General features: G+C 43.4%; 4 protein-coding genes and 1 long non-coding RNA gene across 6 annotated transcripts in view; 3 read left to right on the top strand and 2 right to left on the bottom strand.

Moving 5' to 3' along the window:
- Positions 1-6,942, top strand: part of LOC131889577 (proto-oncogene tyrosine-protein kinase receptor Ret-like) — a 12,295-nt gene extending 5,353 nt beyond the window's left edge. The window contains exons 7-12 of the mRNA XM_059238717.1: positions 3,362-3,551; positions 3,614-3,797; positions 4,272-4,401; positions 4,627-4,828; positions 4,935-5,098; positions 5,315-6,942. Of these exons, the coding sequence (XP_059094700.1) occupies positions 3,362-3,551; positions 3,614-3,797; positions 4,272-4,401; positions 4,627-4,828; positions 4,935-5,098; positions 5,315-5,934 (1,490 nt within the window). The 3' untranslated portion in view covers positions 5,935-6,942. The remainder of the gene's footprint in view (positions 1-3,361; positions 3,552-3,613; positions 3,798-4,271; positions 4,402-4,626; positions 4,829-4,934; positions 5,099-5,314) is intronic.
- LOC131889588 (uncharacterized) lies at positions 477-3,256 on the top strand. The gene has a single exon (XM_059238729.1). It carries the CDS (start codon positions 688-690, stop codon positions 3,076-3,078), a length of 2,391 nt encoding a protein of 796 aa, XP_059094712.1. The 5' UTR covers positions 477-687; the 3' UTR covers positions 3,079-3,256.
- A 10,338-nt stretch (positions 6,943-17,280) lies between the features above and the next one.
- On the top strand, positions 17,281-41,015 carry LOC131879614 (probable WRKY transcription factor protein 1). Of its 2 annotated transcripts, XM_059225977.1 has the most exons (10): positions 17,281-18,490; positions 27,286-27,731; positions 36,951-37,294; positions 37,384-37,519; positions 37,607-37,842; positions 37,941-38,078; positions 38,160-38,174; positions 39,260-39,426; positions 39,503-39,805; positions 40,092-41,015. In XM_059225977.1, the coding sequence occupies exons 2-10, from the start codon at positions 27,296-27,298 to the stop codon at positions 40,804-40,806; spliced, it is 2,490 nt and encodes an 829-aa protein (XP_059081960.1). In that variant the 5' UTR covers positions 17,281-18,490; positions 27,286-27,295; the 3' UTR covers positions 40,807-41,015. The 2 variants fall into 2 exon arrangements, with proteins under 2 accessions (XP_059081960.1, XP_059081967.1); XM_059225984.1 differs by lacking the exon at positions 38,160-38,174 and having other exon boundaries at positions 17,530-18,490.
- Positions 41,016-46,501: 5,486 nt separating this feature from the next.
- On the bottom strand, positions 46,502-53,693 carry LOC131884597 (mucin-2-like). Its single transcript, XM_059232431.1, has 6 exons — positions 53,099-53,693; positions 52,929-53,031; positions 52,706-52,864; positions 52,516-52,638; positions 52,082-52,437; positions 46,502-52,013 (listed from the first exon to the last, which is right to left on the bottom strand). The coding sequence occupies exons 2-6, from the start codon at positions 52,953-52,955 to the stop codon at positions 47,111-47,113; spliced, it is 5,568 nt and encodes a 1,855-aa protein (XP_059088414.1). The 5' UTR covers positions 52,956-53,031; positions 53,099-53,693; the 3' UTR covers positions 46,502-47,110.
- Positions 53,694-65,871: 12,178 nt separating this feature from the next.
- The window catches only part of LOC131886525 (uncharacterized), an 11,609-nt gene continuing 6,010 nt past the window's right edge, over positions 65,872-71,470 (bottom strand). The window contains exons 2-3 of the long non-coding RNA XR_009373931.1: positions 70,821-70,954; positions 65,872-66,158 (exon numbers count right to left, since the gene is read on the bottom strand). This is a non-coding gene — a long non-coding RNA (uncharacterized LOC131886525). The remainder of the gene's footprint in view (positions 66,159-70,820; positions 70,955-71,470) is intronic.

Below are 71,470 nucleotides of genomic sequence, written 5' to 3'. Positions count from 1 at the left end.
TGTAATTGGCGTTATTTTCGTTTGTAATCTTTGCTGACGGTAATTGGATCATAGCGTTACATACTCTTGTTCACAAATGATCGTCAGTGTGTGATAAACGCTGAGCGGACTTGTTAACTTTTAGCAAAGCAAACTTCCGTTCCGTTATGATCCGTTAAATATACAATCATGGACAATCTTGGATAATGCGTTGACCCTGGGAAAAAAGGTTGTTTTTTCGCCTATTTTTAGTTTTCGAAAATGCGAAAAAAGGTTGCATATGTGTAAAAAAAGTTGTAGTAATGCAAATGAATGGCTACACTGGGGAAATGGTCAATTTTAGCCCCACTTAGTGTCTTTCCTGAATTTTTATCTGTTACAAAATTTAGGCACATCTTTGTTTTACTTACAAAAGATTGACGATTGACTTTTGGCGCAACTTAAAGGGCGACACTGTTTCAACTGGTTGGTCAGCTCATCGCTCTTGCGCGTGCCTCTCCATTTGACCACGTGTGTGGGTTTCCCTCTGACCCGTGACCCACCCCATTGACGCTCGACCGCCCAAGGCTGTCACATCCATATCCCGATTGTTAGATTGTTAGATTGCTAGATTGCTAGATTGCTACCAGTGCGCTTCATTTATCCACCCGGATAGTTTGGGTCCCGAGAGCCGCCGCCGCCTTCACCGATTCCGCGTTTCGGGCCCCCATGTCCGCCGCTTCTGCTTGGCCGTTGCGTTGTCAATACTGCCAGTCCACCTTTAAAGTGGACCTCTTGCCCGCTGGACCTTGTTGTCGAGGGTTCTGTCGCAAGGAGCACGAAGCGCAGGCTGTCCTCACTCCCGCCACCCCCATCGCGGCGCCCTGTACTTCGACTAGCCCTAAGGTCCAACCAGCCGTCCCACCTGCGGTCCCGTTATCGCCCACCATCGGTGCCCACACCCTGGTCTCGCCCCGCCCTCTCACCATGACCAGTCCCAGTTTCAAGAAGGGCGACTATTGCCGCGTCCGTCATCCTCAAACCGGGGTTATCGAAGAAGCCACGGTCACCGGACTGAGTAGTTCGGGTTCGACGGCGGCTGTGCGCTTTTTGGCCACCCAAAAACCGCTCAAATTGCCCGCCAAAGAACTGCTGCCTTCGCGGGGTCAGATCGCGCGTACCGAGGCCTTAGCCCAAGGTCAAACGCTGCCGGCGGAGGCCGCTCCGGAGTCGCACAGCCCCATTTACATTGTGGGATCGGCGTGTCGAGCCGTGTTCTCCCAAGACCAGGTGGAGTACGAGGGCGTCGTGGAGACGGTCCATGCGGACGATTCAGGCGACCCATACGCTACTATTCGTTATTGTGGTTACAACAATGCGGAAACGGTGTGGTTAAGTGACCTTTTACCCTCGCAAGGTCCGACCGCTGTCGCTGAACAATGTCGGGCTGCTCAAAAAGAAATGGATCCGGCCCCATCCTGGCAAGTGGGCGATAAATGCCGGGCCGTTTTCTCTGAAGATGATGTCGAGTACGAAGGCACCATCATGACGCTCCATGAAACGGATGCGGGCGAAGCTTATGGCTTGATCCGATTTGTGGGCTATGAAAATGAAGAGACCCAATGGTTGGTTGATCTACTGCCCAGCCAAGGCGCCGAAGCCATTCAAAAACAAATCCGCGATAGTCGTCCGGCCGAAGCTGTGACGGCCGCCCCGGTAGCTGGACCGGTGGTCGACCCCATTGAAAAATCCCATCCGCCGGAATCCACGCCGGAGCCCGAGCCTGAGACTCCCATTAAGCCGGATTCCGCGTTGAAATCGGGTGTGCCTCTGCGAAATCCCCCATGGCAAGTGGGTGACCGATGTCGCGCCATCTTTGCCCAAGATGGACGCGAATATGAAGGCGAGTTGATGTCGGTGGAGGCTGACCAACAAGGTGAACCCTATGGCATCGTTCAGTATGTAGGCTACAACAACGAAGAGACCCAATGGCTGTCCGAGTTGTTGGAAACCTTAGGCGAGGATGAGAGAAAGAAACAAATCGAGGCCAGTCGAGCCTCCACCGTCAAAGCCGAGCCTACTTTGTCTCCGCCCTTGCCCAATCAGGTAGAGCAAGCCGCTGAGGCGGCAGCACCGGTGGTTGTTGAAGTGGATACCGCACCAGCTTCTGCTGAAACCCGCCATTCGCTGGCTGACAAGCCTGTCCTGGACGAGCGACCACCCAATTTTCAATCGGGCTCGCCTTGTCGGGTCACTTCCAACGAAGATGGGAGAGACTACGAGGCCACCGTTCTTAATGTAGAGGAGAAGAAGACTCCTCCCGTGGCTACCGTCGAAATCATTGGATTTGATCGCGTTGAGCACAAGGACCTGTCTCAACTCTCGCCTTCAAAGGGTGAAGGGTTCCGAAGGGTCCAGATGGAAGACAGCCTTACGGCCAGGCCCAAACAGTTGCCGAAGGAGGCTCCTATCAAAATATCGCCAGCCAGTAATCCCGAAAAAGAAACACGATTCTTAGAGCTCGAAGCCAAGAACCTGGAACTTGAGTCTGTCGTTGCTAGGCTGGGGCGAGAAAACCGTCAATTGGAGGAATCAAACAAGAAGCTGGTTGTCTGCAACCAAGGATTGATTGATGGCAATAGGATGATACAAACGTCCTTGGAGGATACGCTCAAAAAGGCCAGGACGAAGCATTCTGAAGAGCTAGCTGTGGCCGTCGAAAGTATGAAATCTGCCGTGGCCGATAGCAAGACTCTCGTTCAAAAACTGGATGAGGTAAAGAATGAAAATGTCAAATTGAAAGCAAAGATCAAGGCTTTGGAGTTAGAGCTGGTCCAGGCCAATGACTCTTTTGAAGAAATCAATCGAAGCATGGATGCCAATGGAAACATCGGGGCAATGGCGGCCAATCGTCGGATGGCAGCCGGTGGAAATAATATGTTCCCCATTATGTATCCGATGATGTATATGCCGATGGCCAACGTCCCTGGTGGCCAATTCGGTCCCAACCAACCCATGTGTTTCATGCCTGTCCCAATGTCATCTGATGCTTTCGGAACACCATCAAAGTCTGGAGAAGAACCCAAAGAAGAAACACCGGAATCTAAGTCAAGGGAGTGAGCTATTACTTTTCTCTGCGATTGTTGGTCTTGACGAGTTGGCCGCCCAAGTCTTGAATATGTAAAATTATTCGTGTGATGTTATTGTTAGAGCTTGATGTTCAAGCTAAATGAAGCGTATTTTTATGGACCTGGGTTGTGCCTTTTTCTTAAGCCGTTAATAAAAAATCTCGAAATCACACAGATGTCACCTAATGGTTTTTGCGATGTTTGTTCCTTACATTGACATATATATATATATTCGAACTAGTCGACTATTTTGACGTCGCTTTATTCCATTCAAGAATCTCGTCTGGTGGCAGTGAAGATGCTGAAATCCAACTACAGTCAAGAGGAACTTCATGATCTGATCTCTGAATATGCTCTCTTGAAAGAAGTGAATCATCCCAACGTCATCCGGCTTCTTGGGGCGTGCACAACTCGCGGGGGCCCCCTTAGTATTATAATGGAATATGCCGAACACGGATCACTGAGGTAGCGACCACATTCGACGCCATTCAATGCTTCCCTCTCACGCATTTCTGATTTCCCTACAGAAATTTCTTGAGGGCCTCACGTGGCTTGCTTGAAGATGCAAACAAATCTCGACCTTCGGCATCGAATTCCTACTCGCCCTCGTCTTCATCCGGTTACATTGAAAGGCCTTCCCTGAGCTCCGGTGAAATTCTCTCATTCGCGTGGCAAATTGCCAAGGGCATGAACTATTTGACCCAAATGAAGGTGAGAACAGTCGAAAGCACAACATTGTTATATGTTACGTAGGATCTCTCCGGGCTATCTCCGTTGAGACGTAGACCATCCAATGCAACAAGACTTGACAGAAAAAGTTTTTTAGGATCGTGTTGTTTGTTAACGAGTCTGGGATTTGGTTCAATGAACATAACCCATGTTTTTTTGGATTCTGTAGGTATCAATTGCTGGAAAGAAATTTACCAATTTAGTTTTCAAGTTCACTGAGTCGAACATTCATCAAAGTGGCCTCAAATTTGCCAGGCCACCACTTGATACATCGTGTCACATAACCGACATAGATTCGTTTGAGTCCTCTCCTGGTCCCCTAATTTTGTTTAAAGTCTAACAGTATATATAGTTGTGATCAAAAACTGTACGTCCATTTATGGAGGCTGATTGTTCCGTTGCCTTGTTTAAGAGCACTATACTAAAGAGTTTTTATCCTTGTTCTTTTCGTTCTAGTTGGTCCACAGGGATTTAGCTGCGCGCAATGTCTTGGTGGGTGAAGGCCGTGTTTGCAAGGTTTCGGATTTCGGACTCACCAGGGATGTGTATGTTGACGAGACCTATTGGAAGAAAAGCAATGGACGAAGTGAGTAAAGTAGGAGAAGCTGGGACAATAGAGAAGGATTTGCTGCGTACCGTGACACTCATCCACCCACCCAATCACCCACACCCACACACACATACACACACACATACCTACCACCTAACTTAGATGGATCTCCTGGGGACCGCTGGGCTGACATGGGGCTGAAATGTGATAAATGAGGTGGGTGGCTTTCCAATGTGTAATCGAGTCCACACTCTTTTTCAGTCCCCGTGAAATGGTTGGCTCCCGAGAGCTTGAAGGATCATCTGTATACCACCAAGAGCGACGTGTGGAGCTTCGGGGTGTTGCTGTGGGAACTGGTCACTCTGGGTAGCTCACCCTATCCCGGAGTCCCGCCCGAACGGATTCTCATTCTTCTCAACGAAGGATTCCGCATGGAAAGACCTCAATCTTGTTCCATGGAATTGTATGTTACATTTACTACTATACATACATAAAGTTCCCTCCTAGTGGTTGTTACTTTTCTTTTCTTGAGCAAACAATACTCCTTTATTTGGATTGACCCGTTGTAGATATGATGTTATGACCCGGTGCTGGAATGATAACCCAGATGAGCGCCCTTCGTTTGAGGAATTGATCGATTGGCTCGAATCTCTGCTACAAACCAATACCAATTACTTGGATCTCAGTCCCATGCTTGTCAGCAATCCGGCTTACCTTGAACCCATTCGCAAAGGTACAAACTGTGAATTCTGTTTGATGACATCAAGACATTTTCAATCCAATTATCTTTGTTTACATTCTGTGAATGTTGCCGTGATAATAATGATTTTTCAAATTAGTCATTTAATTTCATAAAACGATAGCTTTACTAATGTCAAATTAAATTTTGTTTCTGTAACTCCAGTAGGAAATATGTGTTTCTCTCCAGTCAAGATCCTGTTCATTTCAGATTCGCTATCATCCCTCCCATCATTGCATTTTGAGAGCGATTCCCCCATTCAAGAGCAAGTACCGTTGTTGTCGCTCTCCGAGTTATTTGAAGGTGACCCCATTCCGTTTCAAGAGCCACCCGAGGTTCCCAAGCCACCCATGAGGGTGATCCCCAATCCCAAGCCATCCGTAACTTGGCTTGATTTCAAAACTTTGGATTCGTTAAATCAAGAACCGTTGTCGCCGTCAACTCCAGAAGATCCCGAGGCATCCCAGCCTCTCGATCAACATCAGCATTACTCACAGTTATTGGCAGGCGAAGGGGATCAGCAATCTTATTGTCAAAATGAAATGGATATTCCCTTCGTGGACTTTGAGGACAATACCCACGATATCATGAATCCTCAAACGGTGGTTGCGGGAATGCCTCAAAATATCATTACCACCCTGGATGCCTTGGATGAAGACTCTCCTAACGGATATCGAAGACTGAATCGTCAATTTTCCACCGAAGTCAGTCCACAAACGCAATCTAACCTTCCCTCGTCAGGTTATATGCGGTTTGATCCAACTGGGCTAAATGCCAAGAATCTAAACCCAGGCTCGTATTGTCGGCAGTCGGAAGTATCAGCTCTCTAATTTGAACAAGTTCACACACCAATACTATCCATCATTGTCATTGCCTTCATTGGTTTGGTTCTGGCTTCCGAGACCGAGAATTTGATGGAACGCTGTGTCCCCTCATTGTTAAGTTCGCTCCAATTGTGTTGTGCTTGTCCTCCTCCGATCCCCTTGTATGTAAAGCTTTAGAGGATTCTGAATTCAGGCGTAAACTAATGCTCACTCGTCCCCATTAGTATGACGAAAATATGTTCGGCAATAATGGATTGCTGAACAGATGAGCGACGCTTGATTCATTTTTTTAACAAAAGAAGACATCAGGGGTTCAGAGGCCTTCAAAGGCAAGACGTGATGATTTCAAGTACTGGCGGGTAGAGAGCTGAATTGGGAACCCAATGGCAGAGAAACGTGGATGATCTTGAAAACGTAAAATGCGAGTAAAAGGTGTTAAAAAGTAGAACTGAACCAGTTTGCTTCACGTTAAAAAATTTCCCTTGCGGTTTGTAAAAGTTCCAGTTATGACCTGTATCGGCTAAGGTGGCATTCAGTTGAAGCCGACAATGAGGATAGCATATCATAATATCGTTATTACCTATGTATTGAGACAATGACCAGTAATTGAAATACCCACAAATCTATTCACTTTGACCCAATTTTGTCTCTTTTCAATTGGATCATCAGGTTGTTGGAATGGAATCTAATCATGACAAACTTTGCGATATGACAAAGAGATGATCCATTCGATTCGATTTGATTGTTTCCGTTTTTAACAACTATTTCGTGTTGGATGTTGCCGTTGTTTTCATCGTGAGTCTTTCTAATGGTAAACTTTTGCCCTCTGTACACAAGATGCTGCTTGTATCTTAAGGCTGTGATCCAAGTTGTAACTTTGGTAAAGACAAGGCTAACCATTTATTCCGTCTGCACCTTCACCATAGAGTACCAGTCAAACGTCAAATACAGTCCCAGATTCTTGTTCATCCATATGCATAAATACGAGTACAATACATGTTTAATCGTTTCTTATTTATTTGTCTTCATTCGTTTTCCTAATCAAACGTAATGTAAGAACAAGCTTTCCCACGGGGAATTGAGATCTGCCAGGACGAGTTAACCCAGTAAAGGGTTATTTAGAAGACACTCTCCACTCTCTATACAAAACATTTCTAGTTAAGTGGCTTGGCGAGGCAAAATTGTTGGTAGCAATAAATGAGAAGGTCCATCCTCCATCTCTCTTGTAATCCAGTATGTGGATTTGAATCATCGAAATAAAGGAATCATACCACTCAAAAAACATTGTTAGGCACGTGACAAGAAAGATTCGAGAGGGGGGAGGAGGGGGCTTTCAATAAAAAAGTTTTTGGATCAAAAAGGCTCGTAAGACTTTGTTTGTGATACAACATAATACATTAATACAAAGAAATTTTCCTCATCAATCTGGCATAGTGTGGGCAACTAAAAATATCTAATTGATGTGTTGGAGAGGTAAACCGTGTCCTGCTACCAAAGCCAGCCATCGATCGCACCATTCAAAATGGTTCGGCAGTGCCATGTCTGATTTCAGGTTGGTCCTCAATCGGTGGATGTGAGGTAACATTTAGGTTTCCTAGAGTAAGGTGGGAAGGAGAATCGGATCAAGGACCTCTCTCTTTTGAGGAGATTTTTCTGACCACTACCTCATGTCTCTTTCCTTCATGATTGACTTTCAGCAAGATAAACGTTATTCTCCACCGATTAGTTGGCGGTGCTTATTGTTACATTTTTTGCAAAAGGTTTAGATAGAGACTATAAGGGTTACGAGTATCGTGTTAGGTTAGGCTGGGTTAGGTTAGGTAAGGTCAGATTAGGTTTGATTAGGTCAGGTTAAGATTTAATAAAGTAGCACCGCCAACTAATCGGTGGAGAATAACGTTTACCCTTTCAGCAATGGGATTTGAACCCCCAGCGCCTAAGAAGAGGAGTTTTCCCTTGTCTAGGCAGGGACTCTAAAGAGAGGAAACGACACGGATTTCCCCTCACCGCCAACTTAGGCCATTGCGTTGAATCAAGACATTAACTCCAGTATGAATAAAACAAGATTATCCGTACTGCATAGTACATTAAGGTGTTTTTAATTAAATAATGATCTCCTTGATATACAACTCAGTCCATATACTAAATATTTCTGAATTAATCTTGAAAGTCAGAACAATAATGAACAGTAAATTAATCAAAAACAATCAAATTGTTTTTCGATTGAAATTGGTGAAATATTGCGTAAAATTGGCTCAAAAACACACATAGATATAAAATCATCAAGAGTCATTTTTTAATTGATGGGTAATGTACACTGACAAAATATAAAAAAATGTATGGAATAAGCAATAAAGTGCATGTACATTAATGTTAACATATTAGAATATCTTGGATGGACAATTGTTAATTTTGTCTAAACCCACACATTTGACAAAAAACATCAGGCGGCATTGGTGAGAAATGAATGAGTTATCTTTTTGAAGAGTTTAAATTTCTACTTATTAGGAAGTTTGCATAAAAGGCAGGCATTATTCAAGGGGCACAGAGAAATATTAAAGTACACTTGACTAGATCTCAATTTGCACTTTGGCCTCCAATAAATTGTTTTTCTTGCAAAAGCATCCAAAATACCAAAATAGTCAAATAAAACAGGTGCCATATCTCTTAAAATTATTATTTCATGATTATGAAACATCCAAATGAGTTTAAAGAACAATATGTACGTAGCTCAGAGCTACAATATGTCTACTTTTGGATTGAGGGCCATTCCTAGAGTGAGAACCATAGATTCATAACAAATGCGTCAAATTACTTGAAATTTGGTCAAGATGTGTCTGAAAGAATTTTCTATAAATAATATTTTTGGCAAAAGAGAATTTATTGATTGTGTTTTGAGCAAATTCTTGTTTTATCAAGAAAACCTAATTAGCACTTTTCAGTTGTTGTACTTTAAGGCATGTTTAAAGTCAATTTAAATTTATCTGAATGCCTGGTTTTAAGCATATACCATCAATGGTTACGAAAATGATATTAGCCACATATTTTGTTCAATAATTATGCCAATAACTGACATTCAAACATTTCAGCGGCAAAAGTTTAGGCCTTACTTGGCGGGAAAGGTTTGGTGATCACAAAAAGGTGTCGTTTCCTTGCTTTAGAGTCCTTGGTCTAGGTTACGTCTTAGGCCGTTTGGGCTACACGAGCTTCTTTGAGTCTCGGATTCTGAGGAAAACGAGACCTTTTTAAAGATGCTACCACCCTTACTCCAGATTATTAGTCCATAATAATATGGGCGCTGAAATTGGATTCCTAGACATTTAGAGCCAAGATCAGATGTAGGTTGAACATAATTCGTTGATTAATGTTTTACCGCCACCTTTACGACAAGTTTCTTTGCAAATGGGATAGACTGATCGGACTTTTTCAAAAGGTCAGAGTGAAGGAAGCTGAAGTATTCTAACGTAACCAAAGTGATGTGGAGGTAATCCCTTTTGATATTCGACAATTTCTCCCAAAGCGGCAAACAAGTCCATAAAAAGCTATTTTTTGTGTCATATTCAAAGCAATTTTCGGGCAATTTCAATTCAATAAGGGATGATTTTGAAGTTTTAGTTTCAGGTTCAGTAGAGTCCATAATTTCCTTTTCCTTAGGTTTGGTCTGTTACTATGTTTTTGCTTTTTGAGCATTTTTGAGCCTGAATCATGAATGTTATAGTTTTGAATCAAAACATAGACTCTTAGGCACACAATTCATTAAAAGAATATCAATTAAAAGTTTCCATGTTTTGTTTCAAAACTTTAGCATTCATCATTCAGGCCATGGCTAAAAAGAAAACCAAGTAACGAACCAAACTAGTTCCAGACGCCTAAGGCTACTCATACAGCCCATGGCACGCTTTTTGCCGTTGGCGGTAAGAATATAATGGAATCACATAAACCTTCAAAATCATTCCTTATTGCTTAACATTCGTCTTTGTTTCTGGAATTGAGGCACTGAATCGAAGGAAATTGTTGAAACTTGATGAAAAAATACAAAGCCCTAATTTAGAAATTCGAAATACGATAATTTGTTTCCAAAATGAAGTATTTTTCAGCTCTCTACAAATTGGCATGGCTCAAGGCCTCCTGTTGACAATTCCAAACAAGCAAACATTCAGCTCCGTCATTTAAAACTTATCTACGAAATCATTTAAAATCTAGCTTTTATCCATGGACTCGAAATCAATCTGTTTTACAATCCATTTGATCTCAATCTGGCCGATCTTGGTCATAACATGTTGGCAGATTGTGGCATCAAATCATTGCAATTTAAAAAAAGGCTCGATCGGAAGGGCAATCGCAGAATCACCCGCTCTCCAATCTGCGTACATTAAATGGAGGTTTCGGGGCATCTTTAATCAAGTTATTGAATTACTAATATAACGGTTGGTTGTTAATACAAGATGGTGGCCAAACTAGAGCTTCATTTGGTCAGGCTATCAGCAACCGGCGTTGAAGAGCCAAAACCGCGAAGTTCCTAGCTTAGTAACTTTGAAATGTAAATATGTGACATTGGTTTGCATCCTTCGCAGAAAAACATGAATTGTAAAAGATTCTGATTATTTGCCAGCTAAGCTTTGGAAGAACCATCGGCTTTTGAAGATTTGGACCCTCTTTACATGTACAAGGTTAATTCTTCAATTGAACGCAAGTAAAAGTTAAGTCATTCCCAGAACCTCGAAATCGACCTCCTCTATCCTATTTTTTTTTGTTCTCGTATTTCATTGATCTTTATTCGGCCAGAGATGAATTGTGAGCTCTATTGGCATTAATTCGAATTTGACGCAAAATAAATCTTGCTCTAGGGCGGACACTTAGTACTATCTACGCTCATTCATTTGCAACCATGGAGCGATAACGGGGGTTGAGTAACAGTGAAACATATTTTTCGCATTTGGTGAGCTTGTGGGCGTTTCATCAAACAAAGGCGCATCATTATGCCAACCAAGCGATCGTAACTTGTATACTTTTAAGTTACACGCACAGTGGGGTGATTGAGACACCTCCACAATCATATATCATCCAATACAACGCTATGGATCAACTCTTTATATCAGATGAAACGAGCCCGACATGTGTACGAGTAGGTACGTATTTTATAAATCCTGCCATTCGAGAGGCTCAATATTACTTTTCTATTCCACGAATGATGACTGATCACAACTCGAGTACTTAAAGCCTAATTTACCTGATTGGCAAGTAAAACAGTCGACAAACGTAAGAGATTAGACGTCCTATTTCAACGTAATTCAATTCAATCCCTGAATACAATCTGATCTGATGTAACAAGGAATTATTCATGACGGACGTCAGCGAGTTCTTCTTAGGCGGAAACTATTTTCATGCATGGGATTTGGAGGGGCCGTTTGGCTTCTAGCATGAGGTCTCTGATCGGATCCATAAAACAGCAAACACGATCTTCCCCTGTATCTGTGCATGTGCACATTTTGTAGCCGAATCCTGCTTGGATCAGACTGACAAGAACAGTGGAGGTTGAACTCCAGGTCAAGGACTTATAGATGTATGGACCCGAAGAATAAAAAAGAAAGAATTGAGGACGAATGAGTCCAAAGGCTAAGTTTCTCCCACGAGGCTAAATAAATTGATCATATACGAAAATGCTACTTGAGTTTAGCATTGCGTATATTATACGTAAGTACCAGTTTACAAGTATTTTGTTAATGACATTATTTGTTGAATATTAAAGTCAACTATCCTATTAGAGAAATTTGAAAAAACTGGCGCAAACATTCTTATTCCAGCGTCCTCGCTTTCGAGTGCCAATACACCTCTCAGCATCAACCAAATGTGTCTGTTTCATGTCTGAAGCAGCCACTCGTCACGACAAGTTCAGCGGTCCCCATCTTTCGGTTCATATTTCGTAGAGCAGAGCAACACCTGCTGTTCTGGCAATTAAAAATTGATAGAGTACCCTCCAATTCTTTCTTCCCAAGATCTGGCTTTTGGCCTTGGCCTCATCGTCATGTTTGTATATACTCATACCAAAGGATGAGGAGTGGTGTGGGTGGGGGGAGCTGACGTCAGTCACAACAGTTGACGCTATTTCAGCATGGCTAAATGAGATGGGCGGTGCCAACAGTTTGCTCCATCCATGGAATGCGTCAAAAGGATTGTCTTTCGGCCATCATGGGGGAGTTCGATCGTGTTCATGAACTCGAGAACTCAATTTGGTAACTTCCGTTCCTAATTGAATCGTTCCAGTGCTCGAAATGGCTTCAGCCTCTCTGTGTTCCGGCTTGAAAATGATCTTATCAAGCCAAAGCCAAAGAACAAAGACCGGCATTTTTCTTACGTCTGAGAGAAGTGAACCGTTCCAAGCAAGTCAACGAGGTAACGTGGTGTACAACAGTAGATGCCCATTTAGTTGGTAGTAAGATGTCTTTGTGGCGTTTGCAGTAGAACTTTCGCACCAACCGTGCGGTAATACACAACAGCATCAAGTCCAAGAACTCTGTCTTAAGAGGATGCAACAACATTTCGCCCCACAATCATTGTTATCTTTCACCCCGATCCCCACGGCGTCGGGTTTTTTTCTGTTCTTTACGGTACATTTACACCAAGTGGAAGTGCTCGCCTTCAAAATATGTTCGTTTCCCTCCCCTTTCCTCGTAAAACATATACTGAACAGTGAACACGCGTCAGTTGTACGTATAACGTACAGTACTCGTACGAATACGTCGTAGAGTGGAGTACTGTAAAGAAGCTGACGATGCTGAGATTTTGTCGCCAAATTTCACCCTTCGAGTAGTCGAGAATCTGTCTGATTCCTTTGTCGTGTCTATCTCTCACAATCTCGAGCACTCACCAAGACAACACAACAAGTGCATATGCAAAGCCTCCAACTGTAGAGCATGTACCAGGACTGTACGTTCTGTACTTGTGTGTATGTATGTACCAACATAAATAGAGTGCAGAGTAAGAATGGCCAATTGTTCTGTCAAAGATCATACGGCTACGATGAGGTGTACTGGACGTATGTAGGATGGACTGTATGTGCTGGTGTGTGATGCCTTTCTTTTCTGTGAGGGTCGTGGGATATGGGATATTGCATTCCTGTTGTTACCGATCGTCAGTGGGTGGACGGACTGGCGAACAATATGAGCATGCTGCTGGTCTGGCTAAGCTCGAGTAAGCCTTTTATTCCCACTTTTCTATGCATGACTCCCTTTCAATCTGTGTGTTTCCACTTTCCACCCTCTCGTAGATCCGTTTTGCTTCAGCTCTGCTCCCCACCAACCGAAAGGTTCAGAGTTGAATTGTGAGCTTCAGAAGTCGGTCGGTATGATCCACCCTACACACTACTGCACTTTCGAGGTGAGATAATGTAAAGCGCTAACGGGACAATAGTATGATTAATGGATTGGACAGACTTAACACCAACGGGTTTAATTGACAGTTCTTGATGTCCTTGACCACTGGACGATACATCAAGACAAATTGAATGTCAGCTCGGCTCTCATCTTCAAAGATGCAATGGTTTCCATTCGAATGGATAAGCACAAACTGGATTTTATAGGATTTTTTGGTTCATAAGAGTTGGGAAAGTGCACTTTATTGTCGCTCATTGATTATTTATCTAACAACTGCAAAAAGTTCTTCATTTCAAGTTGTTAGGTATGTTCTCAGGAAGCATTGGCCATTTCTACAAGGCGTAGGTCAATGCATTATTCAAAAGATAATTAGATGGCACACAAAAATCATCAAGGTCAAAAATAGAGTCAAATGCTTCTTGGCGAATCTTTCATTGAATGGGTAAAAATCTTACTTATGTACGTGTACATTCAAGAAGGATAATGTATAAATAGAAAACTCGAATGAGACTACTTCTTCAATTTACATTGTGCTTCAGAAGCTTAAGTGTAAATTTTGAAGAGAATCAGAAATGAGAACGTGCTCTCTTTGCTCTCTTTGGCATCGCTCCTGGGTGATTCGGTCGTAACTCAAATTCCCTTCATATTTCAGGTTTACTCTCAAGCTATGGGGGAATATTAGGGAATAGGATTCCGTCCAAATCAACAACCATGTCATTGAGTTGGGACAACATTCTCTATTTCCTCCTTTTCTAAGATGCTTCAATAATGAGCCCTTGTCAAGGAAAAGCTATCATTTCAAACCAATGAACAACGTTTTGCTTGACTTACTCATGCTTTCACCACTGTCTGTTGGGAACCACTTGATCAATATTGGCATATACATATTCATATTAGATGCGATCACTTTGTTCATCCACCTCGATGACCATCTGTTTCTCTCGATCCCATTTGAACCTGTATTCTTGGGACAAGGAATTCGTTCTCTGGATTTCAACAGAGTCGTGACAGTAAAATAATTCCCTTTGTTTGCAATACGGTTTTAGTGTCACGTTTATTGCTGAAAGAAAGTCTATAAATTCTTGGAGAAATAGATACACACATATATCTGAGTTGCTTGGTTCGGGGTTGGTGTTGCACAATCGTGAAGGTGTATCACAGCATGCTAGCCATTTGTGCATACCGGTATATGTAGTGAGTTCCTAACATCGAACATCATCGGTAGTGGTGTGGCCATAAGAGGGCCTAGTCGTTGAAATACACATTTTCTTAGAACTCATCCATCGCTAAACCTGCTGATTGCACATCTTGCTTTATTTTATCACTTGTCACTAAAAAGTAGCTAAAACAGATGAATAGAAACGTGTCAGGGGTTTGCATAATTCATTACTGTTTCCAGGCCACATCATTTCTAACGTGATTCTTTATTCATAGCGGTCAATACTTGCTTGGCGTGTGGACCACTTTTCGTTGAATGTTTCGCAACAAAACAAACGGTTCTGATTTGTATTTCATTGAAGATCAAATTGATTGTGTACTTTCCTTATCCATCCATAATGTCCATAATTTTGAAATTCCTTTACCCATGAATGGTTTATGGATTAACAATATCCGCCCACCTCTGCTTTCTGTAGTGATTTAGTAATAGTGGAGCTGTTGTTGTTATTCACCATTTGGGCATTTGGGAACATCTTGCCATTTCCAAATGGACCGTATTTGTGCCAAGCTCACAAAAGGGAGGGGAACTTTTCCAATGGCTATATCCCGATTCGAGGTACGAACGTTCAACCGACTGAGAGACCGACCGACCGTACGGACGAGTATTTTATTAGGTTCTCAGCACTACTTTGGGGGAGATTTGAAGCCAAATTCTCGGTAAATGACTCGTTTGTAAACTTTGGCACTATTATTTATAACCGTAAACAAGTAATAAATGTGCAACAAACTTTCCTCAGGATTGAGTACAATGGGGTAAACGTTCACCTTTAAAAGCTTTCTCAATTAGAGATTCCTTTTCAGTTTATCATACGATAACTTTGCAAACTGACGATGAAGTCTGATGTATTTTCAACCCATTTTTAACAAGTCGATATGGCTGAAAAAGGGATAATCCGTCGATATGATATTTGCGGATAAAGGAACAATTGGCTTTGATTCTAGATTTATCTGAGGGATTAGCCAAGTCTTTTGATACCCTTGATATCTCCAGCAATCATATCTCCGTTGAAAATGGCCAGTCAAGCTTTGCTCTGATGACACTTGACGAATTGGTAAATGGAAATTTGGTAGTGGTCATTAACATCCCTAAATTATGGCTGGATTTCACTCTTATCAGCATATATGATAGTGCCCCTTTACCCACCATTGGCATCATCTGTTCTTCGCATACATAATCAGCTAACTTTTATCCACTTCGCTACAAACCATAACGAGGTGAATCCATCAAGTCTGCTAAATTTGCACCCCATTATGGCGCAGAACTTCTCACACCATGGATGCAATTGTACTGGAACGGGTACAATGTACAGACACCACTTAGTTGGGACATGATGTTTTAATGATGAGTAAATGGGAAATTTGGCCACGAAACTCTTTCGTCATCCCAATGGGCAATTTTGACTCGCGTGTGCTCCGCCCTTCCAGCCATCTTGCCTCCGACAACTTTGACTATAACAGCATAATAGCTTCTTGACAAAGATTTACTGGCCCTGAAGCGAACTGGCCATTGTTCACTCACCGATTTAAGCGTACGATCGAACATGAAATGACATCACAAAAGCTCGTTTCTTAATGAGTTGAGACACGTGGCCTAACAGTGTTGCATCTTCATTGACAAGATACCCACTTTTGAGGCCCCATACCAAAGAGGGTTCAAGTCAAGTAAGTGAGGCATTCTGTCAGTATCTCATTGCTCAAAAGAGACTCGTTTTAGCATCAATGCAATTCATTCCCAAGGGAAACCAAGCTTTCAAGGAAGGCATCGTCCACATTTGGACTGCCTTAAATTTATTTTCGTGTTGCCAAGGGTGATTTTGTTTTCATGACAGATACTTCAAAACTAAGAGACCACGTGACACACACACACATACACACCTGTAACAACGGATACGTGTGTACGTATTGTGGACTGTGCTCGAAATTCTGACCCGAACAGCAAATTGCCCTTTTTCCAAACGAAGGAAAGTCAATCTGCGATGAAAGTGCCAAATAAATCCGAGCCTCTATCCGTCTGAGAAGGGTGCGAGTTTGCAAACAAGGAAAGAGCCAGAGGAGAAAGAGAAAGATGAGAAAGAGGAGGAGAAGAAAGGATATCGTGACGAAGTGCGCAGAAGGTTTTGGATTGACAGGAGGGATAAAAAAGTAGTGTTGTCGGCTTGAAAGCCCTTTTAGCGTTGCATTGGGTCGAGCTACTTTGGAGGTGGAAATGGAAGAAGACGAGGAGTCTCCTCTTTCCTCTTTCTCTCTTTCTCTCTCAAGGACTTGTGCTAGTCTTGGGTTGGTTGAGGTGGTCTTTCTCCTCCTCTATGAGAAGTGTCAACCAATATGGTTCCCTACGAGTAGATATCGAACACAGGGATGCTCTCTTTATCAACATCCCGACGTTTAGACTTCCCTCGGCGGAAATCATTTCTCCGGCCTGAAAGAGAGAAGGCAAAGCTGCGGCGGATGGGATGTCCTTTGGTTCCGTGTTCCATTACCATGCAAGATAAATAGCAGGGAACCAGAAAGAGCCATTGACCACAGCCGCTCTTCCTTCCGCAACAAATGGAGCTTTTCATCAAGTGAATGATGGAAAAATGGAGAAACATGATTCCCTTCAGGTTGCAACGAAGAGGTCATCAAGATTCGCTTTGAAAGTCCATGAAATATGACCGGAGAGATTCTGAGTGCCATTCGATGTCAAGTGGACGAGGCAGACAAAATTAATGCGTTTCTACGTCTTGTTCGTTTCAGAGAAGTTTGAAGAGACCTAACTTGTCCAGAGGTGTGATTCCAGCTATACCACTGAATGGATCCGTCGGGAGAGGCAACCCTGTCGCGAATCAAATGCTTCTACTAACAAGTTGCATGCGTTTTGTGCCCACGGTGCCAACTCTAAAATTCTCTCTTTCTCCGAGTGCTTCTACCTCCCTCTCCTACTCGCCCCTCTCTCTCTCTCTCTCTCTTTTCCTCTTTCTCTCCCTATTCGTCTGCTTCTCGTTCTGGTCTGTCTTGCCCTTTCGGATCCTCTGTACTTACTACTTGCTCCTTGGCAATATATAGTAGTGCAATGAAGAACGTGCATGGATAGTGGACGCCTGGATTCGAACGAGCGAACGAACCCTCGAGATCCACATACACATCCGAAGAAGGAACAAACGAACGAACGACGAACGAGGGGAAGAACCGACTTAAGCCGCTTTCGGACGCCGCCAGGTCGGTCGGCTATGGCTTCGCCAAGGCTTGAAAGAGGTCTTGAACATGTTGATCGTCCTCATCCACTTGTCGTGCGTCCACTTTTCAGGCCTGATCCTTCAAGCCAGTGAGCAAGGGACGCACGGGGGGACGGAATGACTGAGTGACGGACCCAAGGACGACGGTCCAATGCACACCCATAGCTGGACGGTCCGACCCATCGAAAACCGCCGTCACCGTCAAAGTCCAAAAATCCGCTTCTTCGGGTGATGGTGGTGGCTGTGGCGAAGGAGACTGAGAAGAACTACTAGAGAACAAGAGATGTGCTCTTTTCGGCTTCTTCTTCTGTCGCTCTCTGAAGGTTCAGTTCTCAATCTTGGGTTGTGTGGTGAGTGTCGTGACTTGTACGTATGGTAGGGTGTTAAGGTGGTTCTTGAAGTTAGTAATATAACAACAACAACCCCGGAGGAAAACAGTTTGTACCGAAACAATGCATTTTTAAGTGGAATAACGACAGACATTCTAGTAATGATCATTGGAACAAAGTGGCACTTGAGCACCCTCCAGCATGAGTTGACATCGCATGTTCATCCCAGAGATTCTTATGCGCAACATTGTTGACGTCCTGCTTAGCCAACTCAGTACGAGCACTTGAAAAGTCATTACTACCACGGACCAGCTACCGAGCTTGAGGTGAAAACCCAAAAACCAAGATATCCAGGATGAGAAACGCCGACTGACCAGAAAGCGGCCCTAAGTTCGAAACCACTCGAGTCTAAAAGAAGAGGAACAAGGTAAGCCAACTAAAGCCAACCCGTTCATCCTGGTTGTCGATATTGATGGTGATCAAATCCATCCCAGCCATGTCGTCTTTGTGTCCATGTGTATTGTTCAATTCTACGCCGTGTGTGAGACGTTCAGCACTTTCAAGACAAACACCAATCCAAAGAGAGAAACAATTGATCATCGCATGAACGTACGAGTAGTACTGTCAACCACCGCCTTTCGGGTAGAGAAGAGAATTGATTCTCCAAGACATTGGCCACAGATTGAATTCATGCCCCGTCATCTTTGCCAACTCAAAATTCCAGGCCAAACTATCGACTCATCAAATTGGGCAACTAACCATGTTCAGATACCGAGTTGCGAGTATCATGCACCAGTGACTTGCCCATGATGGAGGAAAGCAGTTCTTCATCATTTCATCAACAACGAAGACGACTACGGCGACACCGTTGACGACGGAAACGTTGGTTGTTAAAAGCAATGACGACTCACGGAGCAATTACCGCCGAAAAGAGCATGTTCATTGAACACTGAAAGTTTGGGATTACTTAAGTGATTCAATTACCCTCATTAGAGGGATTTCTCATCACTTTCAAATCTACCAAAGTCGAGATGAGCTGATGGCACATGACAGAAATGGCAGGAAAATAGTTACAGAACAAGTGATGACGCCTGTCAAATACCGACACGATTTCTCAATGTGTGTACATGTATAATATTAGCAAGACAGTTGATGCGCTGTTTTTTCCTCCCTTGGCGGGTTTGCCTGATCTGACGCTTACCACAAATGACCGTTTTCATTTCGCAGGAAAAGAGTCTGTTGTTGGAAGTTGGTTGGTCGGTCGGTCGGTCGGTCGGATGGCCGGTCGGACGAACGGTTGCCAGGTGAAGATCACAAGAGTTCTGCAGAGGTCAGACAGCTCCCCTGTCTTTCTACACATTGGAAAGAATCAGAATGGGAGCGAAATGCCAAAATGTAGCCGCTAAATTCGGCAGCAATTCCATCCAATTGAACACCGCCAATGAGATGGCGTAACCAAAGGTGTCTGGGGATGTCTCGCGCCTGATTAGTTTGCATCGCATGTTTCTGCACTATCTCGGAGATTGGAAAAAACACTCTCAGCAGAGCAGATGGCAACGCTTTAGAAGGAGTCTGGATGCGGGAGATGCGTTGTTATTTCGTGAAGAGCATGGCCAGTTCTAATGCACACTCCTCTAGGTACGTTAGTCATCGTTGGATGGGAGCTCTCTTTTGATGGAAGTGGATGAAGCTCATTTCCTCGAGTTATCTTAGGGAGAATTGCACCAATCACTGAATCTCCGGTTGGACAGCCGTAACAATTATAGTGGCCACAAAAATCGATGCTCATCACTTGAATTATTTGGAGGGCTATCGACACGACCTCTATTCGATCATTGGCAGAAAAACCTGGTCCAAGTACTTTTGAGCCATCCAGTGGTTTGGTAATCCATAGGTGATCTGAAGCTAAAGCCGGTTTCTCGCCATCTCACCCTAAAGCGAGCCTGTAAAAGGAACTACTTCTATGTACAGTATATACATTACAGTTGTAGAGACTGTTCTGCTGGGTTTACTGTACACACAACAACCATGTGCCTTGCGGACTGTGATACTTCAGAAGCTGAAAGTAAATAAGATGAGACGTATATATACGATATATGTACAGTATTTATTGCCTCCCAGATATTTCTTCTTCTCACAGAGAAGTCATGCTTGGGTGAGGCATGGAGAAAAAGACCATGGGCGACTGAGCCATGAAAGAGGGGGCCTTTTATGGGAGTCCAAAGTATCGGCCTCGACGACGTTTGTAATGATAATGGTAATGATGCTTTTGGTTCGCAACCATAACCATAGCACCAAATGCGTCACAGCTGGATTGGGCTGGATTTCTTTGTGGTGCTGAACAGCAACAAATCCAATTTCATTGATCGATAATTTGCTCTACAGGATTGAGGTACCAATCAATGACTGCGGCTGACGTACAGTATGTGTTGGGTTGCATTCCCATCCTGAGGAGTCTCAAGTAATTGGTTTCCAATTCACTGCGTATTGATTGAAGACTAAGGATGCTTTCTAGCTTAAATCTAAGTCAACAGCACCCGTTAAAGATGGTTGGAAGAGTTCGGCTTTTTGAGCGTGCAACGGTTCATGCCCATTGTGTCATGCTGAGGATAAAAATGGCCTGATTGTGCCATAAATTCCATTCTTGGCAATCTAATTGCTATGGTTATCCGAGGATCGTCCAATTTTTTTCCGCCCATGTGTCATTGCCAAGCCATCTGACCTCTTGGTCTTTTCCTCTGACAACTTGGCGCCATTGTGCTCCCTGCCCAGCAATTTAAGGTTCCATGTCTGAAGCCCAATTCACTGATACTAGTAATTGGTGACCTTATCTGCCCGTCAGCAGAAACAGACGGAGAGACCTTGCCTTTCTCGTTCTATTTTCGTTTGATCTTGTGCGAGTATCTGGGCTTCAATTGCATGGACCCCCTGGACAAGATGGAGTTATGGACGCCCATAGAAGAAGTTCCATTGTTCCCTTGGACCTTAAGGGAATGAGCGATTACTATGTAGGTAGATGATGCATGGTCTTTAACCATGGGTAGGAACTGGGTTTGTGGACTCATTTGACTTTGCAAAATCATCGCCAACCAACTGCAATAGCTTTAGCCATCTATCACGGCCTCAAGGTCTTAATCCTGTCAATTATGTAGATGGAACAAGGTCATCAAGGAACTTGAGTAATAGGACGTTTCTGGGTGCTTCAACGCTCAAAGAAGAGGCCTATTAGCATAACATCATTTCGACAAGGTCCCACTTATTAGGCTTCTTTCCTTCCTTCCTTCCTTCCTTTCCTCCACTTCTTTCAGGGACTTGTATTACAAGTGGAGCTCTTTGATGGTTGTGCCTTTTCCCCCGCTCCTCGTTTCACCATGGCGGCCTTGATCTAACAGCCAATGCCCGTTGGATCTCGTGTTCCCTTGGAGGCAATTCTACAACGTGTTTTAGTTAGTGCTTTAGTATGATGATTGCTTTTTTGTCTCCAGGCAACGTTGTTCTCTTCGTTAAGTCGTTCCTAGTCTTCAAAAGTCCTCATCACCGAGAGCCCCTCTTCTCTCGCTAATAATATCATCATCGTGGATTTTCAACGAGCCAAATATTATTGGTCTTGCCACAGCGTGCAACAAATTTATGGAACCGAGCTAATTCGCCACATTAGGTGACCAATAAACTATAAAATGCTTCTTGGTGTCTCGATAATTTCGTGGGTTCCCGTGAGACAGTCACCGCAATGCCGTTGGCACACTAAGTTGAACCAAGTACCGGGTGATAAAGAAAGTTCATCCCGGACAATCATAAAAGATTTCCAAACAAAGTTATGCCTGTTGGGTAAATTGTGCCTTCAGAACATTGTTTTCTCGACCTCTCCGCTCTTTTTCTTCCTCCTCTCTGCCTCCCCTCTACAGTATTTCAATGTCTATATTTTCCCCCCATTTCCCGTTCTTTTCGTGTTTCTCTGTCGATCTAATTCCCCCACGGGGAGAACATGAAGACACCACAGGAATCGGATTTCTTTGGGACCCACAGTGTTGGATGGTCTTACCATTGGGGATGCTTGGCTCACCATTCACCAGCCTCCAATATAATTTGAAAACACGTAATAGTAGCAGGCCTCGCTCGAGAAGAGACAGGGCCTTATTATTGCTGTTTCGGTTCCATCTCTCGTTCCCGCGTCATGAATAATCAAGTACCATTACATTGAGGAACAATTATGGATTATTTGGTACGAAAGTAGGCAATCGGGAATCTGGATAACAGTTCAATCAAAAAATTGCATGTAGAACGCTTGTTTTTCTCGGTGTCATGCCGGGAAAAATGTCCATGTTGACCTTCTTCCAAAGGCCACTTGGATCGATGATCATCCAACAGATGAGACTAAGCAAACACTGTCAATGCAAAGAAGGGAATCCAAACGGAACTACCGTCGGAATGAGGTTTTAAACAATTATATTCACGCATTCTGACGAGATATTCTAACTCGGTCTCTAATGTGAGACATCGTGTCTTTGGTTGATGCTCATTAAACGTATCTGGGGCTAGGTTTTTGTGCCCCTAAAAATATTCATGTTTGAGCTAGTATAATGAAATGCCCATTTTCATGAGATTACTACCTGAATGACCACATACTGCACACTCAGGTGAGCACACGTTATCCCCACCCGAGAAGCGAATGAGAATGATGTTCTTGCATGCATGTAGTGTGCATGCACTCATGTATTTTTGTAGGAAGAGGGACGATTTTCGTGCATGTCTAAAGAGGGAAGAAAGTAGCTCAATATTGGAAAAACTAACCAAAGGAATATCGTACGTACATGCCCACTAATGCGAGCAATCAAATCAGGCAAATTCCAGCTCTTGTGGTTTACAGGGTTATGTTCATTTCACATTTTCACAGTTAAAAGCTGGGTTGACGACATCCTCTGAACTCCTCGATTATTGCAAGGGTGTTGCTTGAACAATAGGGAGCAAGGCGCTCCTTGTAAATTGTATATATATATATATACATATAAGGCCATGAAGTATGTATACCTACAAATCTGACGAACCCGGTGCCTTTGGATGTAAGGAGAAAGCACTGTTATGAGCTCGAGCTCTCCGGGTTTCATTTGGCACAGGGTTCTTACATATTGCCTAGAACCTGCCTCCTCTGACTTCAATCATAAGGAGAAACGGGAGCTTTCAAGAAATGCACCTTGACTCGTCGTACCTATCCCGGCAGCTATCACAGAGGCTCACTCGCTCGAGGACAAGGTAGATTCTATATGATGTCATAACTTTGCGTTTGAGGCAACAGAGTGCATTAAATGCATTTCCAGGAACATTGCTGGGAAACCCGCCCAACCTCTTCTCGTTCACCCAGCCTTTGAATGGAGCAAACCAGTTGGCCATTATGATCAAACCCCAAGTCATTAAAGTGTCTTCTCGTATGGAAGCACCAAATTGAAAGAGTGGTTTTGTTCATCCGGAAAGTTGCCCTCCAGCTGATTGAAGATTCCTTTTGTTTCGAACTTGGGATTGAGACCCAACCTTCAACCTAATCACCGTTACTCCGAAACTTGTGTTACTGAAAGAAGTCAAATCTACTTCAATCAAAGCACCACCCTGGAGTTTTTATTTGGTCAAAAACTTAGAATCCAATTCAACAATAAATCCCAAGGGCATTACGAAAAAAAACTACCTTTTGACCGATCGTAAAAACACGAAATGTGATCGTGACGAAAATACACTTGTCAACCCAGTAGCAAAAACGAGAAACGACTGAATGGACGGCGGGCGTTGCACAATATTGGATAGGTTCCAATGTTTATGTCCTTCTCGCTAAACTTTGACGTGCTCAACTGGCATTGCAATGAAAGCAATGAAATGAGACGTGCTGATTCGAGGCCTAAACATCCATCTAGTAGAGCACCAAAAAAGGTAAAGGAGCTGACGTTATTATGACGATCATTCCTTTTAGTACAAGTGTCTATGGTACCCTGGTTGGTCTTGAGGAGCGAGCAGAACACACGCATGGTCATGACAAAAATCCTCTCGAAATACAGAAATTTCGACTGAGATGAGCTGGATTTAAAGGGAGTTTTGTTCCCTTCACAAGAATGACAAATGAGGCTTAATCCCCACAAGAGTCATATTCATCCATTTGGGAGCAATGACGATGGCAAAAACCTGCTTCGTCTATGACTTGAAACTTTCAAAAATGACTTCCAAACGTTGAACTGAAAATACACAAAGGAAGACCGATCGGGGGCAGATGAAAATCACCTCAATATGGAAGGAGCTAATCAGCTATCCAGCCTTTTTGAATCATCGTTCTCTCCATTCCGTCACACTCGTTAACACTTTATTTTGTATCTCTGAGATAAAGAAAAAGTGCCTCACCTTTCGAGAAAACGCTGAGACGAGAAAGACTGTGCATTGACCTTCTCTAGAGGCCCTCAACCAGATGAGCGGCATATGCTATGACAGCTCTCAATGACCATGACCAGATAAGAAGGTTTCTTTTACATTTGTAAATTCAAGGACGGTTAGTCAACACGATCAGAGAAATACTTGACATAATCCTCGCTAAGTATCTTCATTGGCTTTTGCGATTGTACGAATGTGAATGCATTAACGTTTTAGGGTCGGTTCAATCACGAATGTGCAAATCATTTCACGCCTTGAAGCTTCTCTGCCACGAAGAACTCTACCTCTAGCTAGTCTATCTCCTTTACAATAGCAGAATGGAGGTTCTGCTCCGCTATTCTCTCTCGAGGGACCCAATAGCAACGCTGCAGAGATAAATGAGTTTTGCTTGGGCTCTCGATCTCTCGATTCTGGGGACTCATAACTGGAAATGTGAGGCAAAAAAGCTATAATGAGATGTTCACGGTGGATTTCTCCGACTGGGAGAGAAAATTAAATCCAGTCTTGGCGTGATATTTCCAAGATTCACCGACTTGGACGGGATAAATTTCACAGAATTTGCAACCCATTATAAGAGAGATGTCAAACGAACTCGTACTGTACAAGTTAGCAGCTCAGAAGCTCAGACTACAGCACTGAACATTCCCATGTAGTATACGTAGAACGTAATGAATACACACTCATGCACGCACCCATGCATGCACGTTCTTGTTCATCCTGCATGTACGGTATACAGTACTCGAACATACAGTAATCAGATGAGGATCGCATAACTGCAGTCCACCCTGACAATTGGCCTCGTTTTTTCACACATTTGCGGAATGCGTTATTTCTCCCAAGAATGTGACTCCTAAGCACACTTGTTTTCCTGGCTGAGGCGAGAGAATAATCCAATGTCATCGTCAGGCTTAGCAGTATACGTATTTATCCATGTGAGTGGGTGATTCGTCGGGAAGCAATCAGCCAATGAATAGGTCTTGCTAACGAGTAGTCATCAGCATGTGTTCCATTCCATCAATGCGTCAAAATAGTGTGTTGAAAATCTCCGCCTTCATTCTACATCGCTGTGTGCGAGTGAGTGGCAGATTTTAATTTCAAGAGAGTCCTCTTCTGCAATTCAATTTGAGACAGGACATGTGTTCCCTACGAGTGAACACTGTACAGTGTGCACGTATGGTGCTTGCCCAACGAAATTGGCTGGCTCTCCGTTGTGAGGTCGTTAAGGAACCTGTTTTTGAAACTGTTCCAAAGAGCTTCCTTATTTGAATTCATCTCGACTGCCTTGACGATAGATAACCTCTGAGCATTATTGTGTATTGATTGCGTAAGAGTCCTAATACGTTCGGATGACATCATTCGTGGGAGCTTCAAATATTGTAGAACTCGAGATGATATGGTTTTAGCACCACATTTCCTCGTGGGTTGAAAGCTCTGAACGACGCTTTGTGACCAAGATTGGATCGAGGGTGTCATGAGAGGAGAAGGAAGGAGGAGAAGGAGTTTTACAATTTTGAGTAAGAAGAACTGATGATGATGATGGTGATGACTTCTTGAGAGCTCTATTCTACGCATGTAGAGCCACCCCAAAAAGGCCGACGTTGCCAATCTAAAGCGATAAAAACTAAGACGATTATACTTTAATGGCTCTCTCGGGCAACCTTCTTTCCCGCCGTGGCTCGTCCGAGTGGATTCACAACCACTTCTTTCGCACAAAACTGATGTTCGGATGATGCTCCATCCTTCAGTCAGACAGACAAACGAGCGAAAAAAAAATGGAGGAGCTAAATTCTCCCTCGACTCATATTTGAGAAGTTTTCTGATTTTTATTCGTGTGTGCGTCTGTATGTCTAACGATGAGGAACTTGGGTGTGTACGTGCGCACAGTAGCATAGGGATCAAGTTTGGCGCCGTACTAGGACAACTATATCCCTCCTTGGATAGTTCAGTTGTAAGAAGTGGAGCAGATAAGATAGATCTGGCACAAGAGAACAAGGCCAATGATGAGCTACAAATCGCACCATTTTGGGTGCGGGGATGAGAAATAACCCATTTTGGAAGACGAAGAAGAAGCGAAACAGATGTTTCTTTCCAAGAATCTTTCTTTCTTGGGATAGTTCTGCCTCTTTCTTTAGTTCAGTGTATATACGTACGTTCGTTGTACTTCTTCCTACCAAATACCAACAACACTTTCCGCATGCACAAAATATTTGTCAAAGACGTCAAAAGTTCCCCAATTTCACCTCGGAAAAAACACGAAATCGCTTGCCAAATGTGCTCTATTTGTCCGAAGTGGAATACACATTTCTTCGACGTATGTGAGCTCCATGTGCATGCAGCTCTGAAGAGTGTTACTAAAGTAGAGGTGAGGGGTGACGATGTGACAGGGAATAATGTGAAAACAAGTACTGGGAGGGAAACGAGTTTGGCACCAGAGCTGGCTCCTCATCTCAACATATGTGCGAACCCTGATGGCCAGACAGACAGACAGGGAATAATGGGAATGCAAAACGCTTCAGAGTCCTTCTTTTTGTGTTATGGGAGATATCAGTCCCTCGTCTAATTACAAATGCACTACCAAATACGGGAGCCTAGTTAAAGACCTAGCTATGCATTGCGAAGATGGATTTGGAGCAGTAAAATAAGGCGGAATAAAACTCGCTCGCTGTCTTAACTACATACTCGTCGTAATACCACGCAAAATACTGAGCCCTCAATCTCCTTCGCATATACGTAGATCTCAAGGGGCCTCTCCAAAAGGAGGGAGTAGTGTATTTCATTACATGTCAATGACAATATGTTGTCTCTTTTTTCTTCCAGGCCTGTCACGATGCTTCTGTGCTGTTTTAAGGAAAAGAAATCCAAACGAAACTCCTACGATGTCAACCATCGACATGACATGCCCTCCACCAAAAGGGATTCGGCACTGCTGGAGCCCGCCTACCAACCCACTCGTAACTCGATCATCAGTGACCGCTCCGTTACACCCCCTTCGGCCAAGAGGCGTGACTGGAAAGAAAGGGCTCCTCTCCAACGGGAGGAGAAGAAATTGATGAAGCAGAGAAGTCGAGATTCCTTCTCCAGGGACGATCCAACGCTGAGTTTCCCCTACATCGATAGCAGCACAACCACCACCAACAACGAAGAGATTGGTAGCCCGGGGGTGAGATCCGACAAGTTCCTGACTTCATCCTATGCGTCCTCTTACTCGTCTCCAATAAACAATAATAAGATTGGATCAGCAGAAAACAATTACAATCATAGAGGTAAGCACAGAAACGACGAGCATAGGCCACGCGTCACATTTCATGCGAAGGAGCAGGAGGAGGAGGAGGAGGAGGTGGAGGGAACCAAGGGAACCCTTTCCACCAAGGGTGGGCAAATGGGCCTTTTTTTGTCCTTTCTTGTCGATTGAGTTGGTCGCTCATCCATCCGAACATGAGATGAACCAGGATTAGTTCGGATCAATGGATCAGACTCCCACTCATGCACGCACCGTAGCTCTTTTCTAGCCACACATACACACACACATACGCAAGCACACACCATCGGCCAGGCGGACTGGGCAGACTATCGGTTGGAAAGTCAGGACACAAAGAAATTCGAAAAGAAAACAGATAAATCCCGATCACGAAAGGGACGCAAACGATGGTTGGCAATTCACAATAGGAGGCAGTTGCTGTGATAAAGTGCTGTTTTCATAACATTGATACGGCTTCTTATCATTCTTCATTTGCTTCAACTTGCCTTTCGTTGTCGGTTCGTTGCCCTCATTAGATCGAAAAGAATAGTTCGTTGTTAACACTTGACAGTAATCTTCAGCGAGCTGAGGAAGAAGCTTTGCCTACATATATTCGTGCATCGGGGGAAACGAAGCCTGAGATAGAGAGAAAAGTCAGGCCAGGCTAGGCCAGGCTTGACCATGAATTACTCAACTAGTTCCTAAGCTATTTCCATTCATTCTGAAACCGTTCCACACGGACGAGCTGAAATTTGAGTTCGATGAGCGCATCTCCCGGTTAGAGCTGTCACTTCCCTTATGTTTATGTCCTGAAATGTGACAAATGTAGGAGGAGACAAGCACGTCGTTTTGTTCTCGAGTATTGGGAAAGATCATCAACATCTACGATGCAGAATCCAGTTTAGGGATGACACAAAACCGCAGTTGTAAACAAGGCCCACTGTGCAGCCTTGACTATCGGTTGATGCTTGTGTTGTGAAAAGAACCTCAAATCAATATTCTGAGCACATGCAAACCTACCTTCCTGAAAGCACCAACATACGTACTAGGGACATGTGCAGCAGATTTAAATGAACGAGCCAGAAAAATTCCAGTCGGGCGATTGGCTCCATCCATGCTTAAGGAAAGGAAACTCCTCGGACTCGGGGACCCTTTAGAGGGGGCACGTTCCACTTTCGGACAAATGTCAATTTTGGTCATGCTATATGATTTTGGCAAGTTGAGCATAAAAGTCGCCTTTCAAACTTGGAAAAGCGAGAAAGTAAGACAATTGGCAATCCCGAAAAAAGCTTCTCCAGGACCTTTGTTTGCCAGATACGGGCTCTGCCAATGACAAGTCCGGCAAAGTTTTCTTTCGCTTAAAGAACTCCCCAGTTGAATCCAGTGGCAACGGGTGTGCTTCCCGCCCAGAGATGGATCACCACCCAGTTCCATTGGCTGAAAAAGAAGTGCTGGGTGCACACCACTACACCAATGTTGTGTGCATTCCGAGTTAGATTGATATTCTATGAAAAATTGCAAATTCCTCCGAAGCTCTCTCCAGTTTGTCCTAAGCTCTATGACGCATGAAAAAATGTCGAGGAGGACAAGGAGAAGGAAGAGAAGGCCAAACAGTGCGAGGACGACAGCCGTTCAGCCTCGGTTCAGCCTCGATTCAGCCTCACTGTGTCTCTGTGGCTGTTTCATTCGCTCAACGGGAAAGTTCGTTGCTTATTTTAAGAAGTACAGGGAGGGTCGTTGCAAGAAACTTTGAAGGTTGTTCAAATTTGGGAGTAATTGAGCCACCCAGTCGCTTCCAGCTTCTGGTCTCGTACGTGTACAACGAGAGAAGACACTAGGCCTAAGAAACATGTCTGAAAATGATACATAGAAAAATGGCGTTATTAATGGCTTTGTGGAAATGAGGGTCTCTTGTTTTGCTAATGAAGCCAAATGTGTTTGAAGTGGGGCTGAAGAGAGGCTCGTCAGGTCCATCCATCTTTGGAATTTTCCTCTCTAGGAAACCTTATTTGCATATTGTGCATGGACGACACTTTAGTCGGGTAGCCATTTCTTCGGACGAAGAGACTTTTGTGTTGTGGGCTTCGAGTCCGGTTGGTTGAAGAAGAAAGAAAAACACGTTAAACGACCAAGCTGTCACAATAAAGATACGTACTTGCGATGGAAATCAACGAGGCTAAAATGAAGAAAAGGCTGAGATACATTTCATTATCCAGCTCTAGTTTATACGTAAACATTGGAGGTAATCTGCGGCTCCAAGCTTTCAATTTGAAGATCGAATTACTGAAGGACACTCAGAAATACAGGCAACTATAAAATGTCCCCTCGTCATCATTATTTCTGCCATTGTTCTTGTTGGCCAAAGTCCATTGGGAGGGAAAATACCCTCCCCCTTGTCCTCCCCGTCAATTGACTCACAATCATTCCCGTTTCCCAAGGCGTGATAAGGCATCTTTTGTTCACTACGTACATAGGTACTTGCTCCATTCCACCAACACGAACTTTACAGTCAGAACCAAAGGATCCGACAACCATCGACCCATGAAAGCAATCTGAACTTCACACGAGTTTCTTTTTTAAATGACTTCTTCCCCAGTTCCACGTGGATAATACATGCGTTGGTGGTACCTGCATGTGAAGAGGGGGGGGGGAGAGGGTAGAAACAAACTCAAAGCTAGAACGACGAGCGGGAAATTGTTTTCGGATTGAGCAAGAACTGGAAGCTCGAGTCAATTACGAGCACCATCTTTTTGCTATTACACATGGTCAATTCCGCTAGCTTCTAGGTCGTGGAGTAGTAGTTCCCGAGTTGAAATTTCATTACATGGCAAGATCTATTGACGATGTAATGAACGGGTGAGTACACGCACGCACTTGGGCCATTTTCAAGGAGATGATCACTTTGCAAAAATGATGACATCTTAGAATCGCCTTGAGATAGCAGCTCCCGTTCTACTATGAATGGTGCTTGCCTAGATGAAAGAATGGGATCGACCTTGATCCATAAAATCGGTTCACAATTAGAGCTCCATTCAAGCTCAGATCATACCCATACCATACCCATATCATGCATGCCCCCCCCCTTCAATAGAGCACCTGATTGAGAATCTCTTGCGACCAGAAATGGTACCTCCTGATCCAGCTTAAGCCAATGTGCAATTTGTACCGCACAGAACAAGTCGATACAGAAATTATTCTGCTCTGATGGCATTGAAGCATCCAAGACCAATCGGCGCATTTCGGTTTTAATTCCTAGAGCGAGCAAACGCCGATTTCAAAAACCGGTCATCTGTCTTCATCTACGTCACGGAACATTCCGAAATCCCCGAGGGAAATGCCAAGTTTTGAGCCGGAAACCACCCGCCAAATGTTTCTTCATTGGTGGGAATAGCGCAAAACAATGGTACAGTGGTACCTATTTCGTACAATACGTACGAGTAGTTGTTAAACAGTCAGTACAATATTAAGGTTGGGCAAGCAAGTGCGTATGGCGGAAAATAACCGCATTCTCTCCTACTCTTGTTATTGTGCAGACCACCACTTATCACCCAAGCCAGGACCATTAACAAATTAGCAGGCAATTTCATTGACGAAGAAAACTAACCACCGTTTCACATGCTCTTTCCTTTGACCTTGGTCGGGGCAAACAAAGCTATGGCGTAATGTTCAATAACCATGAGGCTGGAATGCCAATTATCAATGCTCGTTGATCACCAGTCTCACCCGGTTCACCAAGTTCAATGGCTTACTATGGTGAAACTCGACAGGTTCCCTTTTCACGAGATAGAGATACGGTACACACTGTAGATATTCTGAGGGGCTAAAATCCTTTTCAATTTGAGTCCTAACCCTTTCGCTTGAAGTGATAAAGACAAATTGTCCCCCTCCTGGATCTCCCCTCCAACCTATTTGTACTTGCATTTCGTTTGGCCAAGTTTCGTTGAGAATGTGAGAGCAGAGTTGACTGAACAGTATCGAGCTCTAAATACTTTGTCGCTTCCTCTTCATGTCTAGTATTCGTTTGGCAACCGACTTTCGTGTTCCAATTCTGAATCCAGTCTCTTCACCTTTGCCTCCTTCTCTTTCTTCTTTTGCTTACGGACTTGGTCGCCGTCAACAAGTTTGTTTCATACTGAAGGATCTACTAGGAGTATGTAGAAGCACTTTTGGGGTGCTTTTTTCGCCCCATCCATTTTGTTTCTTTCCTTCTCGCCAGATGACGAAAGTTGGGAGACGAAGATCCATTAAGTTCAACTTCCAAGCGGCAAAGAAATCCTCGAGGAAATTGGTCAACTTTCGTAGCTCGGAGTCAAGTTCGCTAATCAATATTCATTAAACCCGGGCGGCAAAAAGCGCTCATCCGTTATCAATCCTCAACCCGGTTAGGTATCAATTCCGACTTTTGAGCCCAGGAGAGGCCCCCAGATAGAGAAAGAAAGAGAGAAGGATAACAACTGGATTGGAGGGAATTATAAAACCATACGTCAAGTCCAGGGAAGAAAAGAAGAAGAGAATAGAAAAGAAAATAATTCTGCCAATTAGATTCAGACACGGCGAGTATTGTCGTTGGAATTTGGCTTGTTTGCACAACTGGCATGAATTTCTAATCTTATCTCATCTACCACAAAGCGAACGAGCCTTATACGTATGAGCAATATCTGGCACATGCAGCCTTAACCTCAATTCTAATTTCTGCTCTTGCTTCATATTCATAACCAAACGCCTAGAAGACGATGGACGAGGACGGAGGCATTGGGGGTTCCTCATGCCTCGATCCTCAAAGCTTCATTTCAGGGGCTGCCGTTCGCTAATTCAAACATAAAGACAGTCTCAGATAAAGAAGAAAGAAGGAACTCGAGAATATATTGTAGAATATTCTACGAAGGTGCCCATGTCTGAAGTTCAGTTGGTACTGATAGAATCAAGACAACTTGGCCTAGCCAACTTTAGCAACGGAGATCTAGCAAGTTTCTGGCCCGGCCCTGTATTCAAAATCATGGTGAACAAACCACCTCACTCGGTTAGCAAGCGAATTCGCTCAAGAGAGCCGAATACCTACTCGACCCAAAACCAATAACTCTTTTTTATTGCCGATTTATGACGCTGAATGACTTGGGTGAGCCTCTGGAAATGAAAAATTGTCCACTGACTGGCCGCCCATTGAAGGAGAGGCCGCTGAAATCGTATCTCTGCCCAACCTTGCCCTGCCTCCAGCCCACCAGAATTTCTTTTGAATACCAATAAGGGGATCTTTGACAAGAGAGTGCCAAAAGGGAAAACACCACTGCCAACTCAGGTTGATCTTTGATGGGGCTCGCGTATGCCAGGACTACTGACGTTCGTACTTGGGGTGGCATGTGTTGGTCGGATGAAGGGCCCATTCAATTTCAAAGGAGGCAGTTTTATTGATTCATTTCCCTACCTCGTTAGAATCAGACTGACTGTGTGGAAAGATGGCCAATTTCTCGTAACCCGAAAGTTTGGCTGACCTGACAAGTTGAGTTAACTCTCCGGACGGATTATTTCCCGCAAGGTTTTGATCCGTGTCCTTGGAGACGTGAGGCTCGGATTTCATCAAGGAGAAGTCATCAAAGGGAACTGAAACCATTGAGCTCTATCGATGGCAAGATCACTCGCTCTCTCGCCGTTCGGGGATAACACGCCCCTAGTCGGAACTGGGAAGGTATGAGAAATGCTGAAACCCTTCTGATGTCATACTGCCATTTTCAAAGCTTGCACGCTCGACTTCACATCAAAGCCATCATGATAAGAGAGAGAGAGAGAGAGAAGGAGCTGACAACAACGAGTCCGTGAATGCGTAAATAAGATGTCTTGAGGTGGTTTTCGTACTCATTCCCTGCATTGTCATCGCATCCATCTAACGATCTTGGCCAAGCAAGCAATGGATAATTGCGCAACTTCAAAGTCTTCTGCGTGAGAAATCCCCCTATCAATGTCATAAATCAGAGCAAGACCACAATGTGTGCACCATATTCTCCAGGCATGTACGTGTATTCTTGGCAAGATTCAAGATAGCAAAACTTTCGGGGGCAAAAACGATGTTTCGTTCGCGAAATGCTATGTCGCTATGGGGTTCGTGTCTCTTCTTATGGGGTGTTTTGCGTGAGCCAACCCAACGATCTCGCTTTTATGCACTGAAAGTGTACAGAAAAATATTCCCCAATTCATGACTAAATATGCAAAATGCATACATTTCCACCATTCTCCATGGAAAGAGGTGAAAAAGTTGGTCAAACGCCCGAAACTCGGGCTCCAAGTCAAAGGAATAACTGCATTCAAAGTCCAAGATAAGTCTTACAAATACTATGTTTTGCTGTGGTGGAGTGGTGGGATTGCACAAAAACCTGGTCGACAGGGATAAGGATCTTAAAGGGGAAAAAGGATCTGGGTCTCATTGATTTCGGATAAACACAACAACAACTGGAGCACTCACAGCACTAGAGCACCATCAGCAGCGGCAACAACGATATCAGCAGTAGGTAGTAGCAGTAAGGCAGCTGGGATAATAACGCATCACCGTAAAAAGTGAAATCTTAAAGCTGGGAAAGGAGTAGACAAAGTGGTGTGCCATCAAAGTTTATGTCGCCAGCTCTTAAGTCGAGCTCGGGCCATCCATGGTATGTGCTATTCCCATGCACCAGACCAAAGCGATGACAAAACCAGGAGGGGGAAAAATGAAAATTTTCATAGCGTTCCAAAGTCACGCAGAATTTAATGGGCTTCACTTAAAGCTGGGAGCGTCAGAGCAAGTCAACCAACCAAGTAAGCAACCAACTAACCATTACCCTGCCAGCCCTGGAATGGATAGACTGACTTTTTTTTACCAAGTTGATGGGGTATTTTTGAAATGCAAAATGATTTAATATTGCCACCCACCCGAAAAGCCATTGTTGTTCAACAACCTTTGTGTTTGAGGTGAAAGAGGACAAGAAGGAAGAGAAAAGAAGAGAGCGAAGGAAAGGAGGCCTCATCCACTAGTGATTTGCTTCATAAATAGATTCTCAGGTCCATTTTGGAAGCTCGGCATGCCTCTTGGCCCATGTTCAGTGTGCGTACGTGCCGAGGAAACTAATTACATTCCACTTAGTAATGTGCCATAAGTAAACCTCTACGCTCTGGCGGCTGGGACTAGGTTTCCCCCGTTCCCCTTCAAGTGGAAAACATCATTTCGGACAGACTCATGGAACGGACACATGGTTCCACAATATGACTCTCTTTCCCTCTCTGTCTCTACATACGTACCTATCCTATGTAAGGTGGACATTGTTGAATTATTTCATAGTGCATACTAGTAATAATAGTATCGCCGCAACACTAGCCACCTCCTCGGGGAACAAATTGCCGTTCAAGCGTTGGAAAAAGAGCTGTGACTCGTTAGTTGGCACTGGTGGCATCAGGATACAATCAAAGGGGTGCGTGATGGAACTAATTACGATTCGTTTCGTCGTCAGTCCGTTCCCATTCAAGGCAATTTACCCACCCACCCACCATCAAAGTGAAACTTGTACCCAGAATCCCGAATGAAACTGGAACGAAAAACACCAACCAGATTTTTGGTGGCGTGGAGATGGTGTGCGGGTCTGCGGGTGATCCCTCGTTGTTTATCTCTCCGTTTGGAAGAAGGTGTCTCATTCCTCTCATTTATCTTGGAGAATGGGAGAAAGAGAGCAGAAGCCCTAGCTACCAGCGCTTCTGGCTCGTCTTGTTCCTTTCCATGTTGAGGATTGAGGATCAAGGAGGAAGGGGGACAAATTCGGGCTTTCCAAAAGGACATTGAAAGGTTGAACATCAAGCAACGTGCTTAATGGAATTATCTCCCTTTTGAATGCTCGTTCCAAATCTGAAATGTTTTCACAAAGGCAAAGTGGGTCCTACATTTTAAATCGTCCACGGGCCATCATGACCCAAAAATGAAGTTTTCCCCACCAGTCATAAATCAAATACGTACACATTCAGTTGAAGTATCTCTTTGAGCCAAAATATTTCACTTCCATTCCAAGATGGGCCAAATGTTGGGTTTCCAGGCCGTTGAAACCAAATCCTTGTACTATTCTAAACAGATTTTCAAACATTTGGCCCTGGTCTTGGTTTCAATCGTTGACTTGGTTGAGAAGATCCTATATACGTACACTTCAAAGCTAAATTGATTCCATTGTCAAGTGTGTACCCACTGGAGCCCTTCCTGCTGAAATCGTCTTTCCCAACTACATTTTCCTTCTTGAGACTTGAAGAGTCCGCCCCAAAAAGTTCTGGGATCTTTTTTAAGGCCTTGGGCAATGCACGTTATGAACATGGCTCACTTGAAAGAAAATCTGGCCTAGAAAAAAAGAGCTCCGAGAACCTCATAAATGAAACAACATTGGTTTAACCCAAATACGCGAGAAATGAAGAAGCGATTCCCATCCACTTTGTGACATAAGCGAATGAGGGATTGGCCCTTCCGGAATTCTCGCTCTCCTCGAGTGGCATCAATAGAGTTGATGAGGAAGAAATAGATGTGAAGGCAGCAGGAAAGAAAAACCAGGTCTGACTCAAGATGGCCAATGCGAATGGATGGCAAGGCAGATATATCTCCTTGGTTGGGTGCTTGCTATGCTCATTCATCTGGGGAGTATTCGATTCGTGAGACTTTGGGGGTCTCAAGAAAATCAATATTTCATATAAAGGGCCCTCATCCATCAATAAAGGACCCGATTTCCTTTTCCCTTTGGAATCCCCTTTCCCAATTTAGGCATCAATCGAGGGATATGAGGGGGAAACTTGAGAGATAATTTGACAACTCGAATGTCTCTTTCTCTCCGACGTCTGTCAGTTTCTTCATTTGAATGCACTCAGCTAGGCAGATGGCTGCCTTTGTGCGTAAATATACATAAACCATGTACTCTAGACACACACAAACACACACACACACAAACCTTATGTTAGAAGAAGGTCTTTGATGTGGGAGTCAAACGGAAGGAGATGGATAAAATGACGACACGATTCAAAAGGGATCATGATAATCTCATCTAGTTGACAGTGCGAACTTTTTGTCTCCTCCTCGAGAGAGACTACGATTTTAAGGCTGTCAAAACTGGAACATTAATGTGTCAACAAGTTGACAGTTTGCCAATGTGCAACATGCAAGAAGGCAAGATTGTGGTTGACTTCCAAGACGACGCCATTCACATGATGATGAAGTTTAACACTAACAAGAATTATCTTCTTTTTCTCTGTCCTTCAGCTCAACCCGAGATCATCCGGATCTCCTCATCGACCCTGTCTTCACCCTCCAAGCCCAATTACATCTCTTCCACCACCGCGTCGGTGAAATCCGTGCCCAATCTCAGTTCCAATCCCAGTATGGCCCCGTTGGGCTCGTTGGGTTCGAGTCCCGTTCATTCCATTCATTCAACCAACTCATTGCAACTGAATCACAATAACAATCTGAACCAAGTCGTCATGGGCTTACCGCCCACTCGTCCGATTCCAAGTAGCTCTTCATTGACGAAGAAGGACAAGGTTCAAGGGCGGGGAATGACCAGGAGCTCGGCCAGTTATGGCATTCAACAACTGTTGCAGGAACAGGTACCGTTAAAGCCGTGGACGGATCAGACCGTACTCGCAATAAGTCAGACTAATTAATACTGGATGGGAACACCTATCACCTTTTTCAGATTATTCAAGAAGAGAGGGCCAAGGATGAGGAAAAGATCAACGAGCAAATGCAGGCAGCGTCCAAAGCAATCGAGTCAAAATATGAAGCTCAAATCAACGAATTGAAGAATCAACACAATCAGAGGGTCCAAGAATGTAAGACACACACTGAGATGGATTTGGGATGTTTGAATAGCACATGTGCGAGCAGTATACACAATTTACGTTTACTTTCTCTTCCAGTGGAACGAACTTATCGAATCTCTTTGAACAATGCAAAGAACAAGAACGAATCGGAATTGAAATGGAAAGTGACCAAATATGAGCACGAGTTGGAAAGTTGCCGAAAAAGTCACCAAATCGAAATGGACGATGCTAAGAAGAAATTCGATCAGAGTTTGAACCAAGAAAAGGAGGAGCTGAAACGGTTGGCCGCAGAATACAATGCAAAGGATGAAGCCTGGAAGAAAGAAAAAATGGTATGCCACCGTTTTGGAGTTTGGGTGATTCGTTTTCAAACAGTTCCGTCCGTGATTTTAACCGAGCCTCTGTTCCTCTGTCGAAATGCTTTTTGCAGGAAGTTTTTGGCGAAATCCAACGCTTAAAAGACGAGGCCAATCGCTTTATTGCCATTTTGAGTGCAGAGGATGAATCTGACGAGCATTTAAGTCCAGAGCGAAGACAAACCTTGACTCGAGAGGTTGAGTCCTTGCAGGTATCATCGAGTTTTCTGCTTGACTTACATAATTTAATGTCTATAAAACTGATCCAATTACTCCTACTCATTGAATTATAGACGGCTATTGATCAGGTTTGGCCAGATTATAATTGTCGCATGAGCTTCCGACCTCGTTTTTTCGACACAATAATTTCGCAAGCATGCTTGTCTTTTCTAGTCTCTTCGCAAAGAAGAGTCATGACTAGGGAGAGTAAAAACATTGCACTAAACACGACCAAATATTTAAATTATATTCAATCGAAAAAGCTGCGAATATTCAAAAAAGTATTTATGATTGAAATGCATAAACATACAAGTAGGACTTGGCATTTCTGTTTTTGGAAATGCAAATTTGGCTTTGAGTTTGGTCTCATAGTATTTTTTGCTTCATTTGGGTACTCAACTTCTCAAGATGGAGAACAAAATATCACTCCAGCGTGACCAGATTGTTAGCTTCCTCAGAATGGGATTGAATTGACCTAAGAAGAAGCTAGTGAATCAAGCTTGCTAAATATATTTCGCATCAATCAAACAATGTTCAACTTTTCCTCTTGTTCTCTTTGTTCAATACTGGGCCTAATTCCTCAGGCACATTCAGAAAAATCTATGAAACTATAAAGGCTACATTTTATGTTGTTGCCTGACCTGTAGCGGGTTTCATTAGAAAACACACGGTTAATAGTGCAGCCATCAACCTGCCATAGTAGAAAATTCCACTGACTCATACTTACTCTGGTTAGTATTGTACATGGATGGCCCAGCTGCAGTAAAAAGCACAACAAAACTCTTCCTATTCTGTTGAATGGTCATCCCTCTCAATGGACCCGCCATATTTCTGCCGGAGGCCATGATGTTTTGAATTAGATACCATACCACTTTAGAGTTGGACCAAAAATCTACTAATTCACGTGTTGGTTCCTTGAATCGCCAACATATAATAGAAATGTGCTATATTAATAATATTACCCATGCGATTGAAAACGTCCAAATATTTACTTTTTGACAAAATGGCCAAAATATTTTTGAAAAATATTCTTTATTGAAATTAAATGTTTTTACGGGCCCTAGTCATGACTCTTGAGTGCCAAAGAAAACACATTTTTTTACCACATGGTCTTTAGACGAATTGATGTCCTCTTCATTCACCACATTTCATACTTCCTTATATTTGATTGTAGTTGGTGGTCGAGATGAGAACACAAGAGGTCCATCGATTGCGCGAGGAGCAAGCCAAACATTTGGCAAAACTTGAAGAGCTAGACACGACGAAAGAGTCCTTGGCCAAGATGAAGGCCAAGGTGGAGGATCTCCAAGCTCAATTAGACCGGAAAAACGAGTCTGCCAGGTAAACACTATCCAACTAAGCCATATCCAGGATCCAGGTCAAGGGTCAAGTGGTAATAATGTTTCCGTTAATTTAGACAATTATCTCGTGAGAAATCCAATTTGGAGAACAATTTTGAGCTTCAGTCAAAGAACAAGGCCATCATTTCTCAGCAAATGGAGGAGCTTCAATGGAGGATCAAACACAAGATGGAGTTACCTCCCCTGAAAGTGTATCAATCGTTCCATGAGAGTAAGGAGGTGACCAAGGAAATTCATTCCATGTCCGCCGCCTCACAGGAGTTCGAAACGAACAAATCAAGGACTAAAAAGTATCAAATTGAGCCCATGCAGAAGGAGACCCTTGCCGAGGCCCTGCCGACTCTTTCGGAGCCAATTGTGTAAGTGCTTAATCTAAAGAAGATCAAATGGAGTCTGAAACAGTCAGTTCAGGAGGCAAAAATCAACTTTTTTCGATGCACGAAGGTCTCTTTACTAAATGATACAATAGCCTCAATTTGTGATGCATTTTAGCTTCCACTTGTTACATAGATATTATTCTTTATTTTTGTCTGTCAACAATATTTTTCTATATAAGTTGTTTTTGAATCAAATTTTAATCAAAGCAGGGAATTTATTTACGACACTTGGCTATCTTTTTATTTAATTGTTTTCTATCTGTTTCAGGGAAGCTCCGTGTGATATTGGATCGGAGGTTAATGCTTGCCTGGACGAGGTTGTCACTGTTCACGCTCCTCCCACAAACTCTACCAGAGAGATCCCGGTGACCCTTGAATACACAACGGCGGATGTTTTGCCTTGTCAGATCACTCAAAGCAGCCCCAACAATAACAACAACAGCAGGAGCAACAACAACAACAATAACAACCATCACCACATGAACAACCACAATAACAACTTCATCAAACATAATAACAATAGTCTTCTCAACCAGAAAAACAATAATGAATCTTCCTCTCCTCATCCGGACCTGATTTTGCCGGTCATGGAAGATCCCAATCAAAACGAGGTCAAGGGTCCAAATCGGCACTCGTTGGGAGAAGAAGACGAGGAGGAAGAGGGTAACACTTCAGATGAGAACGCCAATGATGCAGAAAGGCTGAGGAAGGACCAGGTTCTGACTGATAGCCTAGAGCGAGTGGATAATATTCACCACGTGGTTGTGGTTCGGGGAACCGAATGCACGACTGATGAAGGATTAGGCGATATCTCGAGTTCCACTCCTTCCCCTCAACCGGTTGTTGATGCTAGGAGAAAGAAGTCCATTCTCATGGAAGAGTCCAAAGCCCAAAAAGAGGCTGCTGTTGCCATACCCCCGTCTAGTCCGTCGGATGAGAGGATGCCCTCAAGAATCCCTTTGTCAGTTGGAATGGTCCCTTAACTGCCGGGATTTGAGGACCCAGAAAAGCATTTTAGATGTATGCAGTTGAATAATCACATGACCTTTAGACGAAAAATTTACGCGAAAGTTTCTTCAATTGGGTAACGAGATTGTGATGTACTACACGCCCTACAAGAATTCTCAACGTTCTAATATATTATACATGGTTAATAATTTTTTTTACTGGTAAATATAATCATTAATTGGCATTAAGCCCCTCTCATTCTTTCAACATTGCCATACCTCGTGTTTCGACAACAAACACTCGAATTTCTACAACATTACATTAGCCTCCCGTCAGCTTTATTCTAAACTGTATGGAGCAGCTGAGCCCAAAACTTTCAAATAAACGAGGGACTCTCGGATAGACAGAAGATCCGCCTATGACATATTTTTATGATTTTAAACAAAATGTTCTTACAAAAAATAATAACAATGTTGAATAATTGAAGCTTTATGATTAGAAGATAATACCAAACTATCCCAATTTTTGAAAGCTTTGCACCCACAGTACACTGGTGGGGGGTAGGTTTTGGTACTTGGTTGCTGTCATGGTAAGACTAAAAAGAGCTTTTTAAAAACCTCATTTTAAAAATCTTCTTTTGGGAAGGTTAAAAGTAAATGTCAAAGATTTTAAAGACTAAATTTGCTTTTGACACCATCAATGAGCTATTTATAAAATAAAGTGTCAGAAGTAAGTAAATTTTCTGAAAGATTTCAAGTTTCGTATTCGGACACTTTGGACAGGGGTGGACAAAAGGGTCTGAAAATAAAATGGCTACCCTGATGTCAAGTGTGTATGGATGTTTTGCAGGCTTCCGTACCTAATGGAATCCCGAGCTTTTCGAGATGATTTTTTTTGTTTCTTATTCAGCTTTCAATTCATATATCATCGGACCCAACAACAAACTAAATTCGGCTAGCCATTGAATTTAGAGTTGATTAGGAGAAGTGTGAATTGAAAGTTGCTACTGTATCGACGCAATGGCGGAGCCCGAGAAAGAAGAGAGAAGGGCTGCAATTGTTAGAACTTTCTCGAGGGCTTGAAGTTGCTCTCAAAACGCTCATTAAGACTCACTAGAATTGACCCTAAATTTTGGTTTGAGACAAAGCTCATTGATGCTCTTGAAAACATACAATTTCAGATAATTTACATTCATTCTTTAAACACCGTTCAGTACAACCTTTCTAGTCTCTCCCAATGCGGGAGCTCTCTCATTCCTGTGATAATTTTCATAAAATATCTTTGGACCTGGTCTACTTTTTGCAGACTTGCTGAACTAATTGGAGCCCAAATGGCCAAGCATATTCAAGATGTGCATGAACAATCGATTCAAACAGAGATAGTGTTATGGATGGATGTTATAGATGGTTGTAGCGCAGTTGATTAACGCACGATCGAGCTATGCTCGGGTTCATAGGTTCGATCCTAGGTCTCCCCTCCCCTCTGCAGTGGATCATCGCCTCGAACGGCGGACCCTGAACCCAAAAATGGTTTTTTTCAGAGGTTTTTCCACTTTCAATTGGATTTACCGTAAACATCAAACTTTTCATCATCTTTTCAACTCATCTATTCGTCGTCTTTTAGCTTCATCATCGACCTCAAAAGCCAATGCAGTGAGGTTTATTGTTTCTTAGAGTTTGCATAACGCTTTCAGTGTCGACATGACCTCCTGGACCTCTGTGCTCTCCTTTTCCCACTTATCATTTTCAATAGAGGCCTTAATTTTATTTGGAAACAAATTCAACTTCCTTTGAAGGCTAGCCAAAACTACTGGATTTAAATTGCATCCGCACCTTTATCCTAATTTTTTTCGTTGTTTGTTTTTTCACGGGCTTTTCTAACCGCTACAGGGAATATAATCTCCAGTACTATTAAAATAAAAGGTTGTAATTCGTCTATTTATTACCTTCAATCTTTACATGATATTTGAGTTGCAGACCGAACTAGTCCTTGAATGTAGGGTTGATCTGGAATGCAATCTAAAAATCTGTCCAAGTCTGACTTAAAAGATGCTACCGGATCAACAAGGCCTACATATTCCCTACGAATATTAGAGGGAAGCGAATTAAACAATGAAGGAGCCCTAGAAAGAAAAGATGTGTACTTCATTGTTCGAACTAGCCTGGATTCTCGAGGGCTTGAAGGTGCTCTCAAAACGCACATTAAACTTCTACGATCACTAGAATGGACCCTAAAACCTGGGTTGGGACAAAGCTCATGGATACTTTTGAAAACGTACAGTATCAGATACCTTTCGTACTTTCTCTGAACACTGTACAGTCCCAACTTTTTTAGCCTCTCCCAATATGAGAGCTCTCTCAATCCTGTGATGTTCCTAGTGAAACATTTTTGGACTTGTTCGACCATTTGCAAACCTGCTGAACTCATTGGAGCCCAAATGGGTGAGGCATATTCAAGATGTGGCTGGACAATCGACTTGTACAGAGTTAGCATCGTGATGCTATCTCTGGACTTAAACGTGCGATATATCCAACCACACATTTGAAAAGCCTTACCCACCTTCAGCTGGATATGCTCATCGAACTTTCCATTATTTTGGAGGACTACACCTAGATCTTTCATAGATGAGACCTGCTCAATATCTTTACCTCCATTATCTACGAGTGGAGTATTTAAAGGAGTTGACTCAAACGTTATTGAGCGGAATTTCATTCCGTCCAGGGCCATATTACTCTCAGTAACCCAAGAATAGATTATTTCCAGGTCCTTTGCAAGGCTAGTGGAATCTTGGCCATTCCTACCAGAAACTAACTTTATGTTGTCAGCATAGGAAGAGAGACTGGCAGTAATACTAAGCTTTTGAATCAGGGCAACGAATATGATTAAAAGGCGGGGCCCTAAGATGGAGCCCTGGGGAACCCCTGATTTGACATCATGTATGTCACTAAAGGATCTCTCGACCTTAACAATTTGCTTCTTACCCTGAATGAAGCTTCTTATTCAATTGAGGACTTTGCCTTGGATCCCAATGGCATGAAGTCTATTGAGTAAAATGAACATAGCTCAATCAGTTGGGTCACTGTGCTAAAATGTGCCCGGACCCGTCCTGGCTAGGAGGAGGGAATTCATTGACTTCAAGAAATTCAACAAGTTTGGACTTCATGAGCTTCTCAAACACCTTCGCAATATTCGAAGTGGAAGAAATCGGCCTATAGCTACTGGGGAGCGACTTATCTCCCCCTCTCTAACTCTTTTCGTTGTTGAATGTGCTCTTGAGTATTGAATGAGGCCTTGAACAAACTGTAATCTAATTCTTTTGTAGACATGTCAAAAACAACGGCTGATTTGCTCCTTTCGGCTGTCATTACAGGGAAAAAACAAAACATCAAATGAAGTATAAGACATCCAAACAAACCTGAGATATCCATGACAACATCTTTAAGTATATTTCAGATTTTATTTACCAAAAGGCATTGCTAAAATGATACGGAAACATGCACCAGATTCTTTTAATAGATCGTTCTCAAGTACTACTAGTAGTATACAAGTGCTTTGCTTAATCTGATATACAATGGAAAATGTCGGGCAAAGAGTTATCTAGCGGGTTTATGACGAATACGGTAGCTTTTTAGATGAATAAAGACTGTCATTTAAATAGATTCATCCAAATATCTCTGGCTGTCAGCCTGAACTGAGACTTGCTCCATCCATTTCCGTTGAATTTTTTCACGATCTTGGTGAAATTACTATCTGAGCCCCATCATAACCGCATTAGGAGATCTGCTTTGAGAGAGAAGGGTAAAGTAGCTCAAGTTTAAGCATAAAGCTAGTGCAAAATATAAAGTATTGGCCGAATTTGATGTGCTATAACAGAAAAAATATCGTCATAAGAAGCACATTGCTTGAAAAAAAAATGTCTTACATTTTAAAGAGATAAGGTTAGGCCAATACATTTCCATCAAACTTCATGATATCTAGATTCAACATTAATTTTGGCTCGAAATAGATTTTTATTTTGCCATTTGCTTAAGGTGTGTAGGCGCTGTTTGGAGCTAGTGTCCTGGAAGAGAATACTGTGACTACCAGACTTAGGGTATAAACAAGTAGCTGCTATGCCACACTGTTCAGTGGATTTCTTTTCTTTGTAAAATGATAACTAGAGTCAGAACAATTTTTGTTTTGCATAAAAAATAATTTTCAAATATTTTGGCGATTTTGGGGCCCAAAAAAATATTACTGTCAGTTTTCATTTTTTTACCTTTTTTCTTATCTTCCTGCAATGATACGTAACAAAGAGAAAGATGACTTCTGAGAACAAGGACTTGATTCATTTGTGGATCAAATAAGTCATAAATCTAATCATTAAATGAGCAAAAGTGCCCTAAGTAATAGCACTAGACTCTCGAAAAGAATCAATTGTATACTGTACCATAACATCGGAATCACTAAAAAACGTGTCCTAATGTCAAGCGTTGTAATAAAGAATAATTAATTTCTTGTCAATAAAATACAGAAGCTCCATAGATCATCCAGTATATGTGATAGGATACGGTCACAGCCTCAGTTTTTTTTTAACCCCATTGCGCCTAAGCACCATCTTTTGGATACGTAGTCATGTATCGAACGTGAAAATGACACAACTTTTTCCACACATAATTTCCAGCATATCTCGCAAATGCCGTTAGTTTGAACACATTCAAACTTGAATTTTAGTCATTAAATAATTTCACCCCAAACAGGATTGAGGATCGTGAAAAAATACTGATTGTATATCCCTAAGGTCACGCTTAATCTTGCGTTGGGCGATTGCGCTGACCTTGCCTTAGAATTGTTTTATATATCGCAGAAATTTGGAGTAGTTTCCAAATCAAATATGTGGCCATGTGTTCGAGAATATGTCATGTCAAAGCCGTATGTGACCACAACATGTTTCAAAACAAGTGTCGTCTAAATGCACCATAAGCATTATAGCAAAATGGAAATCAAATCTAGCAATCATAAAGTTCAATGGAATTGTATTGGGCTAACCTTAGGCCTTAAAAATGTAAGATACTGCTTTCAAGAATGATGCTTCTTAAGACGGCGCTCTTCCTAACAGAGCGCATCAAATCCGCCAAATACTTCCGGGTAGGATACTTTTAGCTCATATACCTCATGCCCTCTTAGCATATGCCTTTGTGTGGTGGTTCCTTCCGTTTTTTTTTCGAAAATTGAACTATCCAAAATGTTTTGCTGCTTCCTAATTTTACCTACAACTTTTAGTTAACTATCGATTCTGTAATTCAGGTCTTTAAGAAAATGTTTAATATCATAGGCAGAAGTTCCCAGATCAGAATGGAAGCAACTTCATCTTACCTTCTTCCCCGTTTCATGTCTCGGAAACCTTAGATGTATTGAGTATAAAAACATGTAAAAATACCATATCTTGGTTTCATAAGTATCATTTTAAGTAGACTGCATCCGTTCTTCAATGGGGCACCCCCTGCATGGTTTCGTGAGTGCATATTTTGAGATGCGATATGTACCCAGTTGCACCTACTGCGAGTATCAGATAGTTTCGTGAACGCACATTTTGAAATGCGACTGGGTAAAATTTAGTACTGTCGCATTTCAAAATGTGCGTTCACGAAACCACGTAAGGGTGCCCCATTAGAGGCCACATAGTTATTGCAAAATTGATCTCAACATTTCTCGTACTAATTTTTATAAGAACAAAACTTCACATGCATTATTTGTACTTTGCCAAGAGTCTATGAACAGTTTTTTTCCTTTTTTTGTATTTCAGTCTCTACACAATCAATTGAAATCGACGAGAGTCAGTTGACTGAATAGTCTATTCAAACAAATATTAATGAATAAATAATGCCAATAAATAAGGGTCATAATAAATAAAGGGTTGCAGCGAATAAAGAAACGGATGAGCAAAACTGTCAATCTGATTTTTGATGTGGTGTTTCTGAAGTTGTTGGGAAATTGGAAAAGTAAATGTTCATCAGTTAGTTGCTACTGCGTGGATCATTCATTTTAGTTGTAATGGCACAGAGGATGGTCAATCGACTCCAGTGAAGCCCCTCAAGCTTTGCTTCCCAATTACAGGTGTTCTGGAGGGAAGGATTTTTCACTTTTTCTTCGTTCTGTGCCCTCTTTTTGATTGGATTCAAATCTGCTGGCATTCCATCGAGCTCACTCATCACAATATACAAGCAAACAGACTGACGTTCTTGGGACACTTATACATCAAGCATTATTCAGGTACACTATGCACTCTTAGACTCACATTAGGGTAGAAGTGACGTGTTTCTGGTTGTAAGAAGGCATGTTGGGGTATCAAACACACAATCACTTGGCTGAGCATCCTTGAGGGCCTTCAAACGGCCAATTACAAGCAGTAATCCCACTGTCAAATCCTAAAACCACAGGACAAGGGAACACATGCACTGTGTACCTCTCAACCCATTTGTCCCAATAGCACTCATAGAATTTGTCACAATCCGAAGGATGTCTGAACAAGCCAGGTCGCTCACAGACTTCAGGTCCAATGGTATCATTGAATCCCCTGTAACCACCGGGGCCAAACTTGTCCCAACTGGTTCCGGTAAATTTACTTAGAACGGCAGGTTGTTTTTGAACTGGACGTGAAATAGCCGTGACGCCATTTTGAGGGAAGCCTGATCCTTGTCGACCACCTCGTTGTCCATTGGGCCCAGGTTTGCCATTGAATCCACCACTTCCATTTGATCCTGGCCTACCATTATAACCACCATTTCCATTGCTTCCGTTTGGTCCAGGACGGCCATTATAACCACCATTTCCATTGCTTCCGTTTGGTCCAGGACGGCCATTATAACCACCATTTCCATTACTTCCGTTTGGTCCAGGACGGCCATTATAACCACCATTTCCTCGACCTCCAGCGGGACCAGGACGACCATTATATCCACCGTTTCCATTTTGCCCTGGGCGACCGCTGGAACCACCATTACCATTTGGTCCAGGGCGACCATTGTAGCCACCATTTCCAATACCACCAATGGAACTAGGGCGACCGTTACTGCCTCTGTTTCCGTTTGGCCCAGGGCGGCCACCATAACCACCATTTCCAGTACCGCCAACAGGACTAGGGCGTCCATTGTTGACATTCTTTCCATTACTTCTGTTTGGTCCAGGGCGACCATTATAACCACCATTTCCACTACCACCGACAGGACCAGGGCGTCCAAGGTTGCCATTATTGACATTAATTCCGTTTGGTCCAGGGCGACCGTTAGAACCACCATTTCCACTCCCACCAGCAGGACCAGGGCGGCCATTGTAACCACCATTTCCATTACCACCGACGGGACCAGGACGACCGATGTTGCCATTATTTCCATTACCACCGACAGGACCAGGACGACCATTGTTGCCATTATTTCCATTACTACTAGCTGGTCCGGGGCGGCCATTATTTCTGTTTGGTCCAGGGCGGCCATAGTAACCACTGTTTCCGTTATCCCCACTGGGACCAGGTTGACCATTATAACCACCATTTCCATTACTTCCATTTGGTCCAGGCCGGCCATTATAACCGACATTTGTATTGCCCTTGGTCGCACTGGGGCGTCCATTGTTGCCCCTGTTTCCGTTTGGCCCAGGACGACCAATGTTACCGTCATTTCCATTGCCCCTATTAGGACCTGGACGACCATTGTAGCCACCATTGCCTTCAACAAGGTCAGGGCGAGCCTTATTTCCATCAGTGCTGTAACCTGTTGATGAAGGCCGTTGCTGATATCCACCATTAGCTTGCCGTTGATCATTATTATATCTGTCTGTCGGTTCTTTGTAATCTGGTCTATTAGGTTTTTGTCTTCTATTGTCATTGTCATTTCCAAGAGATCCCCATTGGTTGTTGCCGGTGCTTGGGGGTGGTCCTCGGTATTCATCTCTAGTGGGTTGAGGTGTTGGGCGCTTATTTGTCAAATCATTCCTATTCGGATTGATGGGACCCTTATTGCTTGATTGGGAACCACCAAAAACAGTGTGAAAGCTGGATCCTTGATTGGGTGGGGGGCGTCTTTGTTCGAAATCATCAGGGATGGAATGAGGTCCATTTGATAGCGTGGCAGAGGTGAACCCACTAGGAATGACAGAGGCAACTTGTGGAATGTTATTGTAGTTTCCTGGGCGAGAATTGGATTGCGAAAATGAAGATGAACCAAAGCCGGAGACGTAAGGAGCTATCGTAGTAGTGACGTAATCATAGACTGCCGTGGTAACAGATGAAAGATATGATTTGTCTTGATCAGAAAAATCGGGCCTGTATTGTGAATCATCCTGATATTTTGGTCTTCTGTCCTCCTGTTGAGGTGGGGCAATACCACCATCTTCATAATATGGCTGCCGAACACTTGGTATGTCCTTATTATACGAGGGTCTGAAACCATATTCAATCTTTTCAGGTACAACATCATGTTGATATTTTGGCTCTTGATAATTTGGACGTTGGGATGGAAGGTCTGGCACATATGGAGGCTTGAATCCGCCGTACTGAACCTGGGGTGGTCTGAAAGATCCGTTATCAGTATTACCAAAACCAGGACCATTCTTGGGCTTTCTTTGTGGCAATTCTAAAGGATTTGATGGAACAGGATAAGTGTAGCCGGAATCATCACTTGTTTGGTATCCAGGTGTGCTGGATGGATATGAGGGTTGAGCAGTAGTAGAAGGAGACTGATATAGGGGTTGTCGTGTTGTGGGTTGATACTTGGGACGTTGCGTTGTTGATGGATAAGCTGGCTGTCTTGTGGTAGGTTGATATTCAGGCTTGCGAGTCGTTGATGGGTATGATGGTTGCCCGGCAGTGGGTTGGTATTGGGTCTGCTGAGTTGTTGATGGATATGAAGGCCTTCCAGTGGGCTGGTATTGAGGTTGCCGAGTTGTTGAAGGATAAGATGGTTGACGCGTTGTTGGTTGATATTGGGGATTGCGCGAGGCCTCATAATCAGGTTGGGGATATTCAGGCCGGGGAGAATTAGGTCGATATTCAGGTTGTGGATAGTTTGGTTGGGCACTTTCTGGATCATATTGCTGTTGCGGGTAAACCGGGCGGGAAGGTTCTGGTTGATACTCTTGTTGTGGGTATGTTGGGCGGGCAGATTCTGGCTGATAGCCTGATTGTGGGTATACGGGGCGGGCAGTGGTTGAAGGATTTACTGGTCTCGGAGTTGTCGGGAAGTAAGGTCGATTTGTTGTTGAAGGATAAGATGGTCTTTTTTCTGGGAGCTCTAATGGATTTTCTGGAACCGGGTAAGTATAACCATTGTCATCACCAGTTTGCTCCAAGTTAGGGCGTGGTCTGTAGTTGGGCTCTGGTTGATAACTTGGCCTCTCATATTCCGCTTCTGGTTCTCTATAAGATTCATAGTTTGGCTCTGGTTCATATGGTCGTCTCGTTGTTGAAGGATATTGGGGTCGAGCAGTTGATGACTGGTATTGGGGTGCTCGTGTCGTTGATGGGTAGTTTGTCTGTTTTGTTGAAGAAGGATATGAAGGCGATTGAGTTGTTGAAACGTAGGAAGGCCTCTGAGTTGGCTGATATGGTCTCTGGGAGGATTGGTAGGCAGGTTGTTGGAAAGCACTCGTAGTGGAAGGGTAAGACGGCGTTGTTGGCCGGTACGTTGGGGATGGAGTCGTGGGAGCATATGACGAGGGAGAATAGGGCGTTGTGTTAGGAGAAGTGGGCTCAGGGGTCTCGTAACTAGTTGTAGAGGGTCCAAAGCTACCAGGTCTGAGTCCAACTTCACCGGGGTTCGAAACAGCTATACCTGCATTGGGACGTCTCTCGGGAAGTTCTAGGGGATTTTCAGGTGTTGGATAACTGTAGCCAGCCGATGAAGATGGTGGATAATTGGGGCTAGCTGTAGTTGACGGGGTATATCCAAAATCTGTTGTAGATAATGGAGAACCATAACTAGCTGGTGAAGAGGGAGAGCCATAAGCAGCCGTGGAAGAAGGAGATCCATAACTAGCCGTGGAAGAAGGAGAACCATAGTTAGCTGGTGAAGAGGGAGAGCCATAAGCAGCCGTGGAAGAAGGAGAACCATAACTAGCCGTGGAAGAAGGAGAACCATAGTTAGCTGGTGAAGAGGGAGAGCCATAAGCAGCCGTGGAAGAAGGAGAACCATAACCAGGCGTAGAAGACGGTCCATTGTAGTCATCATATCCAACTGTAGATGGATTATTGTTTTCATATCCGGCTGATGGAGAGGGATTGTAGTTTGAACTAGCAGAACTTGAAGGGCTATTATAGTTGTAACTGGGGGTGGTAGAAGGGTTATAGTTGTAGTTTGCTTCGCTTGAGGGATTGCTGTAGTCTTTAGGTCTACGTTCTTTTTGGCCTTGATTCCTAGAACCATAGGCAGTTTCAATGATTCCGCCACTGACATGGCCATTTCCTCTAATAATTAGTTCAGGAGACTCGCAATTATCGCAAGAATCAGACGCTATTTCGCCATAAACAGATCCTGAGGACCCATAGGCTGACCCTTGAGTAGGAGCAGGATAGACTTGTCCTTGAGTGGTAGATTGGTAGATCGGTCGTCTAGAGGACGATGAGTACACGGGTCTTGCGGTGGTGTATGGGGTACTGGGCGTCTGGTAAGAAGCTGGAGAGGGATTGTATCCATCAGTGGTGGGCTTCTGGCGTTGGCGATAACGGTTATTGCTAACTGGTTGTCGGGCAGGAGAACTTGACTCATATGCGCCACTGCTACCACCAAATGACTGTCGAACAGGGCCTCGGCTACCAATGCCTCCTGGTTGCTTTCCACGACCCCCAGCGCGTCCAAAGGACTTCTGTTGTCTGGACGGTAAGCGGTTTGGTACAACTCGTTGATTTCCAGAACGGGTTCCTCCGCAAGCAGGGACCAACCACGGCCAATTACAGATTAACAACTCTTCATCAAATGCCAACGAGAAAGGACATCTAAATTCGTAATGAGTGAAAGTACCATCCCCTTTATGGTCCAAGCAAGCAAAGAACCATCGGCAATTTTCGGGATCAACAAAATATCCTTCGGCTGGGCAAGAGTATTCTCGTGTTGGCACAGGGAAGATCTCGGAAGACCCATCACAGGGAGTGGCTTGGGAAGGCCAAACGCACACTTCCCAACGGTCATCAAACACAAGACCATTGGGACATCCATATTCAAAGATGGTGTAATCATTTTCATATTGATTGAATTTAACACACCGATAGAATCTAAAAAAGAATTCAGCCAATTAATAGTTACGGCTATGCAATGTATGTAGACCATCAGTTAATATTACCTTGAGCAATCTTCAGGGTGTCTATAATAACCCTGGCGGGTACACTCTAAGATGGTCTCGGAGTTTTGTCGGATGCTGGTTATTTGTCCTTCTCGATCAACCACTCTGACAATTCTGAATGGAGATACATTCACACCCGAAGTGGAAACAGGAACAAAATTTTGAGCATCAGCATAGAGATCTTCCTCCAAACTATGAACGATAAGCTGACGGGGTCTTCGGTCCAACTCGGACATGGTTTTGAAAATGGACTTCACTAAAGAAAATTCGCCCTTGCCACAAATGTTATCAACATCATCGGCATCAATAGTAAAAAGAGCCACGCCGGCCAAATTCCTCAGCAAAGCATACTTAGTCTAAATGGAAAAATATAAACATTGAATTAAGATCATTAACATAGACAAACATCATTGGTTTGATAAATTGAATAATACCTTAATTTTCAAGCTATTAGCATCATCAAAAGCGATCCAATGCTTGGAATCATAGGCATATGGACCTGTACGATCTTCTTCTCGTTCCACGGTCCAATTTCCTTTCTTCAAGGTCTTACACACCTAAAATAAGTTGGTACTTTTTTCAAGGCTCTAATTAACAAACAGAAAAGGTAACGGGAATGATTACTTGTTGGTAAGTCAAAGCAATCGGAATCTCAGCCACTGATGAGCCGGGCATATTCTTCTCGGCATCCAACAACTTGAAAGAGTTACCAAAAGCTGACCCTGAGAGAATGATCTTCGAATCCGTGGCTCCAAGACTAATGATAACGTCCAAAAGTGAGTCCTACAGGAGTAGAGGTTGCTTGTGAATAAATCAGCACCAATTTGGTTTGAAAGAATTAGCTTACGGCATTGGCAATGTCAGATACTCCCATGAGACGACTGTGATGATAGGTAGCGTTATTGGGCAAGGTCAAATTGTGAGAAGGAAGAGTATAAAAATCGACGAATCTAAGGGAAGAAAATAAACATTTGGAAACATTTGGCCTTTTTGGCGATTGCACTCTTTTCGACTTACTTGTTCAAAGTGTCGAAATCGTAACCCTTTACAAGATATTCCGGGTTCGAGGCTAATCGCAGGAACACTTTAAATCCTTTGTTTTTGGCATCTACCTCCTCGTCCAAGATTAGGTCGACCAAGGATTGCAGATCATCCAAAGCTTCCTCATCCTCTAGGATTGGGGCCTCGGTTGTAACTGAATGAGCTTAGAAAGAATCAACATTGAGTTTGTGTATAAAATTAAGCTTCGTTGTCCCAAAGAAAAGAAAAACCGAAAGTTCAGGCAAAAAGAACCTCCTGCTGGGTATTGATTGACGTTGAAGAACCAATTGTCAAAATAGGACGACAATACCTTTGAAATAGGTACATATGATTCCAATCGAGTTCAAATCAGCTCAGTTGTCTTTAAAGACTTAAAGTTCAGCTAAAAGCTAAGCCATCGAAAGGTGTTCAAATAGAGACGGAGTAGAAAACTGACCAAGGATACCAACCTAAAGACCATCCAAGAGTCAATACATTCAAAAATGACTTCATAAGTTGAGACAAATTTCAATGGTTTCATGCAGATAGTCTGGGAAGTTAGTTAATCATCGGTCTTAAAAGTATGTTTGTGTGCGTGTGTTCTGTTTAAGTAGGGTGGTGGTTATTTGTGCTGTCACGAGAGGGAATCGATCTTCCCCACCAATCCAATGCTCATCTCGTGGATGCTGCTACTAATTGGTTGATTGCTTGCTTGCTGCTCACCTCGCCTCGCGTCGGACTTTCTAACTTTTTTGACAACAGTGACTCGTTGCCGGTGTTTCCGGCCACGCCTCAGAAGCTGTGGGTGTGTTTTGGATGTTGTGTGGGTGTGTGATGTGTGGCTCGAGGCGCTTTCATCCTCATTACCTGTGGTGGAGTCACCTTCGTCGCTGTCGCTTGGGTCCTCATCCTCGTTGGCCTCCGTGGCTTCTAGGCTAGGAGACAGAGTAGTAGTAGAACTTGAATCTTCATCATCGTCGTCAATGTCGTCGTTATTGTCGAGAGTGGGCGTGGTTTCAGCAGGGGTGGACTCATCAGAGAGGGGAGGGGAGGTGGAATAGGACGGGGTGGTGGAGGGATCAGTCGTGGTGCTGAAAATGGGGACAGGGCGAGCAGGTCAAAGTCTGGAATTTCAGACGCTGGGTGATGTCAGATCAGAACCTCTGGATCCTTGGACAATTGGATATTCACGTCGACAGAGAAAACAAGAGAGAAGACTTCTAGAGTCTAAGAAGGATGGGTCTTAAGATCGTGAGGTCCATTCTTGACCTTCAGAGGTGTCTGTGGCTGTCAAGATATTACTCGTAATTTTACATATATGTACGGCTTCAGAATGCTGGTTTGCCGTTCAGATGGTCGTCGTCGTCATCATCGTCGTTGCTGTCGTTGTTTCGATCTCATCTGTAACAATACAACGAGGCTAGAAGCTATGGACTCATTTTTGTTCAAGCATTGGATAGTGGACAGATGCATTCATTGTGATAAATGGCCATGCCAACACTTGAACATAAAGGGATGTCGTTGTTGCGTAGGTAATAATTCATGCCCAGCTTGACCAACGACCAGAGACTCTAAATATTTGTGCCATAAGACTCGGGGTCTCGCCTTGTCATCTTATGGAAGGGGGTAATCACACCGCTACCACTCCTAATAATGCATCATTATCTTCATGTTGAGTGGCGTCAAGCGGACTTTTTTTTTCTTTCGCGAACCTATTTTTCGGGTTCCTTTCCAAAGTACAAGACATTAACAAAAGGCGTTTCATTCATTGAGCATGGCATGAATGTTACAAGATTGGCCCCTTGAAAACACAGAGGCGATTAAAAACCCAGAAGTGAGTGTTAATAGCTACTCTAGCGAACGATATGGCTTGACTCGCTCTCAAAAAGAGTCGCGCAATTTGGCGCCTTTTCGTACGAATTGCATGAAGTCGAAGTCTGGGACCGATTTCCATAATTTAGGTCTCTTTGCATGATGAATTGTGGCTTGAACATGGAAGTATTCTAGATTTATGAGTCATTTGCCACGTCGGTAAACCTATACGAGGCTCGCTTCCCTGAATTCGGGGATAATACGAAGGTTGTTGTTTTCCAGAGGAGCCATTTGTAAACAAAAAAGGTCTCATTTGTTACCCATCAAAGTCCTGGTCGGCGACAGTGGAGGTGGGGGAAGCAACCTCTTCTTCTTCTTCGTCTTCTTCATGATCTTCTTGTGCCGAACGCCGGTTCCTCACGCTTCGAGGTGTCACCACAACCTCATTTTCGACGGCAATTTTGAGTCGCTGAAAGACAAAAGAAGAATGCGAATTCCAGCCTCTCTTCAGATCATGATCAATTGATCACGCTCCAAGCTAAAATAGAGATGAAAAAAACCTCCTCCTTTCAACAACATTTCGTATGTCTATCAAACCCGAATGATCGCGGACTTCAACCCGTTGCCGACTTTGATGGAATGATTTGCATGTGCAAAAAAAAATGTTGGCAAAACTGTGCCATTCATTTCCTCGAAACGTGACGATTAATTTAATTGCATTTTGATTGCTTGGCAAGATTGGATGCGTTCATACTGAACCGCCCTTCACGTCTTGCGTTCATACAGCCATAAATGTCATGCCATCGTCGAGATGGACCGGGGTCAAGAGATAAACGGGGGGTAAATGGGCCACCATTCCCAATTACAAGATAGTGAATCGTCCAATCGCCGGTTGATACTCCCCTCATTCGAGAAGGGGGCAATTAGTGTTTGTCTTGGCGCTCATTCATTCTGTGTTCACTTTCTAGTTCAACAATAAATGTCGTCGACCCACTCACTGAGTCACTCACTCTCTCACTCACTCACTCACTCACTCACTCACTCCGTCCACTGGCTGACTTGCTCACTTGGGCACTTGAACTCACCTTGGCATATTGAACGAGCTTGTCCTTGTCCTTCTTATCCCCGGTCTGAAGTGGCCATTCCCAATCGATCTCCACACCGTTGATGATCTCATCTTGGTAAAGCTCTCCGACGGATTTGGTCAAGTTGTCGAATCGAGCGTCGCTGTTGACCAGGGAAGAGAACACGCCCGATTTGATGGCGGACCCACCCAAAGACAAGATCAGTGACAGCTTCGGATTGGCTTCCTTGAAGGATGACAAATCGGTCTTGACTCCTGAAACGCAAGTGCAAACCAAAGCCGGGCTTAGTGGAGCATTCAAAGAGGAATCTCAATCACTCCATTCATCTCAATTCACATGGCATCCTTAAACAATTGGGACTAGCCTTAACAAAGAGTCCCTTGGCTGACTTTGGCCAGCAACAGGCAAGTCATTCGTGCCGCATTGAATGAAAACTTGGGTGAATTTGATTTCAGTTCAGCATGAGTTGCTTGATTTGAAGACGATTTCAGGCGTTCCAAAAGTCTTCCTTCCTTAACTGATCATCTAGACGTCGTTGAAAGTCAACACTAAAAAGAAATGGATACTTCAACGATCTTGTTCATTGGGAAAGTTGCCAAACCCCTGCTTCACGATCACTTAAGAGCCACTGATAGGGATTTAAACGTGCTGAAATGACCAAATGGGCCATCATGAGTCGTGCCAATCACATCTGAAATTGGTTGAGCCCCGCTCAAAACTTGATGAACAGGAAACAAATGTAAGTAGCCGTCAAAGCTGCGCTTTGTCTGAGTGGCATGGTGTGTGTGTGTGTGCGTGTGCGTACCTGAGTGCGTTCTCACGTCAACCTTACATACGACAGTATGCACACCGAGTAGGTACAATAGGTACCAGCACCTTCCTTGAGATGCATTCAATTGACCCGAGGCACACTGGTGATTGGCCCGAAACTTCAGAGTACCACACTGGCCATAATGGTCAAAGGGACAACGCTTCATTACGGAATGAGAACATGGGCATGGAACACGCTGAGACTCTTTGTTGAGCCATTATTAATCAAGAGAACAAGGTCCTGTGATCTATTGAACGATTTGGAGGGAAAAATGCATTCAATCACACCAAACCTTTCAATGAGTCACAATCCCTTACTTCGTGACAATCTGAATCGGAATTGCAATACCACTTATCGCGCGTTTCAATCTAAGGGAAAGACTCACCTACTTCATCTGCCTTATCCACGTGTACAATCTCTGGCATTTAGCGTACCTCATGAAGTGCTCAAAAGCTTAATTAATGAAGTACATGGCAAACAACAAGAATAACCCCATGGATCACAACCGACACGACCAGAGAAAACCATGGTTGTAATTAACTTTTTTTATTAAGTTGAGAGATGTAACCAATTTTGGAGAGAAAGGATATGCCAAAGATACCACACTTGGTTGGTAGTGACTTTGAAGTAGGACCAAGTGCATCTCTTCTGGAAGACACGTGTTTTTGCTTAAATTGCAGCATAACCATCGGGATAGGAGTAATTACTCAGTTGCTGTGGTTGTTGCAACAACAGCTCTTTTTCTCTCTATTTACCGTACGAGCACTATCCACATGTACGTTGTGGTAGTATGCAATTATTCATGTTGTCGACCTCGGGAGAGGTTCTATCTTGGCTAACGAAATTTGCCGATGGGCGATTTGTTTTTGTGCGTCAAATACGATCAGAATAGCACTACGTGTATATAATATACCGCAGTCCATAGTTTGTAACACCAAGAGCAAGCCACCACTATATAGTAGTGTGGAGGAGGTGGCTCTATCATGGGCAAGATCTCCTTAAAGAGGAGCAACATATTCAAGACCAGATTGTGTGTTGGATGGATGATGGGGAATCTGAGCATGTTGCCTTCTCCACCTTCCTTTTTCGTACTTTGCCGCTCTTCTCACTTCCTTATGTTTTCTCGCGGAATGTAGCCAACGAGATTTGACGAGCAGCCACCATCGTCTTGGTCTTGAAATTGAATTCCTCCGTCTCTTCCAAGTATTACTACCCATACAGGAATAATTTGTTAGCGGTTGACTTCAAGCGATTGAATTGAAAACTCGCCGACCCAAATGTTGTGGCCGTTTTCGTGCAGAATTTTCTTCAGATTAGAATCATCCGGGCCATAACTGTCAGACTGGGTTCAATCTAATGGCTGATGTAATCCCATCCTAAGAAATGATCTTTCTCAGCTACGAGACCTTTACTTGGTTAACACATACAAATTACGGTAGAATACTTGCACATCTGTAGGTAAACCATGGAGATTTTGGGTAGTGAGGAATGAAGATTCTACGGTTTCGTGCTTTTGGCTTCATACCCAGGTTGTAGAGAGTACATAACCAATAATAATGGCTTTGCTAATGCCCGTTCCAACCAGAACTAGCAGCATCAAAATACACATTGCTACAACGTTTGGGTAACTCCCTCTCAACGTAAAATGGGGCGGCCAAAGAGTGATTAAAAGGGCGGAGGACCTCCATGACCAAGAAGAAGGAAGAAGACCAAGGCGGCAGCGGACACAAACCTCAAGGACGTGATCCAGCAAAGCACACTCAGAAATCATTCCGAATCCCGAAAAGTCATCCTGCATGCCGGAATGTGGATGAAAGGGAAATCCAAATCTTGACTTTTCAGTTCCGCCAACTCCATCGATCTTCTTGATGGATCATGAATAATAATCTATAGCAATTTCACTTCTGCTTGAGTCTGGTCAGATGAGATAAGTTTTGATACCCATTCTGTAGGTGACAGCCAATGTCATACTTTAAGTGGTGAACGTGGTATCGTCAAACCATTGTGTTGTTAGCTCTTTCAACGCTTCAATGTCGGGGGGTGAAAAGCAGTAGGAGGGTCATAATTAATCACTTAAAAAAATAAAACAGATTTTTTTTTAAGGAGCCCGAGAGGCTTTTTTTTTCCTTTTCAATCTCGTTCATTGTTGACTTGTTAGCCGTTGCAGGGCTTAACAGGAGATGAGTCTCTGATGTATCATAGTAGAAGGTCACACTAACATCCAAAACTTCAGAAGTGAGTTAATCAGTCTTGTGTCAATTGGTATCCGGGACGGGATACAAACAAATGCTCTGCTCGCTCAGTCTTAAGGAGACGGAAGCCGGATTTTGCAAAAAAAAAAAAAATCAACGTCATTTCACTAGACAAAAACCAAATCGTTTTCATAGCGATGTTGCTAAACTTCTTCAGCCTACCTGGCAGACTTCTCCGGCTTCTCCGGCTCTTGTTACAGTACATAATCCCCTTGGGATAAACAATCCGACCGAGGGGGTCCAACATTAGTATTGAGATACGATTGTTTCAAATCAATTCAAAAATTAATGTAGTAGGAAGTCTAAATTCAAAATATTTCCCCGACAACGTTATTGTCTCGAGGCTGTTAGGACACAGCGTGCTTGCCAGCCATGCTATTCCAGCGCATTCATTCTTCATACGTGAACTTTTTGATTGTACCTAATGGTCATGGCTGGAGGCCTCGGTCTTAAAATATGCCTCGATAACTCGGTCAGTCATCAATATCACCACCTTTCTATGTAGGGAATCAGGATTCTGGATTAATCATTTTTTGTACCAATCAATGAGCGTCAATTTCCGGAACTTCATGGTCCAAGTGACATCTTCAAAAACCGATTCGTTATGTCCTGGCTGAAGTGTTGCTAAAAGAGCTCCCGTCCTAGTTCAAAACAGCTTGAGGGGGAAATTTGAACGAAATAAAAAGGAACTTCGCCACTGAGCGATCTAATATCTTGAAAGTTCGGAGGTTGAATTGTTTCCTTGCACGCACAGCGCACAGGAAACTACTAGACAATGCAGGCAATTGTTCGAACAGTTACAATATCCATAGTTACGTCGGCATCATTGACTATCCTGATGATCGGGGACTAACCAACCAAAAAAGCCACCACATTGGTTGCATGATATGAGCTATTCAGCAGAATGATCGAGTCGCATTGTGTCAATCAAGCGCTATCATTATCTCTTCGCCCCGTTGTTGTTATTACTTGCGAAGTGATTACTGAGCAAATTGGAGCCAAAATTCGTTGTACTTGTGGTCGATCCACGAACCTCTATTAGCAACACTCGATTAACACCTTCGCTTCTGACTGGAGAATAAAGGAGAGACGAAGACTGGTAAACCTGATAGTTCCTTCCAATTGGTTCACTTGAACCAGATGTTGGTAAGTAGTTCCGAAGATTACGGCTAATCGTGAAAGTTCATCGTAGTTTCATCCCACGTATCATACCAGAATGTGTTTTCATCATGAAAATGTGGTGGTAATTATTGCTATTACCATTATAAGGATGAGGATTACAGGCCACTAAAACAGCCATCAGAATAACGAAGAGGGGTTCGTATGTAGTAAGGCGAACGTGAAGAAGACGCAACCATTTTTCTTTCAATTCGAAGGAAATGGTCGGGCTGAATATTCACCTCCTATAAAGTACAATATCAATGGCATGACCTTTAATGCAGTTCAAGTTCAATGATGATCAAATCGAGCTCTTTTGAATAAAAAATACGTCAATACGTATGCAGATTTCCAACTCTCAGTCTTGTTCTAACATGCAATAAGGAATGTATGAAGTGCAACTATCCGGATTCTTTTGCCTCTTCTGGAGGTCAAAGAGAAAAGAAAACCATTGTTTGCTTTGCATTCAATGGACACGCACCCAGTAAGTAAAGTAAAGCATGCGACTGTTTTGGCAATTCTGTTGTATTTTTGAGTGCCATTCAATGTCATTGGCATTCCCATCCAAGTTGAAATATTCCCCAGCCACGAAAACGATTAGACTGTGGGTATTTAAATCATCTTACGGACCACTAACAGGACTTTTCATGCATAAACTATACTCGTGTGCGTTCTCATATGAGTACGAGTTCAGTTATGGATGAGAGATACATTAATATTCGACCGAAGAAGCAGAGGAAGACGCAGAGGAAGACGCAGAGGAAGGCACAGAGAGACAGAGAAGGCGGGTGGAGGGTTTGCATAGTAGTAGTGTTGTGCTCCCAATAGACGTTCTAAGGCTTGGTGTTGCCATTACAAGTACATGGGATAGGTACTGTACGTACGTAGACAAGCACAAATATGATTCATGACAAATTCTGTCATCACGCTCAAATGGTCGATCGTGATCTCCTAGCTTTTCATGATCTCACGTTCAACAACATCTTGTACCTTAAAACAACCCTTGATTATGGGCCTGGATAAGCTTAAATAATAAAAAAAAAAAACAATCATCGGGAATGAACCTCCGTCCGTTCGACCGACCCTGGAAGCACTCGTAAGTATCGGAAAACCCGACCGACCCTCGGCACATTATGCTCGTCAAAAGACGATGAAACACATGCGACGTTGTCTTTTCTCGTAAATGAAAGAACCAACCAATGAAGGAACCATTAAAGTTTCATTTTGCGCACGTGGGAAAGGAGGAGCACTATTGTAATTGTCTTGGGTTTCCTTCAGGCTCTAACTTATGGAAACCCTGCGGTAAGAACCAGGATGAAGATGGCTCATTTATTTCATTAAGCCATATAATACGGTTCTCATTAACATTCCGAGATGATTCGATTCGATTCCCCCCCTCCTCCATTTGCAATCACGAACACATTCATTTTCTCGCGCAAACTCATGGCAGCCAAGCAAGTTTGAAGCGATGACACAGAAGTTGCCACAGCTGCCACTGAATGACAGCTGCGTCTTGAATCTTCAAATTTGGCCTTGTAAAGAAACCTAATTTATCAAGACCATGGAGACGGGATCTTCAAGTGGTGAGAGGAAATGCAGAAGCCACCGAACATCTCTGTCTCTGTTTGTGAAACGGTTGAGATCATGAAAAGATCGAGAGCATCATCTCCGTCCAAAAAGGATCGTTCTTAGTGGTGGTGGATGCTTTGATGGATTGGGTTCAAGGTAAGGGAATTGATATCCGGCAATCTTAAAAGAAATTAGGGCTTGATATCTTTTTTTCATGAGGCAGACTAGAAGCAAGCGAATGATAAAGTATGAGATCAGAGCGATTCTGCTTACCTAGCTCTCAAGCGCCACTACTGCCATTCTTTATGATGAATGGTCAATTTCAGAAAGGAAACCTCATCTCCAAATGGTATGATCATATGAGGAACTCACAACTAGCTGCAACGCCTTGCGCATTTCTAATTGCTTGGAAACACAGTCATCTCATAAGAACTCTTGCGGGACCAAAGTTTATTTCAATTGACATTCCAGCTCTCTGGCCTTTACAAATACCTACATAGTACAAGATTAACCATGAAAGATTTTTCCAAACATTTCTAAGGGCAACAGCTTAAAGCATTCGGAAACTGAAATCCGAAGCCAATGAATGAATGAAACGTAGAATCCCCGCGTCGTCTTGCTAAACGGCATGTCGTCTCATTTTGGCGGTTCCGGTTTCGGCTATCGATTCGGCCGTCCTGAGTGCAAGTATTTCATCCATAGAAGAAGCCAACCAACAACTGCGTGTATTGTGGCTCATCGTTCTGGCACACACCAGATCCAGATGGCAACAGCAACAACAACAGTAATAACAACAGTAACATCAACAACCACATTGGATCCATGTGAGTGATTGGTAGATGAATGAGCACTTCCCAATTCGAAGCGAAGAAGAGAGGAAAGGGATTTCGGGCCCGTGAGCAACACCATAACGCCATCCCCTCATACTCATCCTCATCAACGGAGTTTCGTAGCCAATCCTCTTAAGTTGAAGCCATTTGACCTTGACCCATGTTTGGGTTCTTCGAGGAAGCACAACGTGTCTAGCTGATGGCGTGTGCACTAAAATGTGATGTAGCCAAAGAATGGAGGAGAAGACGACGAAGTTGGCGTCACAGCTCGTTGTTAAAGATTCAGTTCAAACAAGCCAGACGGTGGCTATACCAATCCATGGGGTCCGTTGCATTTATGGCCAATACAAATCGGCTCACGAAACAGGTGGTACCAACGCGTGCTTGTAAAGTCAAAATGGGTTCAGATTTGGTAGTTTTACAAAGGCATCCAAATGCACTCAAAGGGAGCTAAAGCATCTAAACAATTGAGCCGTCGTATTAGGATATTGTCATGAATATTATTATCAACATCAAATTGTTGGTGTTGTATTTTCCACTGCCCCATTCACTGACACGTTATGGTATGTAAGTGATAGACAATGATACATATAGACATATGTCTAGTTAGATTGATTGATGCCCGTCACATACAGGAAGACTATGTTGGGCTCAAAGGGTGTTGGCTAAGCCGAGGTAGTACTGTAGTAGGCCTAGCGACCAAGTTCTTATTTTGCTCAAGAATGGCGGCTGTGGCACAATGTGTACATGAGCTATAGGCATGGGTTCAGATCACGTTGGACGGAGATTAACTGACTTGTCTGCGGATGAATCCAAGTTAATTGGTCGATTTGTGGTGGTCGTTGATTGGTGTTTTTGAAGTGGTGGCGGTATAGTATGAAGCAAAGTGATCTGGTTCCGTATTCATTATAATTGTTTGTATGTCAGGCGCAATTACACAGGAACAGCAGGGGTTATTTATGGGAGTGGTAGGTGCAGTTTCTTTCAAGCTGACCTAATTTGTTTTGGTGTCTTCTTGTCTGGCCAAGAGTCGCTATATAAATTTACGGGACTCCATTTCTCCAAATTAACGCCAACTCCAGGTGGCCAAGCCAGTGACAAGTGACAAGATATCAAGGGCGTATCAAATGCATCATGGGAGATTTGGAGAGACTTTGCACGAAAATCGCTTATTCACGAACGTTTCCCAACCGGAGACGAATTGCGTAAATACATTTATGAAGCATCCCATGCCTTCCAAAGGACGAACCTCTAGCTTCATACTGTCCAGCCGATATAATTTTTCCCAACCACTGAGCTACAAAATTAGTGGCTGAAGGAATGACTTCCCAAAACGCAATTATCGTACAGGGAAGTCTGATTTGCAAACAGACACCACATTGAGAGCAATTTCATTCAATTTTCTGCTTGGTAGGCAATGCACTGGGCACCGCATAAAAACGTGGCAGAGATGCATGCTAAATAGCATGAAATTTCGCATTTGAAATCACTTCCTCAGCCAGAAGTTACTAGCTGTATTTTTTTCTGCAGGTCGACAATCTGAAGGCAAGCAGGGGAGTCGAATTTACATACTAGGTATTGCCAATCCCTGTTACTGTACATTACTGTTTAGAATTGCCAGATACCATAGACTAGAAATAAAAGTCATCTAGTTCACGGACTTCAAAAACAAAGTGGGACGTTTGAGCCTTCAAAGCTAAGCATTGCCATTTTCAATTACAAGCCTTAGACAAGAAAATCAATCGCTATTGGACTAAATCCCCCTTTAAAGTACTGTCCTAGGATGTCGTTCGACAGTATTAATTAGCACTTGAGAATACGCCCGGATTCTTAGCGACATCAAGAGTCGTCTTCCATTTCAGAGTACGAGCGGTGACAATCGAGTACTGTTATCATAATGATGATTAATAAGCCAACAGTCTTGGCCCTGGGGCAATTTGTGTCCCAATTTGTCTTCCTGGAATGATTCCCAGTGTCGAAAATCTATCTAGTCGAGTGGTAACACCAAAAAACACGTTATTCCAGGCCCTTCGTGTCCAACTTATGTTTCCAAAGCATGTTTTACCCATTTTTTATCATTTCTCTATAGCTTCCATCTCTCATGCCGCCTCTTCTTGTCTCTTTCGAAAAGCCTCTTTTAGGTCTGATCTGCTTAAAATGAGTGCACGTAGATAGGTACGTATATAGTCAAAATGGAGTTGCTAGAGGATTAGCAACCCTCTTCCCATAATTGCCTTCCATTTAAAACTGCTTTGAGACTCAATTACATGCACGAAAAGTGCATTCCCTCGACAGAGATGTCAAAGAGCATCAAATAGGTCTTGCATTACCTCTGTTCTGTACATTTGATAGACCAGGCGTACAATTGACGAACTGCAAGCATTATGAGAATCTATGTCTAGGCCATGAAGGTTGCTCTAATAATGATAGTCCCTGAGCTTAGGCGAAGACTGATCATTTGTCTATCTTTCCAGAATCTCATTGATCTAAAGATCTAAAACACTTGAAAATGTGCTGTAGCTCGAACGACGATTGGAAGAGGCCAAGGAACTACTTGATAGTTGAAGGATAGGGAGGCTCGACGAAAATCACCGTTTAGGACGTCAACCTATCGATGCCAAAGGACAGACCAACTTAGACCTATTTTAATGACGCAATCGCTCGCTTGGATATCATCACTTTTCCAGCCAAACCCCCAATGGCAAGCAATGATTAGAGATTTCGTCGCGTGACCTGAAAGGCGAGACGTTCCAACGAATCGAGAAATGATGCTTCCTCTCCTCCCACCGCAGGCAAAGATCATAATTATATTTGATCTTGAACTTGAAGAGAATATTTGGCTTATTCAAACTTGATGCAGACAACCTTATAGGGCTCAAAGGGAGAAACAGAAGAAATGATCAGTGGTGCGAAAAAGCTATCTGTGATAAGTGGGTGCTTCAAATTTGGTCACTAGATCCCTTTCAAAATATTGTACGTACATATTATGCTTAGGAATAGCGGGGTAATAAAAGTTCATCTACTGCTTGAGCCCTCTAGCTTTTGGTAGTGGTTCGACGGTCGCGACTCAATGCCTACGATGCCCGATAGCATTGTTGTCGGGTCGAGATTCGACCCTTGAAATACGGCTTATCGCAATTTATCATCGACATAGTAAAAGATGGTGAGGGAATCGTGAATTTCTTCGAGCTTCCGCCACATGGAATGCATCCACCAATCAGGGATGATAATTATCAGCTATCTCGTATCTATTTTTTCTCGCTCTCTTTTCTCTGAGAAGCTGGCAGTTATCGAGTCGTCTTAGAACCGACTCGTCTACGTACAATAACTCTATTTGAGGAGGCCAAGGTGGTATCTCAATCGAGCATTTCCCTCTGGACTTACCTTGGGTGACCTCAACGCGAGAGTATTCGTCCAGACCGATGTTGGTATAGATCACATGGGTACAGAAGCAGGGATCCAGGGAGGATACGGGTCGTTTGCCTTCAAAGTAACAAACCACCTCTTTCCGTGGCGTTCCCAATGAAGACGGACAGTCTCCTGAAAGAGACATTAATATGAGATTGTCATAATGAAGAGCAAAGCATAGGGAAATGAACCACAGTAAAGGCTTGAACTTGAAATGTTCTCAATGGATTCATGTAGTTTTACACATTCTCGAAGGGTAAGGTTGCTCCGTGGTTTGATCCAAGCCTAGCTCACAGTAGTCCTTGAGGAGCAACATTTTGCTCGTCTCGCAGATATATTTTCGCTGCGAGTGTATGCTGTAAAAGGGTTCGTTCAGAATCTGCATGAAGGTGAATGGAGTGATTTATCATCATCTCGACAATGAGAGCAAGCCACGCAAAAACATGAGCTAGACCTCATTGATTTTTGCATTTAGGGTTCAATGAGTAATTTTCATGATAGATGTGGTGCCAATGCCCGCCAAACCTATCCCAAGTTCCTGAACGTACATGGAAGCCATTTTCAAGCAGGTCTAATCGTCTCCTCGAGTTCAAATGGTCTTGGGTTGCAAACCAACAAAGATAGATAAGCGATAGTACTAAATCTTCTAGGTTCGGGTCTGTACTTGGGCTGTAACCAATTTTCCCAAGTCTGATTGTGAAATCAGTCAACCTTGCCATCGATCAATAGCCGAAAGTCCACGAATCGTTGGTGCTTCGAGCCAAGTAAAAGCAATGATTTTTGGTCAAAATGAAATCCAGGTGGCCATCGTTTGACATCCAGAGACACTTTTTGATTGAAACCGACCGTGGTCTGACACTTGCAAGCACTTGAGCGGGACGAAGAGCCAGGAATTCGCTCTTGATCGATGAAAACGATCCGGGTCAGGTGGAGAAGAACCTCCCTTTCTTATCACTCCCAACCTGACAAAAGTAGGCATTGCGACCTAAGTGAATCTGTGTTCAAGGATGGATGGATGGATGGGTGGATGGATGGGTAGGTTGGTGGTGCCGGCGGTAACTACATTCCACATTCCAAACTCTGACGGAAACCTCGGCAGTTTTGTTTCGCAAGAGCTCCTCTCCCACCGATGGGTGTATGTCCAGGTTTGCAGGAGTCCGTCCGTCATTGATGCACACAAAAGCAAGACGACAGAACATCTCCGACGAGGAGTCTAAATGAGCCCGGAGCCGTACATTCCCGAGTTTAAAAATACCAAAAAGACATCTACGGTACGTAGTTCAATCAGTGATAGTTGGGCCAACACATTCTTGAGCCGAAAGCATTCTTCCAGAGCTCTAGTTTGGTTGTGGTGGGACTTTCGAGCAATGGATGATGAATGGACGGTTTGAAATGTTTGTATACCGACATGTACATGTAGAGCGCTTCCCTTCCTCAAAAAAAAAACAAATAAAGAAGCAACATTGGCAATGGTTTGATAAAGGGGCTCAAATCCAAATCTTAATCCTGATTGGATTGCCAAGAACGGTCGGTAAGCGATATCCATCGGCACAGATGGATCACGTTAAGAGGTCTCATCATCATCATCATCATCATCATCATGAACAACATCTCTATCTGTTGCCAGTGTTTGGTTTCCTCAGTAGGAAAAAGGAAATAGGGAAATGTTCCGAGGAAACAAACTTGGTTGGATTAGAGATCTATTGAATCATTTCAGCCAGACCAACAGACATAGTGCGGTAGGTAGTACGAGTTTGTACCGAATTGTTTTATGGCCCTTCAATCAATTTGCGCTTCATCCACTGAAGTCTGGGCTCCTTTTGATTTCCTATTGGATGACACCCATGTGAGCATCACTGAACAAGCAAACCACGTTTACTAGTTGAATTTGTGGTATGCTTCCCATTTCCAGCTTGTCGGTCCAATCGGGTTTCCAACCATATTGTTGTAGTGTACGTATAATCAGCCTCCTTCCCAGCAGCTTGGCAACAATCTGAGAACATTCATCGCTTAATTGTCGGTCGTATACGGATCTAATTGAAAAATGATGCAGGTTGGGCACTAAAGATTGCAATCTCTCACAATTCAGCTCTCCTGTTTTCAATGGAAAGCGATCAACCCTCGGCTAACGATAGCAAGTACTTTTCCTCTTCCAAGTAATCAGACATTGTTCTTGAAAAAAAAACCAGAATCTAGTACACAATGGTTCCAAGTGTCTCGAGTCCATAAATGGAGATGAGGAAAGCGAGCGTTTGGCACATACAGCGGGCGGTTGCATTTTCGTCCGGTTCCAAACTTGAAATTCCTGCCTCGGAGAATCGACAACATGAGGATCAAGTAAGTCGCCTCTACATAGATCTCAATGTGGGTGGGTAAATGCGTAAATGCAGGAGTGAGTGAGTGAGTGAGTGAGTGTGTGAGTGAACGAGTGAACGAACGAATGTGCGGTTGGTTGGTCGGTTGATTGGATGGTGGCAAGTCGAGTTTGCCGCCATGGAGCATCATCGTTCACAATACAGTACCGTAAAGAGACCCTAAACTATTGACGCACCACTGAGTGGGTGGGTGAGTGAGTGAGTGAGTGTGTGTGAGTGGGGGGGGGGGGGCGTTGAAGCGAAGCACTGCACATTGTACGTCCGTCCGTACGTCTGTATACTTCCGCAAAGCAAGGATCTCAAACAAGACAATTAAGATAAAAATCTGGTTTGTCCGCCTCCCTTTCGAGCCAAACATCTTGAGTGCAATTTAATTACGCCAAACAATCCCTTCGATGTTCATTCGAAAATTGGCAAATCCCCCAAATTGACCCTTTTCCCTTTCGGGTTCCCGGTGTCCCGTCCTCCCAAGCATTGCCATCATTGTCATGTGCCTCGGCGACCTCGTAATAACTCATATGCAAAGACAAAAGGGGCCTCGGGGCCGACCCAGGTAATCTCATTTTTAGCCGTTTCACCGTGACCAAAGTCCAATAGAATGCCAATGTCTGTCAGTACGGATGGAGCTGGTCCCGGTGGCTCCATTCAAGTAATGGAAATGACTTTGTCTCGATCAATGGACGACCCCTACCCACTGTGGTGTCGTATAAGCACAACTCGTTTGAACAGTCACCCGCAGAGACAAGAATTTCACGATTTCCTATCCAATTGGACTGGACAAGGCATAGATACTGCGTTTTTCAAGCTCCTCTCAACTCCGAAAGTACGCAATAGGTCATATTTAGAAACATCACGGACACACGTTAAAGCTAAGAAACGGGTGGCGTATTCATTTTTTACAGACTTTGGGGTGACACGAATACTCTTTAATAACAATGCCTGCCTCCCACATTATCAGGGGTTGAAACAATTCAATCCCAGTCAAAATGCAAAGTGACACGCCGCTAATATGTTTTGGGACTCAATTACCAAAAAAACATTCTTTTAAATATTGGGCTGAATTTTTTAACACCTCTAGCCACCATCCGCCCACACACACGCACACGCCCAAAAAATGCGAATTATATCAAAAGATGTTTTTTCAGGGTGAGTGACTTGGCACTCACGAAATATGACCTATTGCCATAGTTGTTCGGTATGTGTACTTTCACATTCCACGACAAGGCGTGTTGAGACGTCTAGGCCCGGCAGAAGGCTTTGCATCTTCTCTCACCAACTCGCGTTCGAAGGAGAATGATCTAATTTATCGATGTCTCGGTCAATCTCGGCACGATCACAATTGTTGGGAGCCTTTCCGGACGGAATCCTTGACTCGGACAAGTATCCATTTTGCCGCCCTACGTTCTTGTTGAGAGCTCAAAGTCGAACTCAGTGTTTCCTTTTCGGTTCAATTTCTTTCAGTTGCACCTCATAACTCTACTATTGGACGGCCATTGTTGAGAGACATCACGTTTTAAAATACTGCACATACATATATGTTGGGCAGTCAATACCATAAGTATGCGGAAGTCTAGTCTACTTGCTCTCGATGGACAGAAGTTCAGAAGGTAGCACAATTGCATTGCTTGAGCCATTACTTTTGTGGCAATAATGCTTATAGCACCCGCCCTCCCACCTTCGATCAAGGACCCCTCCCCTCCGAAATGTGAGTGTCACATCAAGGCTCTCTTTCTCCAGCCTCGACAATTCTCTGTCGCAGGGCGACACAATCAAAAACCGATGGGGAGAAATCACGACTGTTGGTTGGACTCGTGAGGGACTCAATTTTTCCATTGCCAACTGCGGTTACTTGCTCACTTAGGCCACTGGGACAAGACGGTGATGATGATGATGATTGCTTTAAACAACTTCATTTTGTCAAGCTCATTGTTTCATCTGTACTGGCACACACGAAGAAGAAGAAAAATTCAAAGGAAACAGATACGGCGAAGAAGGAGGGAGGGCGAAAGAGCAGCAAGAGAATTAGAAGAATAAGAAGGAGGAGAAGGAGGAGGAGGAGGAGAATAGGAGGATTGACTCATGATTTCCAAGGACTCTCAAGATGAAAGAACCCTGGGTGGCAAACCAACGTTAGATGTGCATGTGAATGACTACATACACAAGGCTTGAATGAGTTCATTTCAATCTTCAACAACCCACCCTTGTCATCTCCACCCTCCAACCGGTGGGGATCAAATCTAATGCCAAAAAAAGCAGTCAGAGCCAAAAGAACCAAGAGATACGGGATGAAGTGGACAAAAAGAGAACACGCATCACAATATTTGGGCAGACCCGTGCTTTTTAGCCGGGATGTATGAGTCAGGTTTAATGATCTTTTTCTTTGTGGCAGATTAGATGTGTAAAAAGGGGCATTACTCACCTTGAGCGGAAACCGCGAAGAACGTAACAACGATGGTCCAAAGGGTCAGAAGTGGGAGGTGTCTGGTTGAAACCGCCTCCATCATGGAATCTGGAGGGGCACGGGAACACAGCAAGGTGTACGCGAGACTGGATCTGGAAGTCAGAATGAAAGATAAGTCAGTTCAAAGTGTCCGTTGGATTTGCGATGACATGTGAATGGCCATTTCATGTATCGAATGCAAATAAAACAATTGACATCCAGGTTTGCGTACTCCTCGCTAGTTGAGCAATAGGGGAAGAAAAACCCACAGGAACTGACATAACGGCTCCATTCTGTTCGAGAGGGGAGGAGGGGGGGGATGAATTTTGGGGGTCGCCCTTGAATTTATTTCAGCATAGATAGTACTTCACTTAGCATTCTTTTCATGGGCTGAGCACTCTCGAGATGTGCATAGGTATCACCGAATTATTCGCCTCCTTCCCTTTATCCCGACAATCTTTAATCTATCTTAATGTCATCACTTTAAATTTTGGCTTGGTCCTCGCGTTTCTTGCACAACATTTTTTTTCCTTCGTTTTCTCCGTATTCTCTCTCTCTCTCTCTCTTTCTCTCTCTCTTTCTCTCTTTCTCGGGCACGGGTCCTAATGATCCTGGCCCCTTCTCAATCC

This window comes from Tigriopus californicus, chromosome 1 (genome assembly GCF_007210705.1).
Source record: "Tigriopus californicus strain San Diego chromosome 1, Tcal_SD_v2.1, whole genome shotgun sequence".
Taxonomy (NCBI): Eukaryota; Metazoa; Arthropoda; class Copepoda; order Harpacticoida; family Harpacticidae; genus Tigriopus; species Tigriopus californicus.
Note: the sequence above shows the minus strand (reverse complement) of the source record. Positions and strands in the feature narration are given on the sequence as shown.

Bases quoted from the DNA above. Each gene is read 5' to 3' on its own strand.
- LOC131879614 (XM_059225977.1), top strand. From the start codon at position 27,296: ATGCTTCTGTGCTGTTTTAAGGAAAAGAAATCCAAACGAAACTCCTAC. The intron at 37,295-37,383 runs GTACCGTTAAAG...CACCTTTTTCAG, and splicing joins AACAACTGTTGCAGGAACAG to ATTATTCAAGAAGAGAGGGC. The intron at 37,520-37,606 runs GTAAGACACACA...TTTCTCTTCCAG, and splicing joins CAATCAGAGGGTCCAAGAAT to TGGAACGAACTTATCGAATC.
- LOC131889588 (XM_059238729.1), top strand. From the start codon at position 688: ATGTCCGCCGCTTCTGCTTGGCCGTTGCGTTGTCAATACTGCCAGTCC.
- LOC131884597 (XM_059232431.1), bottom strand. From the start codon at position 52,955: ATGGGAGTATCTGACATTGCCAATGCC. The intron at 52,865-52,928 runs GTAAGCTAATTC...CTACTCCTGTAG, and splicing joins TATCTGACATTGCCAATGCC to GACTCACTTTTGGACGTTAT. The intron at 52,438-52,515 runs GTATTATTCAAT...TTTTCCATTTAG, and splicing joins CTAATAGCTTGAAAATTAAG to ACTAAGTATGCTTTGCTGAG.